General features: G+C 44.7%; 1 protein-coding gene across 1 annotated transcript; it reads right to left on the bottom strand.

Moving 5' to 3' along the window:
* Positions 1-30,782: 30,782 nt before the first annotated feature.
* Positions 30,783-61,722, bottom strand: LOC141071084 (uncharacterized). Its single transcript, XM_073559598.1, has 7 exons — positions 61,586-61,722; positions 44,298-44,447; positions 43,993-44,172; positions 43,787-43,910; positions 43,606-43,703; positions 42,337-42,427; positions 30,783-32,334 (listed from the first exon to the last, which is right to left on the bottom strand). Exons 2-7 carry the CDS (start codon positions 44,373-44,375, stop codon positions 31,091-31,093), a joined length of 1,815 nt encoding a protein of 604 aa, XP_073415699.1. The 5' UTR covers positions 44,376-44,447; positions 61,586-61,722; the 3' UTR covers positions 30,783-31,090.
* Positions 61,723-72,089: the final 10,367 nt, after the last annotated feature.

Here is a 72,089-nt window from a genome sequence, read left to right as displayed (position 1 = left end):
CTATATCTATCTATCTCTATACCTATATATCTATTTATTTATCCGTTATCTATCTCTATATCTTTTCTCTGTATCTATCTATCTCTATATCTCTCGCTATCTATCGCTCTATCTCTATATCTATCTCTATATCTATATCTATATATCTCTCTATTTCTCTCTATATCTATCTCTATATCTCTATAGCTATCTATCTATATATCTCTATCTCTATATCTATCTCTCTGTATATCTATCTATCGCTCTATCTCTATATCTATCTTTCTATCTCTATATCTATCTATCTTTATCTATTTATCTCTATATCTTTTCTCTGTATCTATCTCTCTCTATATCTATATCTATCTATCTCTATATATATCTATTATCTCTATATCTATATCTATTTCTCTCTATATCTCTCTCTATATCTATCTATCTATTTATCTCTATCTCTATCTCTCTGTATATCTATCTATCTTTCTATCTCTATATCTATCTCTATATCTATCTATCTTTCTCTATCTATCTATCTCTATCTATTATCTATATCTATCTCTATCTATCGCTCTATCTCTATATCTATCTTTCTATCTCTACATATATCTCTATATCTAGCTTTCTATCTAAATCTATCTATATCTATATCTATTATTACTATCTATCTAGCTATCTCTATTATCTATATCTACCTATCTCTATATCTTTCTATCTTACTCTATCTCTATATCTATCTGTTATCTCTATATTTATTATCTATCTTTATCTATCTATCTCTATCTATTATCTATATCTATATCTATCTCTCTATCTATTTATCGATCTCTGTATCTATCTCTCTCTCTATCTACCGCTCTCTCTATCTCTATCTATCTTTATATCTATATCTATCTATCTCTATATCTATTATCTCTATATCTATCTACCTATCTATCTCTATATCTATAACTATATATATATCTGTTTCTCTCTATATCTATCTCTATATCTCTCTCTATAGCTATCTATATATTATCTCTATATATATCTATCTATATATTATCTCTATATCTATCTATCTATCTCTATATCTATCTATCTATCTCTATATCTGTTATCTCTATATCCATATCTATCTCTATATCTATCTATCTATCTCTATAGCTATCTTTCTATCTAACACTATATCTCTATATCTATCTCTATATCTCATTATCTATCAATCTCTATCTCTATCTCTCTTTATCTATCTATCTATTGATCTATCCATCTATCTCTATATCTATCTCTATATCTATCTCTATATCTATCTATTATATCTATCTATTATCTCTATTATCTATATCTATCTATCCATCTATCTAGCTATCTCTATCTATCTCTATATCTCTCTATATCTATCTTTCTAACTCTATATCTATCTATCTCTATACATATCTCTATATCTAGCTATTATCTCTATATCTATCTTTCTATATCTATCTGTCTCTATATCTATCTCTATATCTATCTATCTATCTCTATATCTATTATCTCTATATCTATCTATCTATCTCTATATATCTCTATATCTATTTTTATTTATAGCCATGTATCTATATATATTTATCTCTATATCTATATATGTCTATATTATTATTATTATTATTATATCTGTATATCTCTATCTATTATCTATCTCTATCTATTATCTATCTCTATCTATATATCTATCTATCTCTATATCTTTCTATCTATAGCTATCTATCTCTATATCTATCTATCTATCCATTATCTATTTTCTATCTATCTCTATATCTATCTACCTATCGATCTATCTATCTATCTTTCTTTCTATATCTATCTTTATATCTATATCTATCTCTATCTATCTCTATGAATCTTTCTATCTATATCTATCCATTATCTACTTTCTATCCATTATCTGCTATCTATCTCTATATCTATCTATTTCTACATCTATCTTTCTATCTATATCTATCTAACTCTATATCTATATATCTATATAGCATTATACCCTATGAGGGGGTGCATTATTCCCTATGAGGGGGGCAGTATTATACCCTATGAGGGGGCAGCATTATACCCTATGAGGAGGCAGCATTATACCCTATGAGGAGGGCAGCATTATTCCCTATGAGGGGTGCATTATTCCCTATGAGGGGGGCAGTATTATACCCTATGAGGGGGGCAGTATTATACCCTATGAGGGGGCAGCATTATACCCTATGAGGGGGTGCATTATTCCCTATGAGGGGGGCAGTGTTATACCTTATGAGGGGGGCAGTATTATACCCTATGAGGGGGGCAGTATTATACCCTATGAGTGGGTGCATTATACCCTATGAGGGGGTGCATTATACCCTATGAGGGGGTGCATTATACCCTATGAGGGGGGCAGTATTGTATTCTATGAGATGGCTGCATTATATTCTATGAGATGGCTGTATTATACTATGTGAGGGGGCTGCTTTATATTCTATGAGGGGGCTACCCCAACTCCTGCTACATAATTAAGACATGTACAACCTTATATTATACCCGGATATTAGCGTGTTTTACCACATAATTGGTGGTCTGGTATTTAACTCTATGCAGCTACATAGTGGGCCCCAAGAATGATTTTCTCTGGTGGGCCCAAGGTGTTCCAGTCCGACGCTGCTCCCAGGTGATGGTTCTCTGAAAGTCTCTCAAGAGGGTGCTGTCGTGGCGAAAAGAAAAAGCTGGATTACTTACCGGTAATGCTTTTTTATAGAGTCCATGATAGCACCCACTCACTTCCCTCCCTTAGTTATAAGTAGATCACTTGGTGGTGGTTGTACATACATATAAAATTATATATGCAAAAAAATTATGTTAGAAATTTGTCTAATACCTTGGCAGTTCCTCTCGTACTCTGTAATCCAACTGAGGAGAGGGGGACCACCCCATTTATTCTGTAGGTTTCCTGTTCCAATGGGAAGGTCCCCTCTCTCAAGTGTGTGCTGTCGTGGACTCTATAAAAAAGCAATACAGGTAAGTAATGCGGCTTTTTGCATTCACATTTAGATTTCTTCCCTCAAAATCTTGGGGATGTAAGCAATGAACAAGGCAAGCAGTGTCACCAGGACAGTAAAGTAATGGAAAACCGTTATAAGCGTTTTTGTAATGACTCAGTGATGGCAGATTACTGTTGGATGTTATATAGCGACAACTCTCAAAAATTGTATCAACGACAGTCTAATGTCAAGCATTTTTATTTTCTGCTCACATTTTGGTTTCTATTTTTGCATGTGAAATTATTTTGGTTCAATAAAAACTGTTTTGTAAGGTGAAGCATTTTTTTCTGATATGTAGATTACTGTTTTCTTAATGTCGCCAGTATATTTCCTATACCTTATAAATAATGATGCTGCTCCATGGAAACTATACGTGCTACTGAAAAACTATATACATTTTTGAAATCAGGACAAAAAGATGACTCAAAAGAGTACAAAGTCACCTGCAATGATTACAAAAAATATTTTTTTGGCAGATCTGTGAAACTAAACTAATTGGAATAATTGTGAAGATGTGTTACTCCCTGTCCTTATTATCGCATCTCTGAAGTATACGTAAGTGATAAGTGATAGAGAAAACAATGATAAATGTGCGATAATGATTGATCAACTGAAACCCTTCAGCATCTTTGAATATGCTTACAAATAGATGAGAAAAATGTGAAATGTGTAAGGTGAGAATTGTAACGATCCATTTTTGGATCTGTGGCAGATTAAAACTTTTTTTCCTTTCAGGCCATCGGGGGTTAATGTCAGTTTTTCCCCAGCTGGCCTGCTGGTGTAATTGCATTGCTGCTGGGTTAGCTGATGTGTGGTAACCACTCCCACCATCCTTAAAAGGTCACCTGATGCATCAGCTGACTGTTGGTTATACAGGTCCATTACAAGACGAACCGAAGTGGAGACAGGAGCTTTCTGGTGCAGTGGTGCTTCAGCTGAATGCTGTGATCTGGGTGCCTTAGGCCTGTTTCACACTTACGCTTTTCCTGTGCGTTGGCAGCCGCTAAAATGGCAGATAATGGATCCGTGGGCGATGAAACACCAACTGGAGCCACTGGACCGTTGGTGCGCCAGGATCCGCCGATTTCGGAATTTTAAAGGAACCGCGGCTGAAAAGAAAAAAATGACTACCGGCGATGTAGTGGGCAGAGGAGGCGAGATCACGAGCGATGTCGCGGTGAGTGGAGGCGAGATCTCGGGCGATGTCGCGGTGAGTGGAGGCGAGATCTCGGGCGATGTCGCGGTGAGTGGAGGAGAGAGAGAGATTTTTTTTATCCAGCAACCAGATTGGATTTAGGGTTAAACATGTAGCAAAAGAGGAAAATACGGATCTGGACAACAAAAAACGTTGCATTGTCTGTTCGGTGATCTCAGCGGACGCCAAAATTTTGGGCGGATCCGCAGAAATACGGATGCATCGGACGATCCTCAGTCAAAATCCGCCGATAATGAAAGTCAATGGGGAAAAAAACGGATCCGCCAAGATAAATGGCGGATCTGTTTTTTTTGCAAATCGGTGGATTTTGACTGATGGTGACAAACGGATGTGTGAAACAGGCCTTACTCTGCTGTGCGGTGAATTGCAGCAGAGAAAGCTAAGTGTTATATTTTTGTCCCCATTCCCTTTTGCTGTTTGTCTTACTTTACCTTGTGTTGTCTTAGTGCAGTGGTGGGACCAGTGTGCTCACTTGCCAATTCCTAACTTAGGGATAGGAGCAGGGCAAGTGAGGGTTTAGGTATCTGAAAAAAACAGTATAGGGACGATAGGGAGATCAGGGCAAATCCTTAGGTGAGTGCAGTAGGTTTCCATTCCCCTGTTTCCTATCAACAGGGCCCACCATTATTATTGTGTCCCTGTTGTTTCCCGGTGTTTTTTGTTCTGCTCTTTGGTGACCAACCAATCGATGGGTCGAGTCACGCTAAGACAGTCACTTCGTGACAAGAATAATCGCTGTGTTTGAACAGTATGTGGGAATGTGACGAGATATAAACGTGGAATGGGTCTGTGTATAACTAAAATGTGGATATAAAGGAGCTGAAATATGCAAAATGTATCTATAAACTGGGTGAGATATGAAAAACCCACTCTTGTTGTAAAAGGGTAAATAGAACCCAGCTATAAAGGTACATAGTAATAAGAACAACAAACCTAAATACAAAAAGAAATGTGACCGGCAAAAGTGAAGATTTGGAAGAACATGTGAGGTGATATAACAGGTAAGTGTATCTATAGAGGGAAAACTGTCCTAACAAATAGGACAATAAAGATAATTGTTATATCTGAGGAGACTAAAGGTAACATGGAAAACCACAACGCTGAGTAATGGACATAGTGTGAAAAACGTGAAGTTAAGTCAACTAAACTCACTGAAGTGACTAGGAAGAAAGCAGGTAAGTCTCCCGATAATAGAGTGAGCGATGTATTGAAAACTAACCATTGTGACAATATGAAAAAAATGTAATATATGTAGAGACTATGATTACCAAAGGAGACCTCATGTAACAACATATTAACATTAATAGAATCAATGTCATGCTGGGCTATAAGTATTGTGAGTGACAGCCCTGCACAGATTTAGAGCTGTGTGTGTGTGCATTTTTAACCCCGGACTGTTCACCCGCTTAAGTAGTGAATCGGTGTCACATTGTGACTGGCTATATATTATACCATTCACACGATTTGCCATCAAGTGATGAATCTGACCCAAATGATTCAGGATTTGGCTAAAAACCTTGAATCATCGCAGTTCCAGTTGCATGGCCAGGTGTCTAGTTTTAGGAAGATCCCTAGAGCTCTTCAATGCCGGCAGTGACTGCGATGTCTGTATTTTCAGATGAGCAGTTGAACTCTTTCAAACCTATAATGGCCCTTGCTGATACATTTTAGGGAGAGAAGAATCAGTTTAGAGTATTGAGGGAGAGCTGTTGGTTACTTTTTATCCTGTGACCTCGGTCTCAGGGGATGAACTCCATTGGATAGGAATAATTATGTCGCTCCTGCAAGGGGGTCTTCAGACCTGGGCGTTTTCAATGTTCCATAAAGCCCAAGAACGGGTTTCCATTGACACTTTTAGGTTAATTTATAAGGAATCTGACAGAATCCAGGTCCATGAGGCTAAGATCATGAACCTGACACAGGGGAGATGCACCGCTGAGGACTATAGTATCAAATTCCGGCAATAGTCCACCAAAGTTCAGTGAAACGATGCGGCCCTCAAGTGACAATTCCATAGATATCTGTTTGAAACTCTGAATGATGCTCTGGCTCTTCATGCTCCCCCTTGTTCTTTGGTGGAGGCCATGACCCAGGCCATACGCAGGGACCACAGAATTCGTGAGATGTGGTGGCTTTTATACTACTCTGGAGCATTTCAATTTACCTGAGGTACAGCCAATGAAGGTTGGAGTTGCCAGTTCTCGTGCTGTTGAAAGGAAACGTAGACACATTCTTTGTCTCTAATATGGCCTTGCTGGACATTTTTTAAAGAACTGCCCAACTCGTCTGCAAGCAAGTAAGCCTTCGTAAACACCTAAGTCTGGGTGATTGTCAAGGGGGTCACCAAGACGTCCAGGTACCTTTTTTCTCCTCCGATTAAATATTGCTTAATATGGTTTTGTCTTTCAATACCCAGGTATTACCAACACTGGCTTTCATTAAATGCAGGTCTACAGCTAACTTTATTGATTTGGTACTGGTTCTGAAATTAGGATTAGGAAGTTAATTTAGAAAACCCATTCAAATTTTAGCTATTGAGAAGACACTGCTACTTCCGAATTTTGTCAAGTGGGAGCACTTCACTCTGAAACCATTTACTGTTTTGTCTTGGATAATTTACCTGGTGGGGTGATGCTGGGTTCCATGGCTACTTATTCACAATACTGTAATTTATTGGTGTCATGAGAAATATGTTCCAATAGTCTGGAGGGTTTGCCGGGGTACTCAAAAGATGTGTGTTTTAATAAAGAGGCAGAAATAGTATCCCCCCATGATTTTGCTATTAACCCCTTAACGACCAGGGGTATTTTTGGTTTTGCGTTTTCATTTTTTTGCTCCCCTTCCCAGAGCCATAACTTTTTTATTTTTCGGTGAAAGTGGCCATGTGATGGCTTGCTTTTTGTGGCACGAGTTGTACTTTTCAACGACACCATTAGTTTTTCCATGTTATGTAATAGCAAATGGGAAAAAAATTCCAAGTGTGGTGAAATTGCAAAAAAAAGTGCAATCCCACACTTGGTTTTTTGCTTTGCTTTTTACTAGTTTCACTAAATGCTAAAACTGACCTGCTATTATTTTCTAGGTCATTACGAGTTCATAGACACCAAACATGTATAGGTTCTTTTTAACTAGGTGGATAATAAAAATTCCTAACTTTGTAAAAAAAAAAGTTACCATTTTCCGAGACCCGTGGCGTCTCCATTTTTAAGGATCTGGGGCTGGGTGTGGGCTTATTTTTTGCCTGCTGATCTGACGTTTTTATTGATACCATTTTGGTGTAGATGCGTTCTTTTCATTGACCGTTGTTGCATTTTATTGTAACCAAAAAAACATAATTCTGGTATTTTTTTTCTCGCTACCGATTGTTTTTAATTTTTTTTACACATTGATAGATCTGGCGATTCTGAACGTGGAGATACCAAATATGTCTATATTTGATTTTTTGTTTTATTTTTATTTATTTTTTATTTGAACTTTTCTATTTTTAATTTTTTAAATATTTTTAAAAACTTTTTACTTGCTTCAATAGTCTTCATGGGAGACTTGAAGCTGCAGTTGTCCGATCACCTCTGCTACATAGAGCAGAGCTGCAGCCCTGTTCTATGAAGCGATATGCTCACTTGCTATGAGCGCCGACCACTAGTAATTTTGACCAGTGCGTTTTGACCAAAAAGCATTTACAAGCTGTGATACTTTCAGGAGGGTGTGTTTCTAGATACTAACCTTGCAGGGTGCTCAAACTTTTTCATCCCGCTGTACAGGATATTCTCGACCTAAGGAGAAATTGCATAACAAAATATGTGGTCCGTTTCCTTCTAACAGCCCTTTTGAAAATGAAAAGCTTGGGGCTAAACACATTTTAGAAGAAAAAATTTAATTTTTCATTTCCGCATCCCAATTTAATTCTGTGGGTTAAAAGTGCTCACCACAACCTTAGACAAATTTCTAAGTTCACTTTCCAATATGGGGTCAAATGTAGGTAATTTCTGCTATTTTGGCACAACAGTGACTCTTCAAATGCGACTTGGCGCCTCAGCCTATTTCTGCCAAATCTGTGCTTGAAAAATCACATAGCAGTCCATCTCTTCTGAGCTCTGCTATGCGCTTTAACAGTTGTTTCCCCCACATTTAGGGCATCTGCATCAGAGAAATTGCATAACAAACTATACAGTTTATTTTCTCCTCTTGCCATCGTGAAATTTGGGGCTAAAGCAACATTTTTGTGGGAAAAATTAGATTTTTCTATTTTTATGACTTAATAAAATTCTGTGAAGCACCTGTGAGTTGAAGGTGCTCACCATACCTCTAGATAAATTCCTTCAGGAGTGTAGTTTTTAATATAAGGAAAATTGTAGGGGGTTTCCTTTGTTTAGGCACATCAGGGGCTCGTCAAATGCGACATGGATATTTATTCCAGCCAATTTTACACTCCAAAAGTTAAATGGTTCTCTTTTCCTTCCGAGCCCTGCGGTGTACCCAGAGTAGTTTTCAACCACATATGGGGTATCGGCATACTCAGGAGAAATTTCACAACAAATTGTAATGTCCATTTTCTCCTTTTACGCTTGTGAAAATGCAAAATTTGGGGCTAAAGCAACATTTTTGTGAAAAAAAGTAACATTTTCATATTTTTCTGTTATTTTATGCTTTAATTCCTGTGTAGCACCTGAAGGGTATTTTCTGTCACAGGCCACTCAAGTCACCTGAAATGTGATGTGGTCAGTAAAAAAAATGGTTTTGTACATTTTGTTGGAAAAATTAGAAATTACTGATAAATCTTTAATCCTTCTAACTTGCTAACAAAAAAATTGTTTAAAAAATGATATGTAGACATGTGGTAAATGTTATTTATTACCTATTTTGCGTAATATACCTTATTTTTCGGACCATAAGACGCACCCCAAATTTTCAGAAGGAAAATGGGGGGAAAAAATGCGTCAAAAAGGGGTCCGCCTTACAGTCCTGAATTCAGATTATCCGGGGGGATCGGCAGCGCTGGTGGCAGCAGGAATGGGAGAGAGAGGTGGAATTCAGCAATGCATACCATATAAAATACAATGCATTATGAATAATGTCTAGCATAAAAGAGTAGTGGCCATATATATATAATAAACATGACATATATTATTCAAATAATTAGATCAATATAAAGATTTACAAAAAGAAAAGAAAATTGACAATACAAAATTACAAATCATATAATGATAAATCAGCAGGCATCTTTCCAGGAATCTTCTACATATTCCGACGGATATATACCATCATAGCTTTGCGAATATTCACATATATTTGTCATTATCTAAAGAGTTGACAAATAATCAAAAATTAGTAAAAGCATAAATAACGAAATAAATCAAAAATATATAGCCAAATTTATTGAATGCCCGAATAAAATATATGTATGTATAGAAAAATGTAAATATATTTATTAAATACTACACAGAGATAAAAACTACCCAAACATGACATAAAAATAAAAAATGTACTTAAAATTAGGTTAAAACCACCTCCTAAAGGCACATGAAAAATGAGCATACAGAATATAAAAATTATACCGAGCATGCACACTAGCCTAAATTACAAGGCTGACGTTGCATGTATCTGCCTTGAGGACCCTATATGGTTATAATGTAGCAGGGGATAGATGAGTCTCACGGTTTGTTACAGCATGTGAGCGTAGTAACCCGGTTCACATTTCTCGTTTACCCACCTGGGATCTGAATCTAGTCCTTGATGCCCTAAGAGGTCCTCCGTTTTAACTATTAGAGTCTATTCCCTTAAAATACATATCACTGAAAACAGCTTTTTAGTTGCATTAACATCGGCTAGAAGGGTTAACGACATCCAGGCTCTTTCCATAGATCCTCCCTTCCTGTTAGTATTTCCGGATAGAATAGTACTAAAGCCAGACTTGTCATACCTTCCTAAAGTGGCAGCGAGATTTCATAGGACACAGGAGATCTTTCTTCACTCCTTTTTTGATAATCCTTCTACCCCTGAGGAAGAGAAGTTTCACACCTTAGATGTGAGGAGGTCTGTCTTGAGTTACATAGATAGAACTCATTCCTGGAGGCAGAATAGGGCTCTATTTGTGTCCTTCCAGGGCCACAAGGAGGGAGCGGAATCACAAAGGGCACCTTGTCCCGATGGATCAGAGATGCAATCTGTCTGGCCTACTCAGTGAAAGGTGAAAGTCCTCCGGATGGGATAAAAGCACATTCAGCACGGGCTATGGTATCCTCCTGGGCTGAGAAGGCCGACATTCCAATTGATCTCACATGAAAGGTTGCAACATGGTCTTAACCATCTACCTTTTGCAACCACTATAGGCTTGATCTCTCATCATCTTCTGACTTAGCCTTTGGGAGACGTGTCCTCAACACAGTGGTCCCTCCCAGGCAGCGTCGGACTGGCCCACCGGGGAACCGGTGGATTCTCCGGTGGGCCCTGGCATCTGGTGGGCCCTGGCACCTGCAGGCATACAGGGCCAGCAGTTGCCTAGGGCCCCCGCTGCTCCAGGGGCCCCCAGCCAGTGGTGTGTCGCACACCATGCAGCTGCTATGGGGGCCCCTGCCAGCGGAGCAGCAGCGGGTGTCAGGAGGCAGGAGCCCATGTCCCCGCTGCTAAAGAGAAATGAATATTCACTGCGACATTTCACAGTCTCCTCCCCCAGAGGCCCCGCCCCCAGCCCAGTAAGCCGCTCTGCATCAGGGCCGGCGCCGCCCTCAGTCCTCTCTGCTCCTGGCTCACAGCCAGTGCGCGATGACGTCACTACATCGCGCACCCGCTGTGTGTCTGGCAGAGGGGGCAGCTCCTGACACTGAAGCCGGGATCAGCGTGGGAGCGAGGAGGAGAGGTGAGTATTGTGGTTTGTTTTTTTTTTTATATCTCTCTCGCTCTCTCTATCTGTCTCTCTCTATCTATCTCTATTTCTCTATATATCTCTCTCTCTATCTCTCTTATATCTATCTATCTTTCTATCTCTATCTATTATCTATATCTATCTATCTCTATATCTATCTCTATCTATTATCTATATCTATCTCTATCTATCTACCTTTATATCTATCTTTCTATCTCTACATCTATCTCTATATCTATCTATATATCTCTATATCTTTCTATATATATCTCTATATCTATCTATCTACTATGTCTATCTATCTATCTCTATATCAATCTATCTTACTCTATCTCTATATCTATTATCTCTATATTTATTATCTATCTAGCTACCATCTATATCTATCTATCTTTATCTATATATATCTCTATCTAATATCTATATCTATCTATCTCTATACCTATCTATCTATTTATCTATCCGTTATCTATCTCTATATCTTTTCTCTGTATCTATCTATCTCTATATCTCTCGCTATCTATCGCTCTATCTCTATATCTATATCTATCTCTATATCTATATCTATATATCTCTCTATTTCTCTCTATATCTATCTCTATATCTCTATAGCTATCTATCTATATATCTCTATCTCTATATCTATCTCTCTGTATATCTATCTATCGCTCTATCTCTATATCTATCTTTCTATCTCTATATCTATCTATCTTTATCTATTTATCTCTATATCTTTTCTCTGTATCTATCTCTCTCTATATCTATATCTATCTATCTCTATATATATCTATTATCTCTATATCTATATCTATTTCTCTCTATATCTCTCTCTATATCTATCTATTTATCTCTATCTCTCTGTATATCTATCTATCTTTCTATCTCTATATCTATCTCTATATCTATCTATCTTTCTCTATCTATCTATTTATCTCTATCTATTATCTATATCTATCTCTATCTATCGCTCTATCTCTATATCTATCTTTCTATCTCTACATATATCTCTATATCTAGCTTTCTATCTAAATCTATCTATATCTATATCTATTATTACTATCTATCTAGCTATCTCTATTATCTATATCTACCTATCTCTATATATTTCTATCTTACTCTATCTCTATATCTATCTGTTATCTCTATATTTATTATCTATCTTTATCTATCTATCTCTATCTATTATCTATATCTATATCTATCTCTCTATCTATTTATCGATCTCTGTATCTATCTCTCTCTCTATCTACCGCTCTCTCTATCTCTATCTATCTTTATATCTATATCTATCTATCTCTATATCTATTATCTCTATATCTATCTACCTATCTATCTCTATATCTATAACTATATATATATCTGTTTCTCTCTATATCTATCTCTATATCTCTCTCTATAGCTATCTATATATTATCTCTATATCTATCTATCTATATATTATCTCTATATCTATCTATCTATCTATCTATCTCTATATCTATCTATCTATCTCTATATCTGTTATCTCTATATCCATATCTATCTCTATATCTATCTATCTATCTCTATAGCTATCTTTCTATCTAACACTATATCTCTATATCTATCTCTATATCTCATTATCTATCAATCTCTATCTCTCTTTATCTATCTATCTATTGATCTATCCATCTATCTCTATATCTATCTCTATATCTATCTCTATATCTATCTATTATATCTATCTATTATCTCTATTATCTATATCTATCTATCCATCTATCTAGCTATCTCTATCTATCTCTATATCTCTCTATATCTATCTTTCTAACTCTATATCTATCTATCTCTATACATATCTCTATATCTAGCTATTATCTCTATATCTATCTCTATATCTATCTTTCTATATCTATCTGTCTCTATATCTATCTCTATATCTATCTATCTATCTCTATATCTATTATCTCTATATCTATCTATCTCTATATATCTCTATATCTATTTTTATTTATAGCCATGTATCTATATATATTTATCTCTATATCTATATATGTCTATATTATTATTATTATTATATCTGTATATCTCTATCTATTATCTATCTCTATCTATTATCTATCTCTATCTATATATCTATCTATCTCTATATCTTTCTATCTATAGCTATCTATCTCTATATCTATCTATCTATCTATCCATTATCTATTTTCTATCTATCTCTATATCTATCTACCTATCGATCTATCTATCTATCTATCTATCTTTCTATATCTATCTTTATATCTATATCTATCTCTATCTATCTCTATGAATCTTTCTATCTATATCTATCCATTATCTACTTTCTATCCATTATCTGCTATCTATCTCTATATCTATCTATTTCTACATCTATCTTTCTATCTATATCTATCTAACTCTATATCTATATATCTATATAGCATTATACCCTATGAGGGGGTGCATTATTCCCTATGAGGGGGGCAGTATTATACCCTATGAGGGGGCAGCATTATACCCTATGAGGAGGCAGCATTATACCCTATGAGGAGGGCAGCATTATTCCCTATGAGGGGGTGCATTATACCCTATGAGGGGGTGCATTATTCCCTATGAGGGGGGCAGTATTATACCCTATGAGGGGGGCAGTATTATACCCTATGAGGGGGCAGCATTATACCCTATGAGGGGGTGCATTATTCCCTATGAGGGGGGCAGTGTTATACCTTATGAGGGGGGCAGTATTATACCCTATGAGGGGGGCAGTATTATACCCTATGAGTGGGTGCATTATACCCTATGAGGGGGTGCATTATACCCTATGAGGGGGTGCATTATACCCTATGAGGGGGGCAGTATTGTATTCTATGAGATGGCTGCATTATATTCTATGAGATGGCTGTATTATACTATGTGAGGGGGCTGCTTTATATTCTATGAGGGGGCTACCCCAACTCCTGCTACATAATTAAGACATGTACAACCTTATATTATACCCGGATATTAGCGTGTTTTACCACATAATTGGTGGTCTGGTATTTAACTCTATGCAGCTACATAGTGGGCCCCAAGAATGATTTTCTCTGGTGGGCCCAAGGTGTTCCAGTCCGACGCTGCTCCCAGGTGATGGTTCTCTGAAAGTCTCTCAAGAGGGTGCTGTCGTGGCGAAAAGAAAAAGCTGGATTACTTACCGGTAATGCTTTTTTATAGAGTCCATGATAGCACCCACTCACTTCCCTCCCTTAGTTATAAGTAGATCACTTGGTGGTGGTTGTACATACATATAAAATTATATATGCAAAAAAATTATGTTAGAAATTTGTCTAATACCTTGGCAGTTCCTCTCGTACTCTGTAATCCAACTGAGGAGAGGGGGACCACCCCATTTATTCTGTAGGTTTCCTGTTCCAATGGGAAGGTCCCCTCTCTCAAGTGTGTGCTGTCGTGGACTCTATAAAAAAGCAATACAGGTAAGTAATGCGGCTTTTTGCATTCACATTTAGATTTCTTCCCTCAAAATCTTGGGGATGTAAGCAATGAACAAGGCAAGCAGTGTCACCAGGACAGTAAAGTAATGGAAAACCGTTATAAGCGTTTTTGTAATGACTCAGTGATGGCAGATTACTGTTGGATGTTATATAGCGACAACTCTCAAAAATTGTATCAACGACAGTCTAATGTCAAGCATTTTTATTTTCTGCTCACATTTTGGTTTCTATTTTTGCATGTGAAATTATTTTGGTTCAATAAAAACTGTTTTGTAAGGTGAAGCATTTTTTTCTGATATGTAGATTACTGTTTTCTTAATGTCGCCAGTATATTTCCTATACCTTATAAATAATGATGCTGCTCCATGGAAACTATACGTGCTACTGAAAAACTATATACATTTTTGAAATCAGGACAAAAAGATGACTCAAAAGAGTACAAAGTCACCTGCAATGATTACAAAAAATATTTTTTTGGCAGATCTGTGAAACTAAACTAATTGGAATAATTGTGAAGATGTGTTACTCCCTGTCCTTATTATCGCATCTCTGAAGTATACGTAAGTGATAAGTGATAGAGAAAACAATGATAAATGTGCGATAATGATTGATCAACTGAAACTCTTCAGCATCTTTGAATATGCTTACAAATAGATGAGAAAAATGTGAAATGTGTAAGGTGAGAATTGTAACGATCCATTTTTGGATCTGTGGCAGATTAAAACTTTTTTTCCTTTCAGGCCATCGGGGGTTAATGTCAGTTTTTCCCCAGCTGGCCTGCTGGTGTAATTGCATTGCTGCTGGGTTAGCTGATGTGTGGTAACCACTCCCACCATCCTTAAAAGGTCACCTGATGCATCAGCTGACTGTTGGTTATACAGGTCCATTACAAGACGAACCGAAGTGGAGACAGGAGCTTTCTGGTGCAGTGGTGCTTCAGCTGAATGCTGTGATCTGGGTGCCTTAGGCCTGTTTCACACTTACGCTTTTCCTGTGCGTTGGCAGCCGCTAAAATGGCAGATAATGGATCCGTGGGCGATGAAACACCAACTGGAGCCACTGGACCGTTGGTGCGCCAGGATCCGCCGATTTCGGAATTTTAAAGGAACCGCGGCTGAAAAGAAAAAAATGACTACCGGCGATGTAGTGGGCAGAGGAGGCGAGATCACGAGCGATGTCGCGGTGAGTGGAGGCGAGATCTCGGGCGATGTCGCGGTGAGTGGAGGCGAGATCTCGGGCGATGTCGCGGTGAGTGGAGGAGAGAGAGAGATTTTTTTTATCCAGCAACCAGATTGGATTTAGGGTTAAACATGTAGCAAAAGAGGAAAATACGGATCTGGACAACAAAAAACGTTGCATTGTCTGTTCGGTGATCTCAGCGGACGCCAAAATTTTGGGCGGATCCGCAGAAATACGGATGCATCGGACGATCCTCAGTCAAAATCCGCCGATAATGAAAGTCAATGGGGAAAAAAACGGATCCGCCAAGATAAATGGCGGATCTGTTTTTTTTGCAAATCGGTGGATTTTGACTGATGGTGACAAACGGATGTGTGAAACAGGCCTTACTCTGCTGTGCGGTGAATTGCAGCAGAGAAAGCTAAGTGTTATATTTTTGTCCCCATTCCCTTTTGCTGTTTGTCTTACTTTACCTTGTGTTGTCTTAGTGCAGTGGTGGGACCAGTGTGCTCACTTGCCAATTCCTAACTTAGGGATAGGAGCAGGGCAAGTGAGGGTTTAGGTATCTGAAAAAAACAGTATAGGGACGATAGGGAGATCAGGGCAAATCCTTAGGTGAGTGCAGTAGGTTTCCATTCCCCTGTTTCCTATCAACAGGGCCCACCATTATTATTGTGTCCCTGTTGTTTCCCGGTGTTTTTTGTTCTGCTCTTTGGTGACCAACCAATCGATGGGTCGAGTCACGCTAAGACAGTCACTTCGTGACAAGAATAATCGCTGTGTTTGAACAGTATGTGGGAATGTGACGAGATATAAACGTGGAATGGGTCTGTGTATAACTAAAATGTGGATATAAAGGAGCTGAAATATGCAAAATGTATCTATAAACTGGGTGAGATATGAAAAACCCACTCTTGTTGTAAAAGGGTAAATAGAACCCAGCTATAAAGGTACATAGTAATAAGAACAACAAACCTAAATACAAAAAGAAATGTGACCGGCAAAAGTGAAGATTTGGAAGAACATGTGAGGTGATATAACAGGTAAGTGTATCTATAGAGGGAAAACTGTCCTAACAAATAGGACAATAAAGATAATTGTTATATCTGAGGAGACTAAAGGTAACATGGAAAACCACAACGCTGAGTAATGGACATAGTGTGAAAAACGTGAAGTTAAGTCAACTAAACTCACTGAAGTGACTAGGAAGAAAGCAGGTAAGTCTCCCGATAATAGAGTGAGCGATGTATTGAAAACTAACCATTGTGACAATATGAAAAAAATGTAATATATGTAGAGACTATGATTACCAAAGGAGACCTCATGTAACAACATATTAACATTAATAGAATCAATGTCATGCTGGGCTATAAGTATTGTGAGTGACAGCCCTGCACAGATTTAGAGCTGTGTGTGTGTGCATTTTTAACCCCGGACTGTTCACCCGCTTAAGTAGTGAATCGGTGTCACATTGTGACTGGCTATATATTATACCATTCACACGATTTGCCATCAAGTGATGAATCTGACCCAAATGATTCAGGATTTGGCTAAAAACCTTGAATCATCGCAGTTCCAGTTGCATGGCCAGGTGTCTAGTTTTAGGAAGATCCCTAGAGCTCTTCAATGCCGGCAGTGACTGCGATGTCTGTATTTTCAGATGAGCAGTTGAACTCTTTCAAACCTATAATGGCCCTTGCTGATACATTTTAGGGAGAGAAGAATCAGTTTAGAGTATTGAGGGAGAGCTGTTGGTTACTTTTTATCCTGTGACCTCGGTCTCAGGGGATGAACTCCATTGGATAGGAATAATTATGTCGCTCCTGCAAGGGGGTCTTCAGACCTGGGCGTTTTCAATGTTCCATAAAGCCCAAGAACGGGTTTCCATTGACACTTTTAGGTTAATTTATAAGGAATCTGACAGAATCCAGGTCCATGAGGCTAAGATCATGAACCTGACACAGGGGAGATGCACCGCTGAGGACTATAGTATCAAATTCCGGCAATAGTCCACCAAAGTTCAGTGAAACGATGCGGCCCTCAAGTGACAATTCCATAGATATCTGTTTGAAACTCTGAATGATGCTCTGGCTCTTCATGCTCCCCCTTGTTCTTTGGTGGAGGCCATGACCCAGGTCATACGCAGGGACCACAGAATTCGTGAGATGTGGTGGCTTTTATACTACTCTGGAGCATTTCAATTTACCTGAGGTACAGCCAATGAAGGTTGGAGTTGCCAGTTCTCGTGCTGTTGAAAGGAAACGTAGACACATTCTTTGTCTCTAATATGGCCTTGCTGGACATTTTTTAAAGAACTGCCCAACTCGTCTGCAAGCAAGTAAGCCTTCGTAAACACCTAAGTCTGGGTGATTGTCAAGGGGGTCACCAAGACGTCCAGGTACCTTTTTTCTCCTCCGATTAAATATTGCTTAATATGGTTTTGTCTTTCAATACCCAGGTATTACCAACACTGGCTTTCATTAAATGCAGGTCTACAGCTAACTTTATTGATTTGGTACTGGTTCTGAAATTAGGATTAGGAAGTTAATTTAGAAAACCCATTCAAATTTTAGCTATTGAGAAGACACTGCTACTTCCGAATTTTGTCAAGTGGGAGCACTTCACTCTGAAACCATTTACTGTTTTGTCTTGGATAATTTACCTGGTGGGGTGATGCTGGGTTCCATGGCTACTTATTCACAATACTGTAATTTATTGGTGTCATGAGAAATATGTTCCAATAGTCTGGAGGGTTTGCCGGGGTACTCAAAAGATGTGTTTTTTAATAAAGAGGCAGAAATAGTATCCCCCCATGATTTTGCTATTAACCCCTTAACGACCAGGGGTATTTTTGGTTTTGCGTTTTCATTTTTTTGCTCCCCTTCCCAGAGCCATAACTTTTTTATTTTTCGGTGAAAGTGGCCATGTGATGGCTTGCTTTTTGTGGCACGAGTTGTACTTTTCAACGACACCATTAGTTTTTCCATGTTATGTAATAGCAAATGGGAAAAAAATTCCAAGTGTGGTGAAATTGCAAAAAAAAGTGCAATCCCACACTTGGTTTTTTGCTTTGCTTTTTACTAGTTTCACTAAATGCTAAAACTGACCTGCTATTATTTTCTAGGTCATTACGAGTTCATAGACACCAAACATGTATAGGTTCTTTTTAACTAGGTGGATAATAAAAATTCCTAACTTTGTAAAAAAAAAAGTTACCATTTTCCGAGACCCGTGGCGTCTCCATTTTTAAGGATCTGGGGCTGGGTGTGGGCTTATTTTTTGCCTGCTGATCTGACGTTTTTATTGATACCATTTTGGTGTAGATGCGTTCTTTTCATTGACCGTTGTTGCATTTTATTGTAACCAAAAAAACATAATTCTGGTATTTTTTTTCTCGCTACCGATTGTTTTTAATTTTTTTTACACATTGATAGATCTGGCGATTCTGAACGTGGAGATACCAAATATGTCTATATTTGATTTTTTTGTTTTATTTTTATTTATTTTTTATTTGAACTTTTCTATTTTTAATTTTTTAAATATTTTTAAAAACTTTTTACTTGCTTCAATAGTCTTCATGGGAGACTTGAAGCTGCAGTTGTCCGATCACCTCTGCTACATAGAGCAGGGCTGCAGCCCTGTTCTATGAAGCGATATGCTCACTTGCTATGAGCGCCGACCACTAGTAATTTTGACCAGTGCGTTTTGACCAAAAAGCATTTACAAGCTGTGATACTTTCAGGAGGGTGTGTTTCTAGATACTAACCTTGCAGGGTGCTCAAACTTTTTCATCCCGCTGTACAGGATATTCCCGACCTAAGGAGAAATTGCATAACAAAATATGTGGTCCGTTTCCTTCTAACAGCCCTTTTGAAAATGAAAAGCTTGGGGCTAAACACATTTTAGTAGAAAAAATTTAATTTTTCATTTCCGCATCCCAATTTAATTCTGTGGGTTAAAAGTGCTCACCACAACCTTAGACAAATTTCTAAGTTCACTTTCCAATATGGGGTCAAATGTAGGTAATTTCTGCTATTTTGGCACAACAGTGACTCTTCAAATGCGACTTGGCGCCTCAGCCTATTTCAGCCAAATCTGTGCTTGAAAAATCACATAGCAGTCCATCTCTTCTGAGCTCTGCTATGCGCTTTAACAGTTGTTTCCCCCACATTTAGGGCATCTGCATCAGAGAAATTGCATAACAAACTATACAGTTTATTTTCTCCTCTTGCCATCGTGAAATTTGGGGCTAAAGCAACATTTTTGTGGGAAAAATTAGATTTTTCTATTTTTATGACTTAATAAAATTCTGTGAAGCACCTGTGAGTTGAAGGTGCTCACCATACCTCTAGATAAATTCCTTCAGGAGTGTAGTTTTTAATATAAGGAAAATTGTAGGGGGTTTCCTTTGTTTAGGCACATCAGGGGCTCGTCAAATGCGACATGGATATTTATTCCAGCCAATTTTACACTCCAAAAGTTAAATGGTTCTCTTTTCCTTCCGAGCCCTGCGGTGTACCCAGAGTAGTTTTCCACCACATATGGGGTATCGGCATACTCAGGAGAAATTTCACAACAAATTGTAATGTCCATTTTCTCCTTTTACTCTTGTGAAAATGCAAAATTTGGGGCTAAAGCAACATTTTTGTGAAAAAAAGTAACATTTTCATATTTTTCTGTCATTTTATGCTTTAATTCCTGTGTAGCACCTGAAGGGTATTTTCTGTCACAGGCCACTCAAGTCACCTGAAATGTGATGTGGTCAGTAAAAAAAAATGGTTTTGTACATTTTGTTGGAAAAATTAGAAATTACTGATAAATCTTTAATCCTTCTAACTTGCTAACAAAAAAATTGTTTAAAAAATGATGATATGTAGACATGTGGTAAATGTTATTTATTACCTATTTTGCGTAATATACCTTATTTTTCGGACCATAAGACGCACCCCAAATTTTCAGAAGGAAAATGGGGGGAAAAAAATACATCAAAAAGGGGTCCGCCTTACAGTCCTGAATTCAGATTATCCGGGGGGGGATCGGCAGCGCTGGTGGCAGCAGGAATCGGGCAATTCTTCCGGTGGTCCGATGTGGCAAGGTGATGATCTCGCTCCCATCCCAGCCTGGTGCGGCAGGTTCAGCGGTACTTGGTGGTGTGGGGGGCTCCGCTGACATTTTCTGAAAGCCTGGATCCCTCACACTTCTGTTATGAATGGGAAACCGAGGAGGAAAAAAAGACAACAAGCTAAGTCTCAGAAAACCAGAGAAGTTGGTAACTATGCAGATTGCAGATCCCTGATCTACCCGCACAACTAGCAGCAGTCATGGAGCGTTCCTACATTGGTCCTAGACGCCTCGTCACAACCGGAGAACTACATAAGCCTAAAGCAGGAAAAGAGGAAAACTAACTGCCCCAGCGCAGACCCCAAAGGAAAGACAGCCCCCCACATGTATTGACGGTGAAACAAGATGAAAATACAAAGGCAGGAAAATAGGCTGAGCAAACGATGGGGCCCGGCTAACTAAAAAGGACAGAAAAGGAACGACACTGTCTGCAATCTGCCAAAATAAACCTACAAAAATATTGTCCAACACTTCTGATAGCAAAATTAACCCTGAAGTCTCTAGACTTCTAAACCTATATCAGCACTCATATTCTGAGACAGAGCAAAAAAGAGGCCAATCTAATAAGGGACCAAAAAGCAAATACTGATTAGTAGGAGTGGAATTTCAGCATAACCCCAGCAGGGGCAGGCTGATTACACAAAAAACTGAATTGACCAACAAGAGCAAGTGTGAACATTAGCAAAAAACAAACTTAACTTGAGAAGAATGGAAGAGAGCTGAAGTCCAGGACCTGAGAAGCAGACTGAATCACCAGCACCCAGATAGGGCATCGGCTGTCTTATATCCAGTTTGATACTCCAGAGATCCAATCGTTATCTTCCTCATCAGGTGGCAGATCACTACCACTTAAACCAACCGCACTACCTCCTGTCACCACCAAAGGGAGAACGGAAGGGGAACTCTCAACTGGTGGAGCAGAAAATGAGTTCATGACACACTTCTAATGCATCGATGCTGTGGCCTCCGGGAAAATGGCTGCCGGAGGCAGCGCAGCACAGATTGAGATCTCAGCAACGAGATCTCATCCCGAGATCTCAATTTGTGCATACGCCGCCTCCGGCAGCCATTTTCCTGGAGGACACAGTATCGAGGCAATAGACGTGCGGGGCTCCGGGCTTTCACAAAATATTGACGGAGCCCCCGGCACAACCAAGCACAGCCGCACCATCATCGCCCTGCAGCGTCGGATGAGGACCACCGGAAGAATTGCCTGACTCCTGCTGCCACCACGCTAAGTGTAAGTACTGTACATTCCGACTATAAGACGCACCTCCGTTTTCCCCAAAAGATTTTGGGGAAAAAATTGTGTCTTAGGCTTTGTCCCCACATTGCGTTTTTTAAGCGTTTCCGCCGCGTTTTTGCCACAGCGGAATCGCTTAAAAAACACATTCCCATGCAATCCTATGAGATTCCGCAGTTGCTGTGCCAATGCTGCTGATTTTTCCGCTGTGGAATCGCATAGCGGTAAAATCCGCAGCATGTCCATTAATTCTGCGGAATCGCGGCGATTCTGCCGCCATTGGATTGCATTAAAACGCTCACCTTGCGCATGTGGCTATGCCCACCATGCGTAAAGTGAGTGCTTCATGCTCCATGCCCTGGGTACCATATTACTGTAAAAAATAGAAATAAAATAAAAAATAGGGAAATACTTATCTTCTGTCGGCCACTGGAGTTCTCCCGACTCTCAGCGATGGTGGTGGCAACTTCCGTTCCCAGGGATGCATTGCACGAATGACCTCTAATGACATAGCGAGATCGCTACGTCATCAGAGGTCATTCGCGCAATGCATCCCTGGGATGTGCAGGAAAAGGAATGGGAAGAGATTCTGGAATCTCCAATCAGGTTGTCCCCATCTATCAATAATAGAATGACCCAGTTGTGTATAATATACCAATCATACTTAACTCCGACACGACTTTAGGATGGGTCGATTCCAATCATCAGAATGTCTGCGATGTCACTCATCAGATGCAGATTTTATACATATGATATGGGCATGTCCTGTTACCCTCTACTGGAAAGAGGTGACATCATTGGTGACGTCCCTGGTACAAACTCCTGTTCCTCTTGAACCGCTGGTCTGTTTATTTGGGGTATGGGATGGGGAAACTTGGGGACACTATGTTGAGATTTTCTTACGGGAGACGCTTTTTATGGCTCGGAAGGTAGTGGCATTACGTTTGATGGGGGGCTCACGTCCCTCCCTCAGAGCCTGGATTGAATTGGTGAACTCAGTTATTCCATATGATCGTACACTATATCAAGATAGGGGGTGTCCGGGAAAATTTGACAAAATTTGGGATAGGTGGAACACTTCCCACCTTACCCTATTAATGCGTAATGACTCGACATCATCGTAAAAAGTTAAGATTTTCTTGTTTTGGGACATCACATGGAGGACAACACATTGTAAAATATTAGGTGGTGTGATAGTAGTTATTGTAGTTGTAGTTTAGGGACTTGGTATGAAGCGTATTTTTCCGAACATGTGCAAGATTAAATGATACTCAATGTTCCTTGTTTATTTGCTAATAGGTTCACTACTTATGTAACAATATAAGGGCTTGTATAATCTACATGATACAAATGATTTAATGTGCACAACTTATTGTCCTTTTGCAAATGTTCCGTAGTTCACACACGTCATTTTGAATGTATGAGAGTGCGCATTTTATTTTATGCTTAATAATATATGAGTGTGTACCATACATTCCATTTTGTGTAGTATTAATAATATATACAAGTATGTACATTCTATTTTGTTGTTAATAAACGAATTTAAAAAAAAAATTCAGATGAAGACTTTCACGCTAGTCCCAGCGAGCCACAACATTTTTCATAGCTCAAATTAAATGATTTAGTCAGGAACTTGGACCTTGATATATATTCTGCAGAACTTTCAGGCTCTAGTCTAAAGGAAAAGAACCTGCCAGCTCCTGGTTCCTGTTTTTCATGGTACAGAAGCAGAGAAAAGGAATTCCTTCTGTACTCTTCTCAAGACTGTTGTGACGACTCCTGGAGTGGACCCTCTGGGTCGTGACACCAACCTTCCCAGGGCGAGCTGACCTAGTGAAGACCACCCCCTATACAGGGAGTGTCAGGGGCAAGCCCCAGGGGGTGAGGCACCACGACTGCTGGCACCAGGCGGCCGGCTCACAGGAGACACGAGTGGGTGAGCGTGTCTGCAGGAACGTGTAAAGTGTGGACACGGGAACACGTGGTATACAGAGACTTCGTTCGTCCGGGTGTGAGTGAAGCAGGAAGCGTGCAAGGAGCACGTCAGAGCACTGAGTCAGGCAGCAGGTGTGCCAGGAGGTGTAACAGAGTAAGAGACTGAGTACAGGATCAGAGTGTGGGCCCGGAGGCACAACTGAGTATAAGACAGAGCACGGAATCAGAGTGTGTGCCAGGAGGCACGACTGAGTATAAGACAGAGTAAAGGGTAAGAGCGTGTGCCAGGAGGCACAACCGAGTATGAGACAGAGTACAGTGTCAGAGCATGTGCCAGGAGGCACAACCGAGTACGAGACAGAACACAGGGTCAGAGCGTGTGCCAGGAGGCACAACCAAGTACAAAGCAGAGTGCAGATTCAGAGCGTGTGCCAAGAGGCACAACAGAGTGCAAGGCAGAGGACCTGAGTACAGCGCACAGCCAGGCAGGGACACGGCAGACCAAGCCAGGAAGCACAACAATAATCAGGCACCTCCCCTAGGGGGAGGTCGTCTGATATAGCACGACTACTACTGGTTCCGGGTCAGGAACTAGCCAGAAAGCACATGACCACTACAGGTTCCGGGTCAGGTCCTCCATTACCATAGAGAGGACCGAGCCCTATACAGCACTGACAGGAGCGCGCAAGCGCAAACGTGACATGTAGGAGGAGGCCCGGGGACGAGAGCTGCGCGTGCGCACCCTACGGGACCCCCGGAGTGACCGCAGCTCCGGAAGAGATGACGTCGGGACCGAGGTCCCGCCCCCAGGTGAGCACGGCGTGACAGTACCCCCCCCTTTACGCCCCCTCTTTCTAAAACTGGAGAGGAACTTAGACAAAATCTGGGGTGCGTGGATATTCTCCCTGGGTTCCCATGACCTCTCCTCGGGGCCAAAACCCTTCCAATCGACTAGAAACATGGTTCTCCCTCTTACCTTCTTCATGGCCAAAATGTCATTCACCTCAAACTCATCCCCCAAGCCAACAGGCTGGGGTGTGTGGCCTGGAGAAGGATGAAATCAGTTAAGAACCACAGGTTTTAGGAGAGACACATGGAAGGAATTGGGAATACAGAGTGAAGGAGGCAGCTTCAATTTGTAAGCAACATCATTAATCCGCCTGAGGACCTCAAAAGGACCAATGTAACGGGGACCCAGTTTGTAAGATGGTACCTTAAGGCGGACGTATTTGGTGGAGAGCCACACCTTGTCACCAGGGAGAAATGGAGGAACGTCCAGGCGCCTCTTGTCAGCGTGTAATTTCATTCTGTCCCGTGCTTTCTCGAGAGCGGTTTTGGTCTCCTGCCATACCCTGGAGAACTCCACAAACTGAGAATCGGCAGCAGGTACCCCCGAGACAGGAAGTACCGGTAGAGGCACATTGAGATGCTGTCCAAAGACGATGAAGAAAGGAGACTTGGTAGACGATTCACTGGAGTGATTATTGTAGGCGAACTCAGCCCAAGGAAGTAGACCGACCCAGTCATTCTGATGAGCATTAGAAAAATGCCGGAGATAGGATGTAAGGATCTGGTTGGTACGTTCCACCTGCCCATTGGTTTGGGGGTGATAGGCGGAAGAGAAATCCAATGACACTTTCATGAGTCCGCATAGAGCTCTCCAGAACCGGGAGGTGAATTGGACCCCTCTATCCGACACGATGTGCTGGGGGAAGCCGTGAATCCTGAAGATATGGGAAATGAAGATCTTCGCCAAGTCAGGAGCAGAGGGTAGTCCGGGAAGAGGAATGAAGTGAGCCATCTTTGAAAATCGGTCTACAACCACCAAGACCACAGTACAACCGGAAGAACAAGGCAGATCAGTAATGAAATCCATGGCTATGTGCTGCCATGGAGCCGACGGAATGGGAAGCGGGAACAGAAGACCGGAGGGTGGTTGTCTGGGTATCTTGTTCTGGGCACAGGACGGGCAAGATGCTACAAAGTCTTTAACATCCTGGGAGAGTGAAGGCCACCAATAATGGCGAGAGATTAAGTCCAAAGTCTTTTTGACACCAACGTGGCCGGCAATCTTGGACGAATGTCCCCAATTTAGCACTCGTTTTCGGTTATTCTCAGCCACAAAGGTTCTTCCCGGAGGTAACGTGGTTAACTTGACAGGAGCCACAGTAATTACTTTGGATAAATCAATGATATGAGAGGGTTCTTCCTCTGCATCAGACGACAGGAATGATCTTGACAACGCATCCGCTCTAACGTTCTTATCGCCGGGCCGAAAATGTAGCTCAAAGTCAAAGCGGGCGAAGAATAGGGACCACCTGGCTTGCCGAGGATTGAGCCTCTGTGCGGACTGGATGTACACCAGGTTCTTATGGTCTGTGAAGATCTTGAATGGATGTATGGCACCCTCCAGTAAGTACCTCCACTCCTCCAAGGCCAACTTAATGGCCAATAGCTCTTTGTCGCCAATGGAGTAGTTCTGCTCAGTGGAGGAAAATACTTTAGAAAAGAAGCCACAGGTGACAAAACGTCCAGAAGAGGATTTCTGCAGAAGGACTGCGCCAGCCCCAGTAGAGGATGCGTCTACCTCGAGAGTGAAAGGTCTACTAACCTCAGGTCGGTGAAGCGCCGGAGCAGCGGCGAAGGCTTGTTTCAACGACTGGAAGGCCTCTTCAGCCTCAGAGGGCCAAGCCTTTGGGTTAGCTCCCTTGCAGATAAGGGACAAGATGGGGCGAACCAACGAGGAAAAATGAGGAACGAACTGTCGGTAGTAGTTCGCAAAACCAAGGAAGCGTTGGATTGCCTTCACCCCATGGGGCTGTGGCCAATCGAGGACGGCGGACACTTTTGCCGGATCCATGCATAGACCTGATTCTGAGATAATGTACCCCAAGAATGGCAGGGACGTTTGCTCGAAGGCACATTTCTCGAGCTTGGCATAAAGGCGGTTCTCCCTCAGGCGCTGGAGGACTTGACGCACGTTCTTTCTGTGGGCGGAGAGGTCTGGAGAAAAAACGAGGATGTCATCCAAATTGACTACCACGCAGGAGTACAGCATATCCCGGAAGACGTCATTCACGAACTCCTGGAAAACCGCTGGGGCATTGCAGAGGCCGAAGGGCATGACCAAGTACTCGTAGTGACCGTCTCTGGTGTTAAAGGCGGTCTTCCACTCATCCCCGGAACGAATGCGGATTAAGTTGTAGGCCCCACGAAGATCCAGTTTGGTGAAAATTCGAGCTCCTCTAAGTCGGTCAAAGAGCTCCGGGATCAATGGCAATGGGTACTTGTTCTTGACCGTGATATTGTTCAGGCCTCGGTAGTCTATGCAAGGACGGAGGGAGCCATCCTTCTTTTTTCCAAAGAAAAATCCCGCTCCTGCGAGCGAGGAGGACTTACGGATGAAACCTCTAGCAAGGTTCTCCTGGATATAGTTAGACATAGCTTGGGTCTCAGCAGGAGATAGCGGGTATATCCTACCCCTGGGTGGCGTAGAACCAGGAATGAGGTCAATCGGACAGTCATATGGCCGATGGGGGGGCAGAGTCTCGGCCTCCTTCTTGTCGAAAACATCTGCAAAGGACCAGTAAGCCGACGGCAGACCTGTAGGTGCCGGGGATGGACCGGCAGAGTTCATCAGACGGACGGGCAACAGGCACTTCTCCTGACAGAACGGTCTCCACCGGAGTATCTCGCCCGACCGCCAGTCCAGGGTTGGCTCACGAGTCCGTAGCCAAGGGAGGCCTAGAAGAAGTGCGTGAGACATGGTGGACAAGACGAGGAAGGAGATCTTCTCCAGGTGCAGGGCTCCGATCTGCAGCTCGATCTCTTCGGTGGCCTGGGTAACGGACTCCAGCACGGACGTACCATTGACCGAAACAATCGACCGAGGAGTCTCCAGGGATCTGACTGGAATCCGGTATTTTTTAACCGCCTCGAGTGTGATAAAATTCCCCTCCGCGCCAGAATCCAGGAAAGCCTCCTCAGAATAACGCTTGGCACCGAGATTCAATAATACGGACACGAGCAGGGGAGGAGAGGAATCACGTACACCTAGGGAGGCGTCTCCTATCAACCCTAGGTGGAGAAGTTTCCCGGCTTCTTGGAGCAGGAACGGAGGAGGTGAGAGGAGCTCCTCTCTCTGGCTAATTCACGGGCACGTTCCTGAAACCGCAGGTCGATGCGTGTCGCCAGTGAGATCAGATCCTCTAAAGAGGTGGGAGTATCCCGACCTGCCAGTACGTCTTTGATCCGACTGGACAGGCCACGCCAAAAGATCCCTACGAGAGCCTCGTTGTTCCAACCGAGTTCGGAGGCCAAGGTACGAAAACGGATGGCATACTGTCCTACCGGTAGCGTACCCTGATGGAGGTTAAAGAGGGACTCGGTGATAGAGGCCAGCCGACCCGGCTCGTCGAACACCTTGCGGAAGGTGTCCAAAAAGGTGGAAAGCCGAGAGACGAGTGGGTCATTGCGCTCCCAGAGGGGGTTCACCCATGCTAATGCCTCCCCCTCTAAGTGTGAAACAATAAAGGCAATTTGGGCGCGCTCAGTGGGATAGTGCTGCGGCAAAAGCTCAAAATGTAACCGGCATTGGTTCAGAAATCCTCGACAAAACTTAGGGTCCCCGCTATATCGGGGTGGCTTGCCGAGGCGCGGCATCGGGTGCGGGGCCGAGGACTGGGCAGAAACGGATTGTATGGCCGACAAACGAGACTCCATGGATTTCAAAAAGACCATAATCCTGGTCTGACTCTCCCGTAGGAACACCAGTTCCTTTTGGATGGAGGTGGTGGCACCAGCGGGGTCCATGGCCTGATTATACTGTGACGACTCCTGGAGTGGACCCTCTGGGTCGTGACACCAACCTTCCCAGGGCGAGCTGACCTAGTGAAGACCACCCCCTATACAGGGAGTGTCAGGGGCAAGCCCCAGGGGGTGAGGCACCACGACTGCTGGCACCAGGCGGCCGGCTCACAGGAGACACGAGTGGGTGAGAGTGTCTGCAGGAACGTGTAAAGTGTGGACACGGGAACACGTGGTATACAGAGACTTCGTTCGTCCGGGTGTGAGTGAAGCAGGAAGCGTGCAAGGAGCACGTCAGAGCACTGAGTCAGACAGCAGGTGTGCCAGGAGGTGTAACAGAGTAAGAGACTGAGTACAGGATCAGAGTGTGTGCCCGGAGGCACAACTGAGTATAAGACAGAGCACGGAATCAGAGTGTGTGCCAGGAGGCACGACTGATTATAAGACAGAGTACAGGGTAAGAGCGTGTGCCAGGAGGCACAACCGAGTATGAGACAGAGTACAGTGTCAGAGCATGTGCCAGGAGGCACAACCGAGTACGAGACAGAACACAGGGTCAGAGCGTGTGCCAGGAGGCACAACCAAGTACAAAGCAGAGTGCAGATTCAGAGCGTGTGCCAAGAGGCACAACAGAGTGCAAGGCAGAGGACCTGAGTACAGCGCACAGCCAGGCAGGGACACGGCAGACCAAGCCAGGAAGCACAACAATAATCAGGCACCTCCCCTAGGGGGAGGTCGTCTGATATAGCACATGACTACTACTGGTTCCGGGTCAGGAACTAGCCAGAAAGCACATGACCACTACAGGTTCCGGGTCAGGTCCTCCATTACCATAGAGAGGACCGAGCCCTATACAGCACTGACAGGAGCGTGCAAGCGCAAACGTGACATGTAGGAGGAGGCCCGGGGACGAGAGCTGCGCGTGCGCACCCTACGGGACCCCCGGAGTGACCGCAGCTCCGGAAGAGATGACGTCGGGACCGAGGTCCCGCCCCCAGGTGAGCACGGCGTGACAACTGTGTTCAAGTGTACTGCAGTGATGTCCCTGAGCATGGAAAAATTTAACATTGAGTACAATGTGAGCAAGTGGAGACTATTGATTTGTCCCCAAAAAGTTGAAAGCTGTGCTAATGCACATTGGCAGAATACATGCTTTAGTGCCTTCAGGGCATTCTGTGCACTTGAAAGAAAGCCTTTAACTAAGAGGATCAAGGATGGTCAATTTGCTCCTTAGGCAGCAATGAGGATACATGAAGTACACATGCTTTCTGTTTGAATTCGACAGCCTGAATAGGACTCATTACTGAAGCCAAAAAAGTTGGCCAATGAGAACATTTTTGCAACCTGGACTCAACAATATAGTTGTGGAAAGTTCAGTTGATACCACTAAAGTTCTCCTGCCACCACTCCACATTAAGCTTGGACTGATGAAGCAGTTTGTGAAAGCTCTACCAAAAGAAGGAGAGACTTCTATGTACCTTTATACCAAGTTTCAGGAAATGTTCGAAACAAAACCGAAGGAAGGCTTTTGTGCGTCCGGGTGTTTGTAAACTCATGAAGGACGACGTCTTCAAAACAAAAATGAATGCTGTGTAGAAAAGGGCATGGAATTCTTTTAAAGAAGTCATGAATAAATTTCTAGGTAATAACAAAGGTCCAACAGTTAATTCCATCTTGGGGAACATGCTGAAAGACTTGGGTTGTCTGATGAATTTGAAGTCGCATTTTTTACATTCCTATTTGGACAACTTTCCTTAAAATCTTAGTGCTGATATCAAAGAGAGAGATTTCATCAGGATGTCAAGGAGATGGAACAACGATATTAAGGTAGATAGAAAGTGAACATGATGGGAGACTGCTGCTAGATGCTTCACAGAGAAGATCCGCATTCTTACTATAAAAGAAAAGGTATCAAGAGAAGCTTTGAAGAGAAAATGAAAATACGCAAGAATTAATTTTCAATAAAGTGGCAGAATGAATGTTCAATAAATTTTTATGTATAATATTGTGTACATTTTTTATTACAATAGACGTTTTTTGTTCATCTCGCTTGTATGTGATTTCATGTGTTTTGTGTAAAATAAATACGTGATGGTTAAAAATAGAAGCATTTTTTTAAATCAGGAGAAAACACAAGAATCAATCATTGTGTTTGAACAAAATTTCATAAACCCAAATTTTGCATTCCTGTTTAATTAAACAGAAAGCGAGACTGCTCTGATGTGCAAAAAAATGAGTTTTGATTATAACATTTCCTATATTCTAAGCAGGAAAATCTTTTTCTCAGGTGTGAATAATCTGGTGTCTAAGAAGATTTGATTTGGATGTAAAATTTTTCCCACACTGGGAACATGAAAATGGCTTCTCCCCTGTGTGACTTCTTTGATGTTTTTCAAGATTCGATTTAGCTGTAAAAAATTTCCCACATTGTGTACATGAAAATGGCTTCTCTCCTGTGTGAACTCTCTGATGTGTAACAAGATTTGATTTCACTGTAAATTTTTTCTCACATTGGGAACATGAAAATGGCTTCTCCCCTGTGTGAACTCTTTGATGTGTAAGAAGATATGATTTGTTTGGAAAATATTTCCCACATTCTGCACATGAAAATGCATTTTCCCCTGAGTGAATTCTCAGATGTGCCATAAGATTTGTTTTCTGATAAAAAGATTTCCCACACACTGAACATACAAATTGCTTATATCCTGTGTGAGTTTTCCGATGGTTATCAAGATCAGATTTCTGATAAAAAAATTTCCTACATTCTGGACACGAAAATAACTTCTCTCCGGTGTGAATTGTTTGATGTCTAACAAGAGTTGATTTTTTTGCAAAACATTTCCCACATTTTGAACATGAAAATGGCTTCTCCCCTGTGTGACTTCTCTGATGCGTAACAAGATGTATTTTCTGATTAAAACATTTCCCACATTCTGAACATGAAAATGGCTTCTCCCCTGTGTGACTTCTCTGATGTGTAACAAGTTTTGATATCTGATTAAAAGATTTCCCACATTCTGAACATGAAAAGGTCTTCTTCTCTGTGTGCGTTCTTTGATGTTTAAGAAGATTAGATTTGCGAGAACAACATTTACCACATTCTGAACATGAAAATGGCTTTTCCCCTGTGTGAATTCTTTGATGTGTAACAAGATTTGTTTTCTGAGTAAAACATTTCCCACATTCTGAACATGAAAATGGCTTCTCCCCTGTGTGAATTCTCTGATGTGTACCAAGAGTTGATTTGTCTGTAAAACATTTATCACATTCTGAACATGAAAATGGCTTCTTTCTTGCATGATCTCTTTGATGTTTACCATCCCTTTGGCTATTTTGTTTAAAAGCCTCTGATGAATCAGTAGAGAGAACCTGTTGAAATGGATCAGATGATACATCTGTACTGGGAAAGGCTGATGGTAAATCTTGGATAATGACATACTCTTCATATGTATCTGGTGTGATACTACAGTCATCGGCTTTAACATCTGGAAATATTATATGTTCCTGTGAGCTCCTGGTACAGAAATCTGCAAAAATGAAACCATTGATATTATTCAACCACAGTGTATTTTATGCATATTAATTCTAATAAATATGTTATATCATTTATTACAGTGCCTATACAATTTGTAGTAAAGTTAAATTTTGAACTGAGTAAGACATTGGCTGCAACAAAAGATTTTGAACAACCCCAATTCCAAAAACATTGGGACCCTGTGTAAAATGTAAAAAAAAAAATCAAGAATGCAATGATTTGGAAATCTTTTGTCAGCTGTCATGTGCCATTAACAGCCTAGGGTAGAGTGGTCCTCTTCCTGCAGATGTTAATGTATTAAGATTTATCACACGTCGTCAGGGAACTCTTCATTCCACGATCCCATCGGTGCTCCTGTGATGGAATCGTGGAGCACCAATGGGTTGTCATTGCAGTCAAGTGTCTCAAGAAGAAAAAATGTGAGAATGTGTTTTTTAAAAATATGAAAAAAGTTAAACAAGTTCAAATCAGCCCCATTTATCCCATTTAAAATTAAATAATGATAAAATATATATTTGGTATTGCTGGGTTCAGAAATTTCAGAGCTATCAAAATATAAAGTAAATTAATCTGATCATTAAACAGTGTAACAAAAAAAAAATTGAAACATCAGGAATAAATTTTTTTGGGCCGCCACAATATTGCAATGAGAGGTAATCAAAACATTATATCTACCTCAAAATGGTAACAACAAAAACATCAACAAAGGATGCAAAAAATAAACCATTACCCAGCCCCAGATTCCAAAAAATAGAAACGCTGCAAGTTTCATAAAATGGCGACAAAAGCAAAAACTTTTTTTCATACAAATTTTGGAAGTTTTTTTCACCATTTAAATAAAAAATAAAGTATACATGTATGGTATCTGCGTACCCATATCATATTGCCAGGTAAGGCTAGTTTCACACTAGCGTTTTTGAGCGCAGCGACGGCCTGCGCACAGCCGCCGCTAAGCCCCGCCCCCTGCCGCGTCTCCGCCTACCGGCGCATGACGCTGCATGCGCCCTGCGTCCCCTATCTTTATCACTGGGGGCGCAGGCCGTGCACAGTATGCGTTTGGCGGCACATGCGTCCTTTTGACGGTGCGCCGACCTGCGCCAAACGCAACCTGCTGCAGTTTGGTTGCGCCAGCGCACCGTCAAAAAGGCGCATGCGCCACCAAACGCATACTGCGCACGGCCTGCGCCCCCAGTGATAAAGATAGGGGACGCAGGGCGCATGCAGCGTCATGCGCCGGTAGGCGGAGCTACCGGTGGAGGCGCGGCAGGGGGCGGGGCTTAGCGGCGGCAGTGCGCAGGCCGTCGCTGCGCTCAAAAACGCTAGTGTGAAACTAGCCTTAGTTGTCCCATATAGTGAACATGGTAAATAAAAAAAAATGTGGAATTACACTTTATTTTTTGCAATTTCATTACATTTAGATTTTCGAGAGACACTGCTGTGTTCTCTGGGGCTAATCTCAAAATGTAAAAATTTAACACGGAAATGATGTAAAATGTAAAACTGTTCCCTGATCAGATTCAAACTCTTCATGGAGACCAAGGACGTTGTGTGCTGCTGCTAACTCAAAAGGAAAGGGACCATTCCTGCATCTCTGATGGCACGAGGTTGCATTAATGCCTGTGGCATGGGCAGATTACACATCTTAAAAGGCAATATCAATGGCGAGCATTATACAGAGGATTTAAAAAACAAATATGCTACATGCATGGAAGGCCTTGCATATTTCAGCAAGACAATGCTAAACCACATACTGCATCCATCACAGTAACATGGATTCGCAGAAGAAGAGTTTCGGACAATGAACTGGCCGTGTGCAGACTAGTCCTTTCACCAAATAGAAAACATTTGGTGCTTTATGAAATAAAAAATCCAGTAAGGAAGCTCCGGACTGTTGAACAGCTAGAATCAGCCAAGAATAGGGATAAAACTTATTTTCCCAAATAACAGCAAAACTCCTTGACTTCCTAGACATTTATAGACTGTTGTAAAAAGAAGATAGGACGCTACACAAACGGAGGAACTGCCCTGGCAACTTTTTTGGGATGTGTTCCTTCTAAATTAGTTCATTTTTTACAAATGAAATGCAGAAATGACTGACTTTCAATTTTTCATTGATTTCTATGTTTTGTTATGAAGAATATGTGGCTATAACAGATTTCCCAACTATTGCATTCTTGTATTCGTGACATCCTACTCAGCATCCCAACGTATTTGGAATTGGGGTAGTACTATTGCTTAAATTTATCTTAGTTTGCTTCCTGGTTCATTCTCTGCCATGTCCATCTACCTGACTTCTGAGTATGACCCAACTCAATCTTTTGAACTAGATATTATTGTAAGCTGAAAAATGCCTGTCAAAGACTAATTTCTGGGATGATCTGTAGACTCCCTGTAATGAAGTTTAAAATCTTGGTAAAGGGTGAATATCAGAAATCCATTGGACCCATGATCTACTTTTGGGCTGCACCACTTTTCCTGCGCTTTTTCACACCTTGAACTGTATGCAATTTGTTGTGGACCATGCTCATGGATTTTCTTAGCTTTGAATATACCACCATCTACAGTACATAATGATTCAGAGATCCTGGAAAATTACACAGGGAACAAGGCCGATGGTCATTATTGGGATTCACATGATCTATGGGCCCAACAGTGGCACTGCATTAAAAACAGACATGATTTAGTTGTGCAGATCACTGTTTGGGTTCAGGAATACTTCCAGAAATCGTTGTCTGTAAAACAATTTGCCATACAATCCACAAATGCAACTAGCATTTGTAGCATGAATTGACCAACCTAATTAAACGTTTGGTTATTTCCTTTTTATGCTCTAGTTTTAGCGCCTGTATCTAAAGCAGAAGATAAATTTATCCAATTGATTTTTTGTAGACTACCAATACATTTGTGCTTTTCCGGCAACATTATTAGGGTTATATCAATTATCGTCTTCTGCCTTTGAACAACACCACTTAGCATTTCCTCAGAGGTGGGCATTCACTCTCTCTTATGAGTCTGCAAAGCTCATATCTCTGGAAATGATCAACCTCTTCAGGACAAGGCCAGTTTTCATTTTTCAATTTCATGCTTCATCCTCCCCCTTCTTAAAAAGCCATAACTTTTTTTACTTTCTATTGACAGAGAAGAAAAGCTTTTTTAGTCTCTATAGTAATCTGTGTGTACTGCTTTACAACTACACATGCAGACGAAGGGCTTTGATCTACCTTCCCAGGTGACACTTAACATCTGGGGATATTTCTACAAGTTAACATTCAGGTGTATACAAGACATTGGATTTTAAAATACTGGTGGCCTACCATAGCTCAAGATGACAGGGACTGTGGGATCCGTGCCGCGGTCTGTCCTTGTTATTACTACTTTGATCATTGCCCAATGCAGGGTGACTATTTAGTAACCCTGTTTTACTCCTGGGACTTGTGACTCTGGGAAGTGAAGAAGCTTTGGGGTTAAAATTCATTAGTTTGTGTTTCTTCCTGCTGCCAGCCCTGGGTTGGGCTTCTCACTATTTAAACTCTTGAGAATCAGTATCCATAGCCAGTTATAATCTAAATTGCTCTGGTTGTGTATCACAGATCCTGTGTTTTAGTGGATATTCTTGTTTTTGAGTTCAGCCTTCTTTACTGACATTTCTCCTGCCTGATGATTTTATATCTACCCGTACCTCCTGGTTCTGAGCTGGCTACCAGGCACTTCTTCCTGCCAGTTTGCACCATCGAACAGCAGCTGACGCCTTTGCCCCAGCCTAGTGGTACATGTGTAAGTCCAGATCCCTGTACAGCAGTTAAGTAGCTCCAAGCCTGTTCAAATTAACCATCTTAAGAACTGCCAAGGGATCATGAACAGTGTCCCCGCGACAGGGACTTTGATGGTTTTATTCTACCTAGTTACTACCTTTGTCTGTTCCTGATTTCTCCAGAAACCATACCACTATGGACTTTATAACATAATTATTCAGCTAATTTTACTGTACAGTTATTTGACTGATTGTGGGCTGATTTTTTTCAAAATGGTTTACTTCTTCTAACAGGTTTTCTTGCAGCCACCAGCGGTACATCTTTCATCTACATTAACCATTGCATATTGTCTCTGATAGAGCTACAGTTTGTAGCAATGTACTGGAGTGTGTTAAGCATCATAGAATGTTGAGTTGGAAGGGACCTCAAGGGCCATTGTGTCAAAACCCAATGCTCAATGAATCCCCAGTGAAGAGGGAGTCACTAAACCATCTCAGACAGATGTCTGTCCAGCTTTTATTTGAAGACTTCCACTGAATGAGAACTCACCACCTCTTGTGGCAACCTGCTCCACTCATTAATCACCCTCACTGTAAAAAAGTTTTTTAATATCTAATCTGTATCTTCTTAATTTCAGTTTCATTCCATTGCTTCTCATGTTTCCATGTGCAAATGAGAATAAGGATGACCCCTCTACACTGAGACATCCCGTCACATATTTGTAGACAGCTAATAAGTCTCCTCTTAGCCTTCTTTTTTTGCAAGCTAAACATTCCCAGATCATTTAATCATTCCTCGTAGGGCATACTATGCAGTTCTCTGACTATCTTGGTAGCTCTTCTCTGAACCTGCTCCAGTTTTTCAATGTCTTTTTTTTTTTAAATGTGGTGCCAGAATTGGACACAGTATTCCAGATGAGTACTGACCAAGGAGTAGAGGGGTATAATTGATTCACTTAATTTAGACTCTATTCTTCTCTTAATACATAATAGAACTGTGATTGCCTTTTCTTGATGCTGCTTCACACTGTTGACTGACTCATGTGCAGTCTGTGATCTATTAGTATACTCAAGTCTTTTTCAGATGGGCGGTTGCTTAGTTCTGTTCCTCCCATTCGGCAGATGTCATTTTTGTTTTTCTTGCTCAGATGTATTATATTGCATTTCTTCCTGTTAAATACCATTCTGTTAGTTGCTTTCCATTGTTCAAGCTTATCCTCCTGAATCCTTTCTCTGTCTTCCCTAGTGTTAGCTATCCATCCTAGCTTTGTATTGTCTGCAAATTTGTTAATTTACCTTTAACTCCCTTAACTAGATCACTTATAAAAATGTTGAACACCACTGGGGCCAGGACAGAGCCTTGTGGTAGCCCACTTGAAACACTCTTCCAATTGGATGTGAAACCATTTATTACCACTCTTTGAGTACGATCACTGAGCCAGTTATGAATCCCCCTAACGATAGCCTTGTCAATCCCATACTTGGTTATTTTTTTTTCAATAAGGATAGTATGAGATACTTTATCAAATGCTTTGCTGAAGATGAGATATACTATTATCTACAGCATTTCCCTGATCCATCTAGTCAGTGATTCCATCATAGAAGGAAATTAGATCAGCCTGGCATGACTTGTTTGCTACAAACCCACTCTGGCTCTAGTTAATTACTGTATGCTTATACAAGTACTTACATACATGCTGTTTAATAATTTGTTCAAAGATCTTTCCTGGTGTAGAAGTAAGGCTCGCTAGTGTATGATTTCCTGGCTCCATCATCTTTCCTTTTTTGAAGATAGGGACAACATTTGCCCTTCTCCAGTCTTCTGGGACTTCTCCTGTTCTCCAGGATTTTTCAAAGATTCTTGCTAGTGGTTCTGTAAACTCCACTGCTATCTCTTTCAGTACCCTAGAATGTAATTCATGTGGACCCGCAGAGTGAAATTCATTTATAGATATCTCTATTTATAGATAATTTGGATTCTTTTATTCCCTCAAAGGCACTGTGTAGGTCAGTTGATGTTACAATTACTTTCTTAGAGAACACAGATGCATAATTGGAATTTAAAAGTTTGAACCTTTCCTACCCTCTTTCTGAGTTCACTAAAATCTGTCCTTCTGAAGTCCAACTTTAAAGTCAGTACCTGCTGGTCTTCCTCTTCTTGTAATCTAAAATTCGAGGATAGCATGATGGCTGCCTCCTAAATTCCCAGCCACCTTTACTTCCTCAACCATTTCCTCCCTGTGTTGGTAAGAATTAGGTCCAAGATTGCAGACCCTCTTTTGCTCACTTCTATATTTTGAAAGATATCGTTTTCAGCAAGAGACGATAAGAATTTTCTGGGCACATTACTTTTGCCTGCAAGAGATTACCAACAAATACCTGGATAGTTAAAATCTCCCATGATCATAATGTTGTACTTTTTTGAGAACACATACATCTGATGTAAAAAGAGTTCATCCATATCTTCAGTCTGTCCAGGTAGCCTATTATAAACGCTTACAATAGTGTCCTTTCTGTTCTTCTCTGCTTGTATTCTTACCCAAATAGTTTCTACGGAGCTATCAGTCTTTGAAGCTTGGATTTCTGTGGAAATATACGTTTTCCTAACATGTAGTGCAACATCTCCTCACCTCTTGTTAATCATGAGGAGGTCTGGGGGAAAATGTGTGTAAATGGGTAAGTAAATTACTTAGTGATAGAAAGCAGACAGTTGTTATAAATGGTACATTCTCTAACTGGGTCGCTGTGATCCGTGGGGTACCGCAGGGATAGGTGTTGAGACCTATTCTCTTCAACATATTTATTAATGATCTGGTAGAAGGTTTACACAGCAAAACATCGATATTTGCAGATTATACCAAACTATGTAAAGCAGCCAATACAAGAGAAGATAGTATTCTGTTACTGATGGATATGGATAAGTTGGAAACTTGGGACAAAAGGTGGCAGATGCAATTTAACAATGATAAATGTAAGGTTATACACATGGGAAGAAGGAATCAATACCACCATTACACACTGAACGGGAAACCACTGGGTAAATCTGACATGGAGAAGGACTTGGGGATCTTAGTTAATAAACTTACCTGGAGCAGCCAGTGCCGGGCAGCGGCTGCCAAGGCAAACAGGATCATGAGGTGCATTAAAAGAGGTCTGGATACACATGATGAGAGCATTATACTGCCTCTGTACAAATCCCTGGTTAGACCGCACATGGAGTACTGCATACAGTTTTGGGTATCGATACTCAGGAAGGATATAATGGAACTAGAGCGAGTACAAAGGAGGGCAACAAAATTAATAAAGGGGATGGGGAACTACAATACCTAGAGAGATTAGCAAAATTTGGATTATTTAGTCTAGAAAAAAAACCGACTGAAGGGCGATCTAATAACTATGTATAAGTATATAGGGGACAATACAAATATCTCTCCGAGGATCTGTTTATACCAAGGAAGGTGACGGTCACAAGGGGGTATTCTCTGCGTCTGAAGGAGAAAAGGTTTTTCCACCAACATAGAAGAGATTTCTTTACTGTTAGGGCAGTGAGAATCTGGAATTCCTTGCCTGAGGAGGTAGTGATGGCGAACTCAGTTGAGGGGTTCAAGAGATGCCTGGATGTCTTACTGGAGCATAACAATATTGTATCTTACAGTTATTAGGTTCTTTAGAAGGACATAGATCTGGGGATTTAGACTGATAGAATATAGGCTGAACTGAATGGACAAATGTCTTTTTCGGTCTTGCTAACTATGTTACTATGTTTCCAATAAATACGCTGTAGCCTTCAAGGTTTGTATTCCAAGCATGTGTATCATCCCACCAAGTTTCAGTGATGCTTATGACATCATATCTCTCTTCCTGTGTTAGCAGCTTCAATTCTCCTTGTTTGTTTCTCATGCTCTGTGCAGTTGTATAGATACATTTTAGTTTGTAGTCGGTTTCTCTTGCTCTTCTATTTTCATTCAGAGTTTGTTTTTGTACTTTATTTCCACTTCTAATAGCAGGGTTCTCAAAATAATTCATTAGCTGCATATTTTTTCCTCGCGGTATATACCCCATCCCATATTGTTCTAGTTTAAAGCACTTCTGATAAGTGTAAGAAGGCGTCTACCAAATACGTGTTTTCCTATTTTCGTTAGAAGCAACCTATTTCTAGCAAGTAGTCCATCATACTTTGAATTCTGTAAATTATTGAAGGTCCAGCTAGATTTTTTTCCCCTCACCCTGGATGCAAAAAAGCTGAATGAGGAAATCAGTTTCGGCCTGGAGACAATGGCTGAATCTACTCAAAACATTAATTAGGACAATTCCATGAGCTACAAACTGCACATTCCAGTATTTTTGCAGAGTCTCTATTATTTCAAGTGGCTCATCTCAGTCAATAGGCCAAAATCATTTCACCAGGAATCCTGCTGTTATGTCAGAGTCTTCTAATCCATGTCCTGAATTCAGGTTCGAGTAAAATAAATGTAAAGAGATCTTGAATACATTTATTATGGTCCGCCGTATGATAAAACAATAAGGCATAGTCACCTTTTAATTGGGACCATTTCAGCCTTTCACTGACCTCAGCAGTGACCAATACATTGATGCTGTGACCAGTGATTGGACGCAACAATCATATTTCCATACATCCACAACACAATGTACGGAGATTAACTCTCTTTTTATTCTAAAAAGCATAATTTCCATTTTGCCTAATTCAATTTTGCAAAAACAATGCAATAAAAATAAAACAAGTATGAAAATGCTGAGTAATACACCCTAAAAATTCACCATATACCGTATTTTTCGCTTTATAAGACGCACCTGATTATAAGACGCACCCCCAAATGTGGTGAAGGAATAGAGAATTTTTTAATAAATGGGGTCCGTCTTATAATGCCAGTGTCCGTCTAACAAATCATATAGGGTATATGTCCCTCATAGCCCCCCACCCTAAAATTAGCCCCCTTAATCTGGATATGGCCACCTTATATTGAATATAGCCCCCTTGTGCTGGCACACGGGCCCCCTGTGGCTGGCACACATCACCCTGTGGCTGGCACACTGGCCCCTGTGGCTGGCACACTGGCCCCTGTGGCTGACACACTGGCCCCCTGTGGCTGGCACACTGGCCCCCCTGTGGCTGGCACACTGGCCCCCCTGTGGCTGGCACACTGGCCCCCCTGTGGCTGGCACACTGGCCCCCCTGTGGCTGGCACACATCACCCTGTGGCTGGCACACGGCCCCCAGTGGCTGGCACACATCACCCTGTGGCTGGCACACTGGCCCCCCTGTGGCTGGCACACATCACCCTGTGGCTGGCACACTGGCCCCCCTGTGGCTGGCACACATCACCCTGTGGCTGGCACACTGGCCCCTGTGGCTGGCACACATCACCCTGTGGCTGGCACACTGGCCCCTGTGGCTGGCACACATCACCCTGTGGCTGGCACACTGGCCCCCTGTGGCTGGCACACATCACCCTGTGGCTGGCACACTGGCCCCCCTGTGGCTGGCACACTGGCCCCCCTGTGGCTGGCACACTGGCCCCCCTGTGGCTGGCACACTGGCCCCCCTGTGGCTGGCACACATCACCCTGTGTTAGATATCGCCTCCATGCTGCTGCTTTTAGTAAAATAAACTCTTTCCTTACCTTCTCAGCGCTGTCCCTCCTCGTGTCTCCCTCAGTGTGGTTGAGCTCCTCCTCCACTTCCTGGTTCTCAGAGCCGGTCATGTGATCAGCACAGCAGAGTGCTGATGACAGCAGCAGCAGAGACACCGGGAGATCAGCGCTGGAGGAGGTAAGGAAAGAGTTTTTTTATTTTACTATGGGCAGCAGCATGGGGGCGATATCTAACACAGGGGATCATGTGCGATCAAAGGAGGGCGCAGGCAGCTATAATATGCACCGCTCCCCCAGCCAGTCACCGTGGTGCAGTTTCAGCACCATGGTGATGGACAGCGGCAGTGCATATTATATGAGCGGGAGCAGGAGATCAAAGGCTCCCCTTCGGCAGCTTTTACCAGCTCACAGCACCGCTCCAAAGCTGCCCCCACCTCCCCTGGACCCTGCAGTACATATATATATATACACCCCCTCCCCCGTATATTCGGATTATAAGACGCACCCCCTACTTTCCCCCAAAATTTGGGGGAACAAAAGTGCGTCTTATAAAGCGAAAAATACGGTAATTGTATCAGCATCTGGGGAAATAAAATCTGTGACTTCTCTGCATTTAGTGATCACTACTCACCTGTGTAGTCATCTGTAGGAATCTCCTCTTTACACTGCTCATCACCCCACATATATGTCTCTGTAGTAATAATATGGGGCAGATCTTCACCCTGAAACAAATATTATAAATATAGAAAATGGAAAAGTTGTGTGAAAGAATAGAAAATATCATAAATTAACAAGATAACCACACATCACATGACAGCAGACAGACGTTATGACATAGCTGCTGGTCTCCTGTACAAATCCAAAAACCTGTTGCCTTCTAATTCTAACCAGCAGCCTCCACAACTAGAAAATCTAGACATCTCATGCCTAAGGTCAGCTTTATCTGTCTTCTCCACCAAATATAAAACATATAATGAATGGTCACGTTATTAGAGACACCCATCTAGTAGAGCAGTGTTCCCTAACTCTAGTCCTCAAGAGCCACCAACGGGTCAGGTTTTAAGGATTTCCTTAGTATCGCCCAGGTGGTGGAATTATTGCCTGTGCAGGTGAGCGATCTCACCTGTGCGATTTTAAGGGAAATCCTGAAAACATAACCTGTTGGTGGCTCTTGAGGACTAGAGTTGGGGAACACACTGTTGTAGAGCATTAAAACTCCGTGGCCATCAGAATCTCAGTAATTTGTTGTTGTTGATTACACTTGTTGAAATGTTGGCCATTGAAGGCAAGATACTTTTTTACCAAACCTTGTGACATGGGGCATTGTCCTTCTACCACAGGGTAAACAGCTGCCATGATGAGATGAGTTTGGTTATCCACAATGATCAGTTCACATGAATTTCCTATTGTATTATATATTCAGTTGCAATTTACATGAACTTTGCACCACATGTTTGCTAAGAACAGTTCTTGATTTCTTTTTATGAGTCGTTAACATCCATATGATCCCCTTTTAATGGTAGTTTATCAATGACTGCATCGTTTTCTGTATATTCCTGACACATTATACGTATAAATCTCACAAAGTTGGCAGTTTCTGAAATACTGGCCCTGACCCTAGCACTGATGACTGTGCCTTATTCAAAGTTGCTCAGATCACTCTTGCTTTTCATTATACTGTGAATTCACACTGGAAAATTATCACTTCTTTTCCTGCTGCACTCTAGGGTCATTGCTCTAATTTCCTTATATGGAAACTCTAATTATGAAAGAACCGGTGTCGCTAATAAACTGGCCATTCAGAGTATAATACTGGTGAATAAAACAAGACTGAACACAAGACCTTCAAATCCTTCAATACATCATAGGGGAGATTTCATGACACCTTCTCTCCATCTACCTGATGATCCTGAGGAACATTCGGACTTTCTTGTTTACAGTCCTGTGGAAGAAGCGGATGGGGACATCTCTCTGGTGTTGAACTCTTACTGGATAGATCTGTAGGAAACACATACAGGGACTGAATTAATTCTTTACATACAGATAATTATAGGCCGTGTGTATTTAGTCCTGTCTATTACCTGGTGATGTGAGGGGCTGGGGAACCTCCATCATGACGTCCTTGTACAGATCTTTGTGTCCTTCTAAATACTCCCTCTCCTCCATGGAGAAATAGACGGCAACATCTTGAAACCTTATAGGAACCTGACACATACAATGATACCGTCATCCCCCGATCCCTCCATAGCGTTACTGTATAATGTCCCAGCATTCCCAGCAGTGTCACCTCTCCAGTCAGCAGCTCAATCATCTTGTAGGTGAGTTCAAGGATCTTCTGGTCATTGATGTCCTCATGTGTCAGGGGGTGAGGTAGAGGCTCCGTGATTGGGCTCAGGGGTCTTCCCCATCCCTCAGACACAGGGGCCTGACAGTGCTCCCTAGAGGTCTTCTTCACTACTGTGTAATCCTGGTTATGGAGAGACACATTAATAAACCTCACTACAGACATTTCCAGAGTCCTCACCTCTCCAGTTCTGTCTGTTATTCCCATAGATAAGAATGATGTAATGTGACGTCATCAGAATCTCTCACCTCTCCAGTAAGTCGGAAGAGAATCTCTATGGTAAGGTGTAATATTCTCTCCACCACTTTGTCCTTGTTCATATCCATCCTTGATGGTCAAATCAGAAAAATTCTCTTATATAGAAAATCTCCACTTAAAGGATCCGATATTGTAGGAACCTGAATGGGAGGAAGATGCCGATGTCACATAATAAAGAATCCCATGAAAATTTACAACTATTGGAAAAAATAGAGGTAATATTCTGGCAAATATGCAAATTGTCTCTTCAGAGAGGAAGAGGAGTAGAACTCTAATGCCACCTTTTGGAAGTAGCAATCCTAACAGTCAAACAGAGATTCTGGTTTGCCTTTTATCCTAAGTCATGTGACATGACTCGTTAAATGGTCAACATTGACTGTTAGGATTGCTACTTTCAATAGGTGGCACTTGACTTCTAGTCCTCTTCCTCTCTGAAGAGACAATTTACATATTTCCCAGAGCAGCATAGCAGCTTTAAGTCTCTTCATCTCGCATGCATAACATGTCACTCCACAAAGAGAAATGATACTTCTTGGATCCATGTAATGCATGTAAATTTGGCAGCATTGGGTTTGTCACTCACCTTGAGGTATTCTGTTTCATTGTTTTTCTTAGAAAAAAATCGCAAATAAAGACCCTGGTCTATTAGTGAAAGTCTTTTCTGGATAGAGAAAGTGGGATTACTAGATAGGCATATGTTCACACTTCTGTCAGAAAGCATTTTCTCAACCCAGTCTGTATAGTCCCTGTTATCCATTGCTTGCGTAACGTCTCATGGAGTGGACCCTCTGGGCCGTGATACCAACCCACCCTGGGCAAGCTGACCTAGTGAGGACCACCCTCTATACAGGGAGCGTCAGGGGCAGACCCAGGGGGGTAAAATACCACTATTGCTGGTACTAGGAGGCTAGCTCGAAAGAGGCTAGGATGGTAGGCACGCGAGAAACCTAAGTTAGCAGGGCGAGTGCAGAGAAGCACACTGGGCTCTGGACAGAGCATGCGGAGTACCGAAGCATGCAGAGTACGTACGGGAGAGTGTGGAGCATGCACTAGGAAGCACGATGGGTACAGGAGAGCGCAGGACGCGCACTGGAAAGCACGCTGGATTCGGGAAAGCTGAGCGCGCATTGGGAAGCACATTGGGTACAGGGAAAGCAGAGTGCACTAAGATGCACACTGGGACCTGAAAACACAGGAGCACCTGTGCTGGAACCAAGACTGGTCAAGCACAGATGCAAAGGCAATAATGAGGCACTTCCTAAAACAGGAAACGGCTTGCTATACCTGTTGCAGCTGCCCGAAGGAGGGTAATTCCAGGTCAGGCTGCATAAGAAGCAGAGGAGGCGTGCGTCCGCAGCCTAAGCAGCCGGGTGAACGCGCCTGACGGATGGGCCCCCCGACGCGCCTGCCAGGCCGGGAGCAAAGGAGAGACCGCCGGAGGAGCCCAACCCACGGCACGCCGGGGAGCAAGGTAAGTATGCTGGGGCTGGGCAGATGGCGGTGTAACAGTACCTCCCCACTTACATACCCTCCTCTAAGATACAAGGTGCAGTGATGTTCTCCCAAGGCTCCCACGACCTCTCCTCAGGACCAAACCCCTTCCAATCAATCAAAAAGAAGGTTTTCCCCTTCACCTTTTTCATGGCGAGTATATCTCTCACCTCAAAAATGTCCTCGTGACTAATAGGACCAGCAGTGTGACAGATAGAGGAGTGGTAGCGATTGAACACCACGGGTTTGAGGAGGGAGACATGGTAGTTGTTGGGAATACGGAGCGAGGCAGGCAACTTCAACTTGTAGTCCACGTCATTGATTCGTCTCAAGATCTGAAAAGGACCGATGTAACGAGGACCCAACTTGTAGGAGGGAATCTTAAGCCGGATATACTTAGATGAAAGCCATACTTTGTCACCAGGAAGATACGGAGGTGGGTCCAAACGTCTTTTGTCAGCATGTCTCTTCATCCTGTCTCCTGCTTTGACAACAGCTCTTTTGGTCTTCTCCCAAATCTTAGAGAACTCTACTGACAAAAAGTCAGCTGCAGGTACACCCGAGACTGGCAGAACCGGCAGGAGTATATTAGGATGCTGTCCTGAGACAATGAAAATAGGAGACTTGTTGCAAGCGTCACTAGGATGATTGTTATAGGCAAATTTGGCCCAAGGTAGAATACAGGCCCAATTGTCCTGGTGAGCATTGGAAAATAGCGAAGATACGATGTCAGGATCTGGTTGGTGCGTTCCACTTGACCGTTGGTCTGTGGGTGATAGGCCAAAGAAAAATCCAAAGCCACGTTCATAAGTTTGCAGAGAGCTCTCCAAAATTGGGAAGTAAACTGAACCCCTCTGTCGGACACGATGCGTTGTGGGAATCCATGAATCCTGAAGATGTGCGTAATAAAGATCTTGGCCAATTTGGAGGCAGAAGGCAAACCAGGCAGAGGGATAAAGTGGGTCATCTTAGAGAAGCGATCCACGACCACCAAGATTACCATACAACCAAAGGAGCGAGGAAGATCGGTGATGAAATCCATGGCTTTATGTTGCCATGGAGCCAACGGTACCAGCAGAGGTTGCAGTGTACCAAAGGGAAGTTGCCTCGAATCTTGTTCTTGGCACAAGATGGACATGAAGCTATAAAATCCTCAATGCCTTGGCGTAGAGAGGACCACCAGTAGTGGCGGGATATGAGAGAGTCTTCTTTATCCCTGCATGACTGGCAAACTTGGATGAATGGCCCCAAAGTAATACCTTCCTTCTGTCATCCTCAGCAACAAACGTCCTTCCGGGGGGCAAATTAGCTAGACCCAGGGGAGTCACCATGATAATCCTGGAGGTATTGATGATATGGGAAGGATCCTCCTCGGCGTCAGCTGGCAGAAAGGACCTGGACAGGGCATCAGCCTTGATGTTCTTATGGCCTGGTCTAAAGTGTAGTTCAAAATCGAAGTGGGCAAAAAACAGGGACCATCTGGCCTGCCGGGGATTAAGTCTTTGAGCCGACCGGATGTAGGACAGGTTCTTGTGGTCAAAGAAGACTATGAAAGGATGTACAGCCCCCTCAAGAAGGTAGCACCATTCCTTGAGAGCCAATTTGATGGCCAATATCTCTCTGTCTCCGATGGAATAATTGCGCTCCGCAGAAGAAAATGCTTTGGAGAAAAAACGCAAGTGACTAAGCGACCAGAGGAAGACTTTTGGAGAAGCACTGCTCCCGCTCCCATGGAGGAGGCGTCCACCTCTAGAATGAACGGCTTGTTAGTCTCAGGACGATGAAGCAGAGGGGCGGCTGTAAAGGCTTGTTTCAGAGACATAAAGGCATCTTTAGCCTCCGGAGACCAGACATGGGAGTTGGCCCCATTACGGACAAGAGCCGAGATAGGCTTAGACAGCGAGGAAAAATGCGGGATGAACTGCCTGTAATAGTTCGCGAATCCAAGGAACCATTGGATAGCTTTTACTCCAAGAGGCCGTGGCCAGTTAAGGATGGCTGATACTTTCTCTGGATCCATCTTCAAGCCGAAGTCAGAGATAATGTATCCCAAAAATGGTAAAGAGGTTTGTTCAAATACGCATTTCTCAAACTTGACATAGAGATGGTTCTCTCTTCAACGTAATAGAACTTGGCGAACGTCCCGCCAATGAGAAGACAGGTCCAGAGAGAAGACGAGAATATCGTCCAATTAAATTACAACGCTGGAATATAGGAGGTCTCGAAAAATGTTGTTACCAAACTCCTCAAATAACGCGGGTGCGTTGCAGAGGCCGAAGGGCATGACCAGGTACTCGTAATGTCCGTCCCGCGTATTGAACGCGGTCTTCCACTCGTCCCCGGCGCGGATACGGATCAGGTTGTAGACCCCACGAAGGTCAAGTTTGGTGAAGATCCTAGCTCCCCTCAAATGATCAAAAAGCTCCAGAATTAGAGGTAGAGAATACCTTTTCTTGATCGTGATGTCATTCAAACCTCTATAGTCAATACAGGGTCGGAGGGAGCTGTCCTTTTTAACAAAGAAGAACCCCGCGCCTGCGGGAGAGGAGGACTTTCAGATAAAACCCCTGGCTAGGTTTTCCTGGATATATTCTGACATGGACTGGGTCTCTGCTGGAGAAATCAGGTATATTCTACCCTTAGGAGGAGTTGAACCTAGAATGAGTTCAATTGGGCAATCATACGGCCGATGTGGAGGAAGACTCTCTGCCTTCTCCTTGTTGAAGACATCCATGAAAGACCAGTAGGCAGTGGGTAACCCAACGGGAACAGATGGAGGCCATGATGTTCCAACCGGTCGAACTCAAACTGACAGCAGGCACCTCTCCTGGCAATGTTGACCCCAACGAAGTATGTTACCAGAACGCCAATCGAGGGCTGGCTCATGTGCCCTTAAACAGACCAAGAAGAAAAGTGTGGGACATGTCAGAGAGTACGTAAAGGGCAATCTTCTCCCAATGCAGAGCCCCAATTTGCAGCTCCAGTTCTTCGGTAATGTTAGTAATCGCCTCCGGTAAAGGTCTGCCATCCACAGAAGCAATCCACTGAGGATTCTCCAGGGTCCTAACTGGGATCCGGTACTTCTCCACCTCTTCAAGCCTATTATTATTATTATTATTTATTTATGTAGCGCCATTAATTCCATGGTGCTGTACATGAGAAGGGGGGTTACATACAAAGTTATAGATATCGCTAACAGTAAACAAATTTACAATGACAGACTGGTACAGAGGGGAGGGGACCCTGTCCTTGCGGACTTACATTCTACGGGATAGTGGGGAAGAGACAGAAGGTCGGGGGTGCAGCAGCTATGGTGGTGAGGTGGCAGCTCAGGCGGTGGTGAGGCGGCAGAATGGTCATTGCAGGCTGTAAGCTTTCCTGAAAAGATGGGTTTTCAGGTTCCGTTTGAAGGATCCAAGGGTGGTGGATAACCAGACGTGTTGAGGCATGGCATTCCAGAGGATAGGGGATATTCGGGAGAAATCTTGGAGGCGGTGGTGTGAGGAACGAATAAGTGTGGAGGAGAGTAGGAGGTCTTGGGAGGATCGAAGAGTACGTGACGGAAGATATTGGGAGATTAGTTCAGAGATATAGGGATGGGAAAGGTTGTGGATGGCTTTGTAGGTCAGTGTTAGTAGTTTGAACTGGGTTTGTTGGGGAATTGGGAGCCAAAGGAGGGATTTGCAGAGGGGGGAGACAGGGGAGTAGCGAGAAGAGAAGTGGATTAGTCGGGCAGCAGAATTGAGAACAGACAGGAGTGGTGCAAGAGAGTTAGCAGGGAGGCCACAGAGGAGAGTATTGCAGTAGTCAAGGCGGGAGATGATGAGGGCATGTACAAGAGTTTTAGGAGATTGAGGACAGAGGAAGGGACGGATTCTGGAAATATTTTTGAGTTGGAGGCGACAGGAGGTGGCAAGAGATTGGACGTGTGGTTTGAAGGACAGGGCAGAGTCGACAGTTACTCCGAGGCAGCGGATTTCAGGTGCGGGAGAGAGCGTGTGTCATGATCCCAGTGCAGGTTTTTGAGCTGCACACCGGGGGTTTTTTGTACAGGAGCTGTCTTTTTTGGGGTTGATTGTGTCCTGTGAGGGGTTTCGTATGGATCCTAAGAAGGTGCTGGCGATCGCTGACTGGGTTCAGCCTCGAGATCTCAAGGGGCTCCAGCGCTTCTTAGGATTTGCGAACTATTACCGGAGATTCATTAAAGGTTTCTCACAAGTGGTGAAACCACTCACGGATCTTACCCAGAAGGGAGCTGATGTAAAAAATTGGTCTGTACTCGCTAAGGAATCCTTCTCAGCGATTAAGAAATGTTTTATGTCTGCCCCGATGTTGGTGCAACTTGACCCGTCCAAACCATTCATTGTGGAGGTGGATGCTTCTGAAGTGGGGGTGGGGGCTGTGCTGTCCCAGGGTCCGGCCACCCTTACCAATCTCAAAACCTGTGCCTTCTTCTCCAAGAAGTTCTCTTCAGCTGAGAAAAACTATGATGTAGGCAATAGAGAACTTCTTGCGGTCAAGCTGGCGTTTGAGGAATGGAGGCACTTTTTGGAAGGGGCGGCTCACCCTATCACGGATCACAAAAATTTGGCATACCTTGAATCTGCTAAGAGGCTTACTCCTAGACAGGCCCGTTGGTCACTTTTTTTTTCACGATTTCAGTTCTCAATTACTTTTCGACCGGGGTCCAAAAATGTTAAAGCGGATGCCCTGTCCAGAAGTTTTGATCCAGTGTCTCCCCCTGAGCCGCCGTCCTCCATTCTTCCCCCAGGGGTGGTAGTGGCGGGGGTCTCAACTGAGTTGGAACAAGAAATCCTAAGGGCTCAAGCCCTAGCTCCGGCAACCAGGCCAACCGATAAACTGTTTGTTCCAGGTTCATTGCGGCCTAGACTTCTGCAGGAGTTTCATGATTCTAGGCTGAGTGCTCATCCAGGTATCACGGCCACTAGAGAGGCAGTAGCCAGGGGTTTTTGGTGGCCTTCATTAAGGTCCGACGTCAAGGAATTTGTTTCTGCTTGTGACATACACTCACTGGCCACTTTATTAGGTACACCATGCTAGTAAGGGGTTGGACCCCCTTTTGCCTTCAGAACTGCCTCAATTCTTCGTGGCAGAGATTCAACAAGGTGCTGGAAGCATTCCTCAGAGATTTTGGACCATATTGACATGATGGCATCACACAGTTGGCGCAGATTTGTCGGCTGCACATCCCTGATGCGAATCTCCCGTTCCACCACATCCCAAAGATGCTCTATTGGATTGAGATCTGGTGACTGAGGAGGCCATTTGAGTACAGTAAACTCATTGTCATGTTCAAGAAACCAATCTGAGATGATTCGAGCTTTATGACATGGCGCATTATCCTGCTGAAAGTAGCCATCAGATGTTGGGTACATTGTGGTCATAAAGGGATGGACATGGTCAGCAACAATACTCAGGTAGGCTGTGGCGTTGCAACGATGCTCAATTGGTACCAAGGGGCCCAAAGAGTGCCCAGAAAAAATTCCCCACACCATGACACCACCACCACCAGCCTGAACCGTTGATACAAGGCAGGATGGATCCATGCTTTCATGTTGTTTACGCCAAATTCTGACCCTACCATCCGAATGTCGCAGCAGAAATCGAGACTCATCAGACCAGGCAACGTTTTTCCAATCTTCTACTGTCCAATTTCGATGAGCTTGTGCAAATTGTAGCCTCAGTTTCCTGTTCTTAGCTGAGAGGAGTGGTACCCAGTGTGGTCTTCTGCTGCTGTAGCCCATCTGCCTCAAAGTTCGACGCACTGTGCGTTCAGAGATGCTCTTCTGCCTACCTTGGTTGTAACGGGTGGCAATTTGAGTCACTGTTGCCTTTCTATCAGCTCGAACCAGTCTGCCCATTCTCCTCTGACCTCTGGCATCAACATGGCATTTCCGGCCACAGAACTGCCGCTCACTGGATTTTTTTTCTTTTTCGGACCATTCTCTGTAAACCCTAGAGATGGTTGTGCGTGAAAATCCCAGTAGATCAGCAGTTTCTGAAATTCTCAGACCAGCCCTTCTGGCACCAACAATCATGCCACGTTCAAAGGCACTCAAATCACCTTTCTTCCCCATACTGATGCTCGGTTTGAACTGCAGGAGATTGTCTTGACCATGTCTACATGCCTAAATGCACTGAGTTGCCGCCATGTGATTGGCTGATTAGAAATTAAGTCTTAACACACAGTTGGACAGGTGTACCTAATAAAGTGGCCAGTGAGTGTATGTGCCCGTTCCAAAAGCTTGCATAACCGACCGGCTGGGGAACTCATACCTTTACCGGTTCCTGATAGGCCATGGACTCATCTTTCCATGGATTTTATTACCGGCCTTCCACCTTCCAGGGGCAATACCGTGATCTGGGTGGTGGTGGATAGGTTTTCTAAACAGGCCCATTTCATTCCCTTGGCAGCATTACCTTCAACAGAAACGTTGTCAAGATTGTTTGTGCAGCATGTGGTCCGATTGCATGGGGTACCCCTGAATGTTGTGTCTGACAGAGGTGTGCAGTTTGTGGCCAAATTTTGGAGGGCGTTCTGTATGAAATTGGGCATCTCACTCTCCTTCTCGTCGGCATATCACCCGGAGAGTAATGGTCAGACAGAACGCACCAATCAATCCCTGGAACAAATTCTCAGGTGTCTGACCTCCGCCAGACAGGAGGATTGGTGTGATGCGTTACCGTTGGCTGAATTCGCTTTTAAAAACCGGGTGAGTCAGTCCACCAACATGTCCCCATTCCTGATTAACTATGGCTTTAATCTGCATTTTGGGGAGTTTTCTCGGGTGGATTCCGGTTGTCCAGGAGCAGAGGGGTCCATTCAACGGTTAAAAAACCTCTGGGCTGAAGTCCGGCGTAATATCTCTCGAGCCCAGGGGAGATACAAATATTTTGCGGACAAAAAGAGAGCCTCGGGAGACATGTTTCAGGTGGGAGAGAAGGTTTGGCTCTCCACGCGTAACATCAACTTAAAGGTACCATCAGTTAAGTTGGGACCAAAGTTCATTGGTCCGTACGAGATTATGGAGATAGTCAACCCTGTGGCATATAGGTTGCGTCACCCCGCCTCCTTAAAAATATCTAATGTGTTCCATAAGTCTCTGTTGAAACCAGCAGGATCTGTCAAAGAGAACTCTGAGACTGTTGTTCCTCCAGTGCTGGTGGAGGGTCAATTGGAGTATGAGGTCGGACATATTGTGGACTCTCGGCGGGTACGCCGCTCTTTGCAGTACCTGGTCCACTGGAAGGGATATGGACCAGAAGAGCGCTCATGGGTCCCTGCTCGCTCGGTACATGCAGATCGCCTGGTTCAGGCGTTCCATGCCAAGTAACCGGGGAAGCCTGGGGGTCCAGAGGCCCCCCGTTGAGAGGGGGGTACTGTCATGATCCCAATGCAGGTTTTTGAGCTGCACACCGGGGGTTAATGTCTGGAGCTCTGTGCAGGTTTTGACCTGCACACTTGGGGTTAATGATTGTGGCCTCTTTCTGGGAGAGCTTCATAAACCTCTGGGTAGCTTCAATCCCTGCCAGTTATACTTTTGCCTTTGGCCGAGTGTACTGACCCCCGTGTGCCTGTTTGTTGCTATAGCTTGTTTATATGGTTCTGACCCGATTCTGTTTCCCGTTGTGAATTTGCCTGTTGATTTTGTACTGCGTTATTATCTGTGTATGACTCATTGCCTGTGACCTGACTACTCTCTGCTCGCCCCTCTTGTACCTTGCAACTATCTGTGTATGACTCATTGCCTGTGACCTGACTACTCTCTGCTCGCCCCTCTGGTACCTTGCAGCTATCTCTGTGTGTGACTCATTGGCTACGTCCTGACTATTCTCACTGTCTATGCCCTTGGTAACTTTGTCTCGCAGTTACTCTGATAGGAATTGTCTTGCAGCTCCTAGCTCTGTGGAGTTTAGGCCACGCCCCTAGCACTCACGTGCTTCAGGTCCTGCGGCTCTGAAGTACACATCTATTTGGTTGCTGCCCGCTCCACAGGTAGCTTTGAGCACTGTTCGCTTTAGTCAGGACACGCGCACTGGCTCAGTGAGCAAGTTCAGTGCGGTGTCTCTGACAGCGTGATGCCGTTTACCATAATAGATAGATCAGGTAGGGAAGATACGGAAGATAATGAAGTTCCCTGCCATGCCCCAATCCACGTATTCCACCTTGGTATAGCATTTATGACCTAAAGACAACTGGACAGTCAAGATTAACGGTAGAGAGGAATCACATACACCTAGGGAGGCCTTTCTTACCTGACCTAGGTGGAGGAGTTTTCCGGCCGCACTGGGCAGGAATAAAGCACATGAAAAGCATCTCCACAATATAGGCATAGGTCTTGAGCGAGTCTCTCACGACGACGTTGCGCTGCCATTTTGAGTCAATCAACTTGCATTGGTTCAGATGCTGTTGTGGAAGAAGACACTGCAGAACGTGGACTAAGTGGCCTGTGGATGGTTGGAGACGGGCGAGTAGGTCTCCTATTTGGAGCTGCTTCACGATTACACTCCTGGAACCATAGGTCAATACGCGTAGCGAGTGAAATCAAATCCTCGAGAGAGGTTGGGGTATCTCGACCAGCGAGCTCATTCTTAATCCGACCTGACAACTCACACCAGAAAGCACCGACCAACGTCTTGTTATTCCACCCCAACTCCGAGGCCAGAGTGCAAAAACGAATGGCATATTGCCCCACAGTAAGTGAACCTTGGCAGAGGTTAAAGAGGTACTCAGTGGTAGAGGCCAGGCGACCTAATTCATCATAAACTCTACGGAAGGTTTTCAAAAAAATTTGTAACTGAGAGACTATGGGGTCGTCATGCTCCCACAAGGGATTTACCCACGCCAACGCCTCACCCTCCAGATGTGAAACCACAAACGCCACCTTAGCCCGATCAGTGGGGTATTGCTGTGGCGACAACTCCACATGTAGGCGACACTGGTTTAAAAAACCCTTGCAAAGATGGGATTGCCATTATACCGAGGCGGTTTACCAAGGCGAGGTGGGGGATGAGGAGCAGAATCGAGAGCCAGGGAAGGTGCCTGCGCCGAAGCAGCAGACTGTAGGGAGACCAGACGGTCATCCACTGAGGCCATATAACTCAATAAATGGGCCTGAGTGTCGTGCTGCTGAACAAGCTCCTGCTGGAGACTGGCAAGCTGGGTAGAATTCCCCGGGTCAGCGGCCTGTAAGGCCGACAAACAAGAATCCATGGGCTTCATGAAGGACATTATGCGACTCTGATTCTCCTGCAAATATACCAACTCTTTTTTAGCGGCAGCAGAAGCACCAGCAGGATCCATGGCCTGATTATTTTGTAACACCTCCTGCAGTGGACCCTCTGGGCCACGATACCAACCCACCCTGGGCGAGCTGACCTAGTGAGGACCACCCTCTATACAGGGAGCATCAGGGGCAGAACCAGGGGGGTAAAGTACCACGACTGCTGGTACCAGGAAGCCAGCTCGAAGGAGGCTAGGATGGTAGGCACACGAGAAACCTAAGTTAGCAGGGCAAGTATGGAGAAGCACACTGGGTTCTGGAGAGAGCATGCAGAGTACAGAAGCATGCAGAGTATGTACGGGAGAGTGTGGAGCATGCACTAGGAAGCAAGCCAGGTACAGGAGAGCGCAGGACGCACACTGGAAAGCGTGCTGGATTCAGGGAAGCGCAGAGCGTGTACTGGGAAGCTCGCTAGATACAGAGAAGCGCAGAGCACGCACTGGGAAGCACGCTGGGTACAGGAGAGCGCTGAGCATGCACTGGACAGCACAGGGAAACGTAAAGCGCGCACTGGGAAGCACGCTGGGTACAGGGAAAGCAGAGTGCACTAAGATGCACACTGGGTCCTGAAAACACGTGAGCACCTGTGCTGGAACCAAGACTGGTCAAGCACAGATGCAAAGGCATTAATCAGGCACTTCCTAAAACAGCCCTGAGGAGGGTAATTCCAGGTCAGGCTGCATAAGAAGCAGAGGAGGCGTGGGGCCGCGGCCTAAGCAGCTGGGTGCGAGGGCCTGACGGGTGGGATCCCCGATGCGCCTGCCAGGCCAGGAGCAAAGGAAAGACCTCCGGAGGAGCCCGACCCGCGGCGCGCTGGGAAGCGAGGTAAGTATGCCGGGGCTGGGCAGATGGTGGTTTAACAGCTTGTCATTGCTTTTTAAATGTCGTAGGGCTGATTGCAAACTAGGTCTGATATTAGAATTGCACACATGCCGTTTTGTAATATATTAGAGAGTGCCTTCAGGTATGACTCAGTCTTGTTTTGGAAACATGGGTATTCCATACCTGGTAATGTGTTTTTTTCATGAGACATGACGGCACCACGAGAGAGGGGATCCGCCCAATGAGGACAGGAAACCTTCAAGATAAAAGGGGCGGCTCCTCTCTCCGCATCAGTTGTTTTAAAGAACACGAGAGGAACTCCACAGGTTAGTGTACATATAAATAATACATCCTTTACACTACTAAATCTCCGACACCCAATGGAGTGTATAATGCTAATAATGCACCCAACTAATAATGTGATCAATAGGGAGGCAATATAAGAGTGCCGTCATGTCTCATGAAAAAACACATTACCAGGTATGTAATACACGTGTTTTTCCATTCTACATGACGGCACCACGAGAGAGTTACAGAGATTTGTATTCTCTTAGGGAGGGATCACTGCTTGTAACACTCTTCTCCCAAATATGAGATCAGAGGTAGCAAATAGGTCTAACCTATAATGTCTGACAAAGGTAGACGGAGCGGACCAAGTGGACGCTTTACTGAATTGATAAACGGGAGCGTCTGCTCTCTCCGTCCAGGAAGTCATCACTGCCCTCGTGGAGTGGGCTTTTAGGCCTTCTGGAATAGCCCTGCCTGCACTGTTATCTGCTGGCATAATGACCTTTCTCACTCATCTAGCTATAGTTTGTCTAGATGCTTTAAAGGCCCCTCCTTGCCCCTTGGAATGAGACAAATAATGCCCCCTGTTTTCTCCAAGGTCTCGTTAGCTCCAAATACTGCAGGAGACATCTCCTCATATCTAGGCCATGAAGCCTCTCCTCCTTCTGGCCGTTAGGGTCAGGACAAAAGAGATGGTAAGGTTATCTCCTGAGCCCTATGGAATTTTGATTCATGCATGTAGTTGTCAAATTATTGGAATTTTTACCTCTACTGAGTTTTTTTTGCAAAATTGGCAAATAATGTGAGTTGGGTCATCCTTTGTGGTCTCAAAAAAAAGGTCCAGGTTAGGCGACCCTTGCCGCCCCTGAGAAACTGCACCCTTGTGACCGACGCTGGCCACAACCAGAGTTGGGGCTAATGATGCAGTGCTTGTCGTGGTTGTATCACTTTGTCTGTCCAGGAAGCCGCAAAGTAACCTCCTCGTCTTCCTCTGCTGAGCTATTCAGCTGTCTACCTCTGGGTTCACACCAAGTGGGATCTACAATCTCATCGCCATCTTCTCTGTTCTCACACTATTCAACTGGAGTGTCACCCTCCTCCTCTTCCTGCTCTGACACCACAATACAGTCCACATGTGACTCTGGTATCTGAGTCTCCTCAGGATCACCTCCACCCCCAGTGGTTAACATCTGGTGATGAGGGTCTGGATTCAGCTCAGACCCTACTTCCTCCGGCCCCGGATCCAACATGAAAACATTTTGGGCATCAGTGCAGATGTTTTCCTCCTCTAGATTCTATGAATCTTTGGAGCAGACCGCTGATGTTCAGGCTATGTGCCCACGTTGCGTGTTAAAACGCACACCAAAAACCGGACTCCTTCCCAGAAATCGCATGGTTTTTGCTGCGCGATTTCACCGCGATTTTACTGCGATTATGATCGCGATTTTGCCGCGATTTTCGTGTGCGATATTCAAGCACTTTCCAAGCGATTTGAAGCATCGCTTGGAAAGTGATTGACAGGTTGGTCACACTCGTCAAACATAGTGTTTGACAAGTGTGACCAGGTTTTTACTATTGAGGCCGCCTATGCAGCATCAATAGTAAAAGATAGAATGTTAAAATGCTAAAAAAAATAAAAAAATCGGGGTATATTTACCTTCCGACGTCCCGCGCTGCATTCCCGGGCATCAGCGTTCCCAGTAATGCCTTGCGAGACCTGTGATGACGTTGGTCTCGCGTTGCTATAGCGATCTCGCGAGACCGCTAGAGTCACGCGAGACTACGTCATCACAGGGCCTTGCCGCAAGGCATTACTGGGAACGCTTAGGCCGGGAATGCAGCGCGGGACGCCGGAAGGTAAATATACCCCGATTTTTTATTTTTTATTCTTTTTTTTACAGGGGTATGGTACCCAGGGCCTGGAGGACAGTCTCCTCTCCTCCACACCGTGGGTACCAACCGCACATGAGACACTTAACTTCCCGCATGGTGGGCATAGCCACATGCGGGAAGTAAGCGATTCTCATGCATTCCTATGGGTGCGGAATTGCGGCAATTCTTTGCGATTCCACACAAAAGAATGAGCATGCTGCGATTTTTTCCGCGATGCGATTCCGCCGCGGAAAAAAGCGCAGCATTAGCATAGCATGGGCGGAATGCCATAGGAATGCATGGGGGGCGTTCTGTGCACGATTTTTAAACGTTTTCGTGCCGAAAATCACGGCAAAAACGCTTAAAAATCGCTACGTGGGCACACAGCCTCAAGGAATAGATTGTGTGAACAGCTCTGCAGAATGGCTTATCTGTGGTTTCACACAGTCAGTTGGGAGGTTGGAAATTTGTGACGTGGAGGGAAACAAGTGTGATTGGGGTGCCACCTCTGAGGATTGTACAGTGTGATGTTAAGGTGAAGGAAGAGAGGCCACTTGATGCAGCGCTTGCCTTCCACTAGAGCACCTGCTCTTTCTGGCCCTAATCTACAAGGCATACTGCTGTGCAGCTGCCATAGAAAGGGAGTGAAGTAGCCTCTCTAGTAACAGATGTCAGTGATCTTTGGATAGGAAGAGATGGTGTTTGTTCGGTTGCGCTTTCATTATCATTAACACCTAACCCATGTACACATCGAAAACCAAGCCTATTACCCCTCCCACTACGACCTTGCTTTCTTCCACTCATGTTGTATGTTCTCTTCCCCTCTTGTAACCTGCTGTTTCACAACCTTAGGCCCAAACCTGTCAGTCACCTGTCACTAAATGAAGAATCACTATTTATTTTCTTAGAAAGTATGCCTGAACAACACTGTTATAGCCAACGATTTTGAAGAGGTGGCCTTCTGATTTCTCACTGCAACACAGTTTTATCAAAAACTATTTGGATTAGAAAATTGGGCCTCTTGGCTGCACCCTAATATTAAGGCAAACAATTTGTAAGTGGAAATCTGACTTGTCACTGAAAACACATTTTTATTACAAACGTTATTTATTAGCAAATTGGATCTCCTGGCTGCACTCCAATATATGATCCTAATAATTTGTAAGTAGAAATCTGGTCTTATGATTTTTTACCGAAATACATTTTTATCACAAAGAATTTGGATTAGCAAATTGGGCCTCCTGACTGCACCCCAATATTAAGCCTAACGATTTGTAAGAGGAAATCTTGCCTTCTGATTTCTTACTGAAACACAGTTTTATCATAAAAGAATTGGATTAGCAAATAGGACCTCCTGAAACTGCATCACCGTTTTACCACAATCTAGTTAGATGCTGGAAGATCGATTTCACACAGGACAGGATCCTAACAAGCTAACTAACCAGTTCACTTGCAGCAGTAGCAGAAGCGACCTCTCTGCAATGTGACACGGAGAAAAGGGCGCCAGCAAAACAAGATGTCTGCTTTTCATATGGCCAAGGACGTGTCACTTTGGCAGTTAATCACAGAAGACCTTGTGTCATGACATTGTGGATGGCTTCTGCACCCTGATTAGTTGCCTGATTGTACACACATTACAAGTTATTAAAGAAAAAAATATAGAAAAACAAAAAAATCCAGTCCGCAGCTCCCCTGATCTAGACACACCACATCAAACATATCCCCCCCGCTCATCATACAGCACCACTATCCTAGCCAAAGTCATAGCAAAAGCATTAGTGAAAGCGCAATGATATACCAAAATTCAACCAAATTTTGACGACTTTAAGGAAAATTGTTTGGGAAACCGAACACGAATCTGAATGTGCTACTTTCTTGCTGAATTTAAATTTGGCAGATGTTTTCAGAACAAGTTCGTTCATCTCTATTAGGGCTCATACTCGCTTGCGAGAGACTCGTCTGATTCTCATGCGAAAAACTTGGCACTGCCGCCGGCACTCGGACCGGAGCCTGCAGCTACATGTATTTCTATGCAGCCGCACGCACCGGTCCGAGTGCCGGTGGCAGTGCCAGGTTTTTGTGTGAGTCTCTCACAAGTGAGTGCCCTTAATGACAGTTGCTCACCAAAATGAAGTGACCTGAAGGCATTCTCCGAATTGTAATTGTCATGGTCAATATCAGCAGGATGACTATCAAAATGTAATTTAAGAGTGATGTTTCTGATTAATTTAAAAAAAAAGATTGAAGATTGAAGTTCCAGGCAGGTACAAAATTTATGCCATACGACAATAATTCACGTCGATCTTAAGTCAGAATAGCAGAAGACAAATTTATGAATTTATGACATCAAATGTCATATTGAAGATTCCCGCGTTTACATCTCAGTACGATTTTGGTTGTGTTGATGTTTCCTTCCTTTTCTCCTACATGTTTTATTTTGGAGTACAGATGTGTCTTTTTCTGTAGTAGGATTTTTTAAATTCGTGAATAGATTCCGAATCGGAGTACTCTAACTCCAGGGGAAGTATCAAGACCCGAGGAACTAAATGTGACCTTGTTCGGTGTGCTATGCGCATTAGTACATTATTTGGGATTTCTTAAGATAGATTTTTTTTTTTCCACCTGCCCCGTTCGTAAACCTGTTCTATGGAGTAATCATGTGTATCACGCTCCCATTTTTTTTTTACGTCCACGATTTTCTCCTCGGTTTATTTTGATGTTGCTCTTATTGATAAAATCATCAAAATTCTCAGGTGACATTTCTTTCACTTCCCTTTCGATGGCTTCTATATTGGTTTGCAACTCTTTGAGTGCTGCCTCTTCTTTCCATATAGTAAGGGTAATTAGTTTCAAAGAAAATATTTCATTACACATATGTGTCTCACTAAACTGTGCTAGGGGTATTTATAATTCTGAGTCCCCTGGGAATAATACTCATGTCCTTATCGTTTATAAGGGAGCTAATAGCCCGCCATATGCTGTCCAGCCTTGTTTACCTATGTGTATAGATACACCCTTCCCCCTTTTGGTCTTCCGATAAACATTTGTATTTTGACTATTACTGGGGACTTTTGATCATTTTTTGTGTTTCTTTGTTCTTTCCATATATATATTGAAATGTAAAGTGCTACGGAATATGTCGGCGCTATAGAAATAAAATTTATTATTATATATACAGGACCGCAGAGAGCTTTCCCCAGGAGACGCGTGCGCTTCTATTCACCGTCTATGGGAGAGAACAGAAGCTCTGGCTCCAGAGAAAGAGAAGAAACCTCCATCAGTAAGTTATACGGAGCGAGGAGAGAACCGTCACCAGCACTAAGGGGTTAATATCCCCTGACAGTGACAACATGGAGCGAGCGAGGCCATAATGGAGACTGTAGAGTAACAGAGCAGCGAGCGCCGTCAGGAGGGAAGTGACCCAATGTAATCCAACACAGACGGGACCGCAGCACTGAGGGGGTTAATGCCCCCAGTAATGGGGAATCTCCAGCACCTACCTCCACCTGCAGAGCCGCACACCACATATATGGCTGTTCTGTGCTCACAGGACCTGGGATGAGGTCACAGCCATGTGATCAGTCACATGGAGGGGGAGGAGTCAGGGGTCACATGATCAATGATCTCACTGTCTCTGTGGGGGCATTGGTGAAGCAGATAAACAGGAAAACAACCCTGGCTGCCGCATACAGGATGAACCGGAGAGAAGAAAGTTTGCTTAGAGGGAGACCGATCAGTGGAGAGTTGCAGTAGTCCAGGCAAAAATGAATAAGAGCGACAGTAAGAGTTTTCGCAGTTGAGAAAAGGTCGGATTCCGGAGATATTTATTTATTTTTTTTACAGTAGATTGCAAAAGTATTTACTCCCTTGGCTTTTTACCTATTTTGTTACATTACAACCTGTGTTTAAATATTTTTGTAGTGCGAGTTGTGGGCGATGCATCAGCACTAAATAGAGTTGGTGAAGTGAGAAAAATATGGGTATAAATTAAAATTTATGGAATAGAATACAAATTGGCATGTGCATAAGTATTCACCCCTTTTGCTATGAAGTTTCTAAAATTGCCTGGTGCGAGCAATTCCCTTCATAAGTCACATGCTTAGTGAGAGGAGGTCCACCTGTGTGTAATCTAAGTGTCACATGTCTGTCAGTATATACGCAGCTTTTCTGAAAGGCCACACAGGCTGTAACACCATTAAGCACGAGGCACCACTGACCAAACAACACTATGAAGACCAAGAGATCTCCAAACAAGTCAGGGGTAAAGTGGTTGAGAAGAACAAGTCAGGGTTGGGTTATAAAAATATATGCCAATCATTGCCGCCTGGCACAATAGTGCGGTGTAATCATCACCCCCAGCATTGCCGCCTGGCACTATAGTGCCGCATAATAATCACCCCCAGCATTGCCGCCTGGCACTATAGTGCTGCATAATAATCACCCCCAGCATTGCCGCCTGGCACTATAGTGCCGCATAATAATCACCCCCAGCATTGCCGCCTGGCACTATAGTGCTGCATAATAATCACCCCCAGCATTGCCGCCTGGCACTATAGTGCTGCATAATAATCACCCCCAGCATTGCCGCCTGGCACTATAGTGCTGCATAATAATCACCCCCAGCATTGCCGCCTGGCACTATAGTGCCGCATAATAATCACCCCCAGCATTGCCGCCTGGCACTATAGTGCTGCATAATAATCACCCCCAGCATTGCCGCCTGGCACTATAGTGCCGCATAATAATCACCCCCAGCATTGCCGCCTGGCACTATAGTGCCGCATAATAATCACCCCCAGCATTGCCGCCTGGCACTATAGTGCTGCATAATAATCACCCCCAGCATTGCCGCCTGGCACTATAGTGCTGCATAATAATCACCCCCAGCATTGCCGCCTGGCACTATAGTGCCGCATAATAATCACCCCCAGCATTGCCACCTGGCACTATAGTGCTGCATAATAATCACCCCCAGTATTGCCGCCTGGCACTATAGTGCTGCATAATAATCACCCCCAGCATTGCCGCCTGGCACTATAGTGCCGCATAATAATCACCCCCAGCATTGCCGCCTGGCACTATAGTGCCGCATAATAATCACCCCCAGCATTGCCGCCTGGCACTATAGTGCGGTATAATCATGACCCCCAGCATTGCCGCCTGGCACTATAGTGCCGCATAATAATCACCCCCAGCATTGCCACCTGGCACTATAGTGCTGCATAATAATCACCCCCAGCATTGCCGTCTGGCACTATAGTGCTGCATAATAATCACCCCCAGCATTGCCGCCTGGCACTATAGTGCCGCATAATAATCACCCCCAGCATTGCCGTCTGGCACTATAGTGCTGCATAATAATCACCCCCAGCATTGCCGCCTGGCACTATAGTGCCGCATAATAATCACCCCCAGCATTGCCGCCTGGCACTATAGTGCGGTATAATCATGACCCCCAGCATTGCCGCCTGGCACTATAGTGCCGCATAATAATCACCCCCAGCATTGCCGCCTGGCACTATAGTGCTGCATAATAATCACCCCCAGCATTGCCGCCTGGCACTATAGTGCTGCATAATAATCACCCCCAGCATTGCCGTCTGGCACTATAGTGCGGTATAATCATGACCCCCAGCATTGCCGCCTGGCACTATAGTGCCATATAATAATCACCCCCAGCATTGCCACCAGGCACTATAGTGCGGTATAATCATGACCCCCAGCATTGCCACCTGGCACTATAGTGCGGTATAATCATGACCCCCAGCATTGCCACCTGGCACTATAGTGCCGCATAATAATCACCCCCAGCATTGCCGCCTGGCACTATAGTGCCGTGCAATCATCACCCCCAGCATTGCCACCTGCCACTACAGTGCCGTGCAATCATCACCCCTAGCATTGCCACCTAGCACTATAGTGCCGTGCAATCGTCACCCCCAGCATTGCCACCTGCCACTATAGTGCCGTGCAATCGTCACCCCCAGCATTGCCACCTGCCACTATAGTGCCGTGCAATCGTCACCCCCAGCATTGCCACCTGCCACTATAGTGCCGTGCAATCTTCACCCCCAGCATTGCCACCTGCCACTATAGTGCCGTGCAATCATCACCCCCAGCATTGCCACCTGCCACTATAGTGCCGTGCAATCGTCACCCCCAGCATTGCCACCTGCCACTATAGTGCCGTGCAATCTTCACCCCCAGCATTGCCACCTGCCACTATAGTGCCGTGCAATCATCACCCCCAGCATTACCACCTGCCACTATAGTGCCGTGCAATCGTCACCCCCAGCATTGCCACCTGCCACTATAGTGCCGTGCAATCGTCACCCCCAGCATTGCCACCTGCCACTATAGTGCCGTGCAATCGTCACCCCCAGCATTGCCACCTGCCACTATAGTGCCGTGCAATCATCACCCCCAGCATTGCCACCTGCCACTATAGTGCCGTGCAATCGTCACCCCCAGCATTGCCACCTGCCACTATAGTGCCGTGCAATCGTCACCCCCAGCATTGCCACCTGCCACTATAGTGCCGTGCAATCGTCACCCCCAGCATTGCCACCTGCCACTACAGTGCCGTGCAATCATCACCCCCAGCATTGCCACCTGCCACTACAGTGCCGTGCAATCGTCACCCCCAGCATTGCCACCTGCCACTATAGTGCCGTGCAATCGTCACCCCCAGCATTGCCACCTGCCACTATAGTGCCGTGCAATCGTCACCCCCAGCATTGCCACCTGCCACTATAGTGCCGTGCAATCGTCACACCCAGCATTGCCACCTGCCACTACAGTGCCGTGCAATCATCACCCCCAGCATTGCCACCTGCCACTACAGTGCCGTGCAATCGTCACCCCCAGCATTGCCACCTGCCACTATAGTGCCGTGCAATCGTCACCCCCAGCATTGCCACTTGCCACTATAGTGCCGTGCAATCGTCACCCCCAGCATTGCCACCTGCCACTATAGTGCCGTGCAATCGTCACCCCCAGCATTGCCACCTGCCACTATAGTGCCGTGCAATCGTCACCCCCAGCATTGCCACCTGCGACTACAGTGCCGTGCAATCATCACCCCCAGCATTGCCACCTGCCACTATAGTGCCGTGCAATCGTCACCCCCAGCATTGCCACCTGCCACTATAGTGCCGTGCAATCGTCACCCCTAGCATTGCCACCTGCCACTATAGTGCCGTGCAATCGTCACCCCCAGCATTGCCACCTGCCACTACAGTGCCGTGCAATCATCACCCCCAGCATTGCCACCTGCCACTACAGTGCCGTGCAATCGTCACCCCCAGAATTGCCGCCTGGTACTACAGTGCCATGCAATCATCACCCCTAACTTTGCCACCTGGCACTATAGTGCGGTATAATCATGACCCCCAGCATTGCCACCTGGCACTATAGTGCGGTATAATCATGACCCCCAGCATTGCCGCCTGGCACTATAGTGCCGCATAATAATCACCCCCAGCATTGCCACCTGGCACTATAGTGCGGTATAATCATGACCCCCAGCATTGCCACCTGGCACTATAGTGCGGTATAATCATGACCCCCAGCATTGCCGTCTGGCACTATAGTGCCATATAGTAATCACCCCCCAGCATTGCCACCAGGCACTATAGTGCCGCATAATAATCACCCCCAGCATTGCCGCCTGGCACTATAGTGCGGTATAATCATGACCCCCAGCATTGCCACCTGGCACTATAGTGCCATATAATAATCACCCCCAGCATTGCCACCAGGCACTATAGTGCGGTATAATCATGACCCCCAGCATTGCCGCCTGGCACTATAGTGCCGCATAATAATCACCCCCAGCATTGCCACCTGGCACTATAGTGCGGTATAATCATGACCCCCAGCATTGCCGCCTGGCACTATAGTGCGGTATAATCATGACCCCCAGCATTGCCGCCTGGCACTATAGTGCGGTATAATCATGACCCCCAGCATTGCCACCTGGCACTATAGTGCCGCATAATAATCACCCCCAGCATTGCCACCAGGCACTATAGTGCGGTATAATCATGACCCCCAGCATTGCCGCCTGGCACTATAGTGCCACATAATAATCACCCCCAGCATTGCCACCTGGCACTATAGTGCGGTATAATCATGACCCCCAGCATTGCCGCCTGGCACTATAGTGCGGTATAATCATGACCCCCAGCATTGCCACCTGGCACTATAGTGCGGTATAATCATGACCCCCAGCATTGCCGCCTGGCACTATAGTGCCGCATAATAATCACCCCCAGCATTGCCGCCTGGCACTATAGTGCCGTGCAATCATCACCCCCAGCATTGCCGCCTGGCACTATAGTGCCGTGCAATCATCACCCCCAGCATTGCCACCTGCCACTACAGTGCCGTGCAATCATCACCCCCAGCATTGCCACCTGCCACTATAGTGCCGTGCAATCGTCACCCCCAGCATTGCCGCCTGGCACTATAGTGCCGTGCAATCATCACCCCCAGCATTGCCACCTGCCACTACAGTGCCGTGCAATCATCACCCCGAGCATTGCCACCTGCCACTACAGTGCCGTGCAATCATCACCCCCAGCATTGCCACCTGCCACTACAGTGCCGTGCAATCATCACCCCCAGCATTGCCGCCTGGCACTATAGTGCCGTGCAATCATCACCCCCAGCATTGCCGCCTGGCACTATAGTGCCGTGCAATCATCACCCTGAGCATTGCCACCTGCCACTACAGTGCCGTGCAATCGTCACCCCCAGCATTGCCACCTGGCACTATAGTGCGGTATAATCATGACCCCCAGCATTGCCGCCTGGCACTATAGTGCCGCATAATAATCACCCCCAGCATTGCCGCCTGGCACTATAGTGCCGTGCAATCATCACCCCCAGCATTGCCGCCTAGCACTATAGTGCCGTGCAATCATCACCCCCAGCATTGCCACCTGCCACTACAGTGCCGTGCAATCATCACCCCCAGCATTGCCACCTGCCACTATAGTGCCGTGCAATCGTCACCCCCAGCATTGCCGCCTGGCACTATAGTGCCGTGCAATCATCACCCCCAGCATTGCCACCTGCCACTACAGTGCCGTGCAATCATCACCCCCAGCATTGCCGCCTGGCACTATAGTGCCGTGCAATCATCACCCCCAGCATTGCCGCCTGGCACTATAGTGCCGTGCAATCATCACCCTGAGCATTGCCACCTGCCACTACAGTGCCGTGCAATTGTCACCCCCAGCATTGCCACCTGGCACTATAGTGCGGTATAATCATGACCCCCAGCATTGCCGCCTGGCACTATAGTGCCGCATAATAATCACCCCCAGCATTGCCGCCTGGCACTATAGTGCCGTGCAATCATCACCCCCAGCATTGCCACCTGCCACTACAGTGCAGTGCAATCGTCACCCCCAGTATTGCCACCTGGCACTATAGTGCCGTGCAATCATCACCCCCAGCATTGCCACCTGGCACTATAGTGCGGTATAATCATGACCCCCAGCATTGCCGTCTGGCACTATAGTGCCATATAATAATCACCCCCCAGCATTGCCACCAGGCACTATAGTGCCGCATAATAATCACCCCCAGCATTGCCGCCTGGCACTATAGTGCGGTATAATCATGACCCCCAGCATTGCCACCTGGCACTATAGTGCCATATAATAATCACCCCCAGCATTGCCACCAGGCACTATAGTGCGGTATAATCATGACCCCCAGCATTGCCGCCTGGCACTATAGTGCCGCATAATAATCACCCCCAGCATTGCCACCTGGCACTATAGTGCGGTATAATCATGACCCCCAGCATTGCCGCCTGGCACTATAGTGCGGTATAATCATGACCCCCAGCATTGCCGCCTGGCACTATAGTGCGGTATAATCATGACCCCCAGCATTGCCACCTGGCACTATAGTGCCGCATAATAATCACCCCCAGCATTGCCACCAGGCACTATAGTGCGGTATAATCATGACCCCCAGCATTGCCGCCTGGCACTATAGTGCCGCATAATAATCACCCCCAGCATTGCCACCTGGCACTATAGTGCGGTATAATCATGACCCCCAGCATTGCCGCCTGGCACTATAGTGCGGTATAATCATGACCCCCAGCATTGCCACCTGGCACTATAGTGCGGTATAATCATGACCCCCAGCATTGCCGCCTGGCACTATAGTGCCGCATAATAATCACCCCCAGCATTGCCGCCTGGCACTATAGTGCCGTGCAATCATCACCCCCAGCATTGCCGCCTGGCACTATAGTGCCGTGCAATCATCACCCCCAGCATTGCCACCTGCCACTATAGTGCCGTGCAATCGTCACCCCCAGCTTTGCCGCCTGGCACTATAGTGCCGTGCAATCATCACCCCCAGCATTGCCACCTGCCACTACAGTGCCGTGCAATCATCACCCCGAGCATTGCCACCTGCCACTACAGTGCCGTGCAATCATCACCCCCAGCATTGCCACCTGCCACTACAGTGCCGTGCAATCATCACCCCCAGCATTGCCGCCTGGCACTATAGTGCCGTGCAATCATCACCCTGAGCATTGCCACCTGCCACTACAGTGCCGTGCAATCATCACCCCCAGCATTGCCACCTGGCACTATAGTGTGGTATAATCATGACCCCCAGCATTGCCGCCTGGCACTATAGTGCCGCATAATAATCACCCCCAGCATTGCCGCCTGGCACTATAGTGCCGTGCAATCATCACCCCCAGCATTGCCACCTGCCACTACAGTGCCGTGCAATCGTCACCCCCAGCATTGCCACCTGGCACTATAGTGCCGTGCAATCATCACCCCCAGCATTGCCACCTGGCACTATAGTGCGGTATAATCATGACCCCCAGCATTGCCGCCTGGCACTATAGTGCCGCATAATAATCACCCCCAGCATTGCCGCCTGGCACTATAGTGCTGCATAATAATCACCCCCAGCATTGCCGCCTGGCACTATAGTGCTGCATAATAATCACCCCCAGCATTGCCGTCTGGCACTATAGTGCGGTATAATCATGACCCCCAGCATTGCCGCCTGGCACTATAGTGCCATATAATAATCACCCCCAGCATTGCCACCAGGCACTATAGTGCGGTATAATCATGACCCCCAGCATTGCCACCTGGCACTATAGTGCCGCATAATAATCACCCCCAGCATTGCCACCAGGCACTATAGTGCGGTATAATCATGACCCCCAGCATTGCCGCCTGGCACTATAGTGCCGCATAATAATCACCCCCAGCATTGCCACCTGGCACTATAGTGCGGTATAATCATGACCCCCAGCATTGCCGCCTGGCACTATAGTGCGGTATAATCATGACCCCCAGCATTGCCACCTGGCACTATAGTGCGGTATAATCATGACCCCCCAGCATTGCCGCCTGGCACTATAGTGCCGCATAATAATCACCCCCAGCATTGCCGCCTGGCACTATAGTGCCGTGCAATCATCACCCCCAGCATTGCCGCCTGGCACTATAGTGCCGTGCAATCATCACCCCCAGCATTGCCACCTGCCACTATAGTGCCGTGCAATCGTCACCCCCAGCTTTGCCGCCTGGCACTATAGTGCCGTGCAATCATCACCCCCAGCATTGCCACCTGCCACTACAGTGCCGTGCAATCATCACCCCGAGCATTGCCACCTGCCACTACAGTGCCGTGCAATCATCACCCCCAGCATTGCCACCTGCCACTACAGTGCCGTGCAATCATCACCCCCAGCATTGCCGCCTGGCACTATAGTGCCGTGCAATCATCACCCTGAGCATTGCCACCTGCCACTACAGTGCCGTGCAATCGTCACCCCCAGCATTGCCACCTGGCACTATAGTGTGGTATAATCATGACCCCCAGCATTGCCGCCTGGCACTATAGTGCCGCATAATAATCACCCCCAGCATTGCCGCCTGGCACTATAGTGCCGTGCAATCATCACCCCCAGCATTGCCACCTGCCACTACAGTGCCGTGCAATCGTCACCCCCAGCATTGCCACCTGGCACTATAGTGCCGCATAATAATCACCCCCAGCATTGCCACCAGGCACTATAGTGCGGTATAATCATGACCCCCAGCATTGCCGCCTGGCACTATAGTGCCGCATAATAATCACCCCCAGCATTGCCACCTGGCACTATAGTGCGGTATAATCATGACCCCCAGCATTGCCGCCTGGCACTATAGTGCGGTATAATCATGACCCCCAGCATTGCCACCTGGCACTATAGTGCGGTATAATCATGACCCCCCAGCATTGCCGCCTGGCACTATAGTGCCGCATAATAATCACCCCCAGCATTGCCGCCTGGCACTATAGTGCCGTGCAATCATCACCCCCAGCATTGCCGCCTGGCACTATAGTGCCGTGCAATCATCACCCCCAGCATTGCCACCTGCCACTATAGTGCCGTGCAATCGTCACCCCCAGCTTTGCCGCCTGGCACTATAGTGCCGTGCAATCATCACCCCCAGCATTGCCACCTGCCACTACAGTGCCGTGCAATCATCACCCCGAGCATTGCCACCTGCCACTACAGTGCCGTGCAATCATCACCCCCAGCATTGCCACCTGCCACTACAGTGCCGTGCAATCATCACCCCCAGCATTGCCGCCTGGCACTATAGTGCCGTGCAATCATCACCCTGAGCATTGCCACCTGCCACTACAGTGCCGTGCAATCGTCACCCCCAGCATTGCCACCTGGCACTATAGTGTGGTATAATCATGACCCCCAGCATTGCCGCCTGGCACTATAGTGCCGCATAATAATCACCCCCAGCATTGCCGCCTGGCACTATAGTGCCGTGCAATCATCACCCCCAGCATTGCCACCTGCCACTACAGTGCCGTGCAATCGTCACCCCCAGCATTGCCGCCTGGCACCATAGTGCGGTATAATCATGACCCCCAGCATTGCCACCTTTGTACATTTACAAAGTGAGAATAATGTGGGAATGTGATGACTGAGTGTGATATTAACGTGGAATGGGTATGTGTATAACTATTGTGTGGAAATGAGCCCCAAAAAGGAGCTGAGAAATGCAAAATGTGTCTAGAAACTGGGTAATATATGAAAAACTTGTAAAAGTGTAATAGAACATTTCCCATGAATAAGCTACTTGCTTGCAGCAATATGCCCGGTGCTCATTTTTTCTGCCTTGTTTGCTATATATTCTTTCTGGTCTCCAGATCCCATACTGCTGAACCCTTTAACGACTGGTATGGTTTATTTGTCAGGTATTTGCCAAATATTTAGGGATTATTCTCCCTCTAAGGCCGGGATCACACATGCGAGAAACTCGGACGAGTCTCGCTTGTTAATACCCGGCACTGCCGCTGGCACTCAGGAGCGGAGCGTGCGGCCGCATAGCAATACATGCGCGCTCCGCTCCTGAGTGCTGACGGCAGTGCCGGGTATTAACAAGCGAGACTCGTCCGAGTTTCTCGCATGTGTGATCCCAGCCTAAAAGGTCTAAGGCATAGTTACTAGGAATTACATATGATTACTGTGTGCTCGTTTCCTTGACTTGCTTGCTAAATTTTTGCCATCTCTTTCTGCTGAACCCTCAAAAGATGGGTGTGATATATTAGTAAGGTATTTGCCAGGTTACTATGGATATTTAATTATTATGTAACCACACATTTTGTGTACATTTTTTTGTTTATTGGGTTATATATTTCTATATACTATTTTTGTTGTTTCTAGACACTTGATATAATTGCTTTATTACTTTAACCCCTTTACCCCCAAAGGTGGTTTACACGTTAATGAATGGGCCAATTTTTACAATTCTGACCACTGTCCCTTTATGAGGTAATAACTCTGGAACGCTTCTACGGATCTTGGCAATTCTGAGATTTTTTTTCGTGACATGTTGTACTTTACATTAGTGGTAAAATTTCTTCAATACAACTTACGTTTATTTGTGTAAAAAATGGAAATTTGGCAATAATTTGGAAAAGTTTGCAATT

Source organism: Dendrobates tinctorius, unplaced genomic scaffold (assembly GCF_039654945.1).
Source record: "Dendrobates tinctorius isolate UK_male_01 unplaced genomic scaffold, ASM3965494v1 ptg000014l, whole genome shotgun sequence".
Lineage (NCBI taxonomy): Eukaryota > Metazoa > Chordata > Amphibia > Anura > Dendrobatidae > Dendrobates > Dendrobates tinctorius.
Note: the sequence above shows the minus strand (reverse complement) of the source record. Positions and strands in the feature narration are given on the sequence as shown.

Excerpts from the sequence above, each read along its gene's own strand:
- LOC141071084 (XM_073559598.1), bottom strand. The coding sequence starts at position 44,375 with ATGGATATGAACAAGGACAAAGTGGTGGAGAGAATATTACACCTTACC. Across the intron at positions 43,911-43,992 it reads TTGAGCTGCTGACTGGAGAG|GTTCCTATAAGGTTTCAAGA; the intron begins GTGACACTGCTG and ends TGTATGTGTCAG. Across the intron at positions 43,704-43,786 it reads CCAGCCCCTCACATCACCAG|ATCTATCCAGTAAGAGTTCA; the intron begins GTAATAGACAGG and ends TGTTTCCTACAG.